At 44.4% G+C, this 69,275-nt stretch overlaps 7 protein-coding genes and 2 long non-coding RNA genes across 23 annotated transcripts in view; 4 read left to right on the forward strand and 5 right to left on the reverse strand.

The window, feature by feature from the left end:
- Positions 1-1,057: 1,057 nt before the first annotated feature.
- LOC121597082 (colicin-E6-like) lies at positions 1,058-3,156 on the reverse strand. The gene is made up of 2 exons (XM_041922594.1): positions 3,071-3,156; positions 1,058-2,483 (listed from the first exon to the last, which is right to left on the reverse strand). The coding sequence occupies exons 1-2, from the start codon at positions 3,092-3,094 to the stop codon at positions 1,245-1,247; spliced, it is 1,263 nt and encodes a 420-aa protein (XP_041778528.1). The 5' UTR covers positions 3,095-3,156; the 3' UTR covers positions 1,058-1,244.
- Positions 3,157-7,068: 3,912 nt separating this feature from the next.
- On the reverse strand, positions 7,069-9,446 carry LOC121596620. The gene is made up of 4 exons (XR_006005297.1): positions 9,419-9,446; positions 8,992-9,343; positions 7,753-7,985; positions 7,069-7,658 (listed from the first exon to the last, which is right to left on the reverse strand). It is a non-coding gene; the product is annotated as an uncharacterized LOC121596620 (long non-coding RNA).
- A 796-nt stretch (positions 9,447-10,242) lies between these two features.
- On the forward strand, positions 10,243-11,263 carry LOC121596177 (actin-related protein 2/3 complex subunit 5-C). Of its 2 annotated transcripts, none has more exons than XM_041920890.1 (3): positions 10,243-10,345; positions 10,410-10,569; positions 10,674-11,263. In XM_041920890.1, exons 2-3 carry the CDS (start codon positions 10,424-10,426, stop codon positions 10,987-10,989), a joined length of 462 nt encoding a protein of 153 aa, XP_041776824.1. In that variant the 5' UTR covers positions 10,243-10,345; positions 10,410-10,423; the 3' UTR covers positions 10,990-11,263. The 2 variants fall into 2 exon arrangements, with proteins under 2 accessions (XP_041776824.1, XP_041776825.1); XM_041920891.1 differs by having other exon boundaries at positions 10,416-10,569.
- Positions 11,264-11,481: 218 nt separating this feature from the next.
- Positions 11,482-17,177, reverse strand: LOC121596176 (dynamin-1-like protein). Of its 2 annotated transcripts, XM_041920887.1 has the most exons (5): positions 16,772-17,177; positions 14,621-16,451; positions 13,178-13,389; positions 13,054-13,106; positions 11,482-12,231 (listed from the first exon to the last, which is right to left on the reverse strand). In XM_041920887.1, the coding sequence occupies exons 1-5, from the start codon at positions 16,871-16,873 to the stop codon at positions 12,126-12,128; spliced, it is 2,304 nt and encodes a 767-aa protein (XP_041776821.1). In that variant the 5' UTR covers positions 16,874-17,177; the 3' UTR covers positions 11,482-12,125. The 2 variants fall into 2 exon arrangements, with proteins under 2 accessions (XP_041776821.1, XP_041776823.1); XM_041920889.1 differs by having other exon boundaries at positions 12,159-13,106; positions 16,772-17,176.
- Positions 17,178-18,460: 1,283 nt separating this feature from the next.
- On the forward strand, positions 18,461-22,071 carry LOC121596614 (nucleolar transcription factor 1-like). The gene is made up of 6 exons (XM_041921714.1): positions 18,461-18,882; positions 18,960-19,366; positions 19,450-19,571; positions 19,682-20,629; positions 20,710-20,814; positions 20,916-22,071. Exons 1-6 carry the CDS (start codon positions 18,807-18,809, stop codon positions 21,340-21,342), a joined length of 2,085 nt encoding a protein of 694 aa, XP_041777648.1. The 5' UTR covers positions 18,461-18,806; the 3' UTR covers positions 21,343-22,071.
- Positions 22,072-22,211: 140 nt separating this feature from the next.
- On the forward strand, positions 22,212-23,249 carry LOC121596616 (ATPase inhibitor mai-2, mitochondrial-like). The gene is made up of 3 exons (XM_041921716.1): positions 22,212-22,406; positions 22,641-22,776; positions 22,854-23,249. The coding sequence occupies exons 1-3, from the start codon at positions 22,357-22,359 to the stop codon at positions 22,980-22,982; spliced, it is 315 nt and encodes a 104-aa protein (XP_041777650.1). The 5' UTR covers positions 22,212-22,356; the 3' UTR covers positions 22,983-23,249.
- A 1,914-nt stretch (positions 23,250-25,163) lies between these two features.
- Positions 25,164-27,751, reverse strand: LOC121596617. 2 transcript variants are annotated; one of them, XR_006005296.1, is made up of 4 exons: positions 27,652-27,751; positions 27,004-27,568; positions 26,671-26,906; positions 25,164-25,410 (listed from the first exon to the last, which is right to left on the reverse strand). It is a non-coding gene; the product is annotated as an uncharacterized LOC121596617 (long non-coding RNA). The 2 variants fall into 2 exon arrangements; XR_006005295.1 differs by lacking the exon at positions 25,164-25,410 and having other exon boundaries at positions 26,452-26,906.
- Positions 27,752-35,419: 7,668 nt separating this feature from the next.
- LOC121596615 (cuticle protein 18.6-like) lies at positions 35,420-35,957 on the reverse strand. Its single transcript, XM_041921715.1, has one exon. It carries the CDS (start codon positions 35,887-35,889, stop codon positions 35,530-35,532), a length of 360 nt encoding a protein of 119 aa, XP_041777649.1. The 5' UTR covers positions 35,890-35,957; the 3' UTR covers positions 35,420-35,529.
- A 2,478-nt stretch (positions 35,958-38,435) lies between these two features.
- LOC121596425 overlaps positions 38,436-69,275 on the forward strand; it is a 35,766-nt gene continuing 4,926 nt past the window's right edge. Inside the window, exons 1-6 of one of the 12 annotated variants that reach the window (XM_041921365.1) lie at positions 58,425-58,472; positions 59,374-59,646; positions 59,707-59,749; positions 59,910-60,034; positions 60,201-61,147; positions 69,000-69,171. In XM_041921365.1, coding sequence (XP_041777299.1) covers positions 60,031-60,034; positions 60,201-61,147; positions 69,000-69,171 — 1,123 coding nt within the window. In that variant the 5' untranslated portion in view covers positions 58,425-58,472; positions 59,374-59,646; positions 59,707-59,749; positions 59,910-60,030. Of the gene's footprint in view, positions 39,613-41,979; positions 43,310-58,381; positions 58,473-59,243; positions 59,647-59,706; positions 59,750-59,909; positions 60,035-60,200; positions 61,148-68,999; positions 69,172-69,275 lie in introns of those variants that run through there. The other 11 variants (XM_041921361.1, XM_041921358.1, XM_041921357.1 and 8 more) reach the window with 11 other exon arrangements.

A 69,275-nucleotide genomic window follows, 5' to 3' on the forward strand; every position in this document is an offset into this window, starting at 1 on the left:
AATCGCAATTTGTTCCGGTAACATAATCAGAACTGACTCCAGAATTGAAATTAGCTCCGGAATGAGAATCAGTTCTTGAATTGAAATAAGAAGTTGCAGACGCGAAATCAGTCCGGTTCATCTCCATAAGAATGGATCGTTTATAAGCAAATTTTGATTCTTTGCGGGTATCAAAATGTAGTATCATTGGACCCAAACGTCTCTCCTTATAGAGATGCCGAAACTGACTCCGATTTTGAAGCCGATCCTGATTTTGGAGCCAATTCCGAGTCCGGAGCCGATTTCGATTCCGAAACCGATTCCGTTTCCGGAGCCGATTATGAATCCAGAGCCTATTCTGGAGCTTATTCCGATTGTGTAGCCGATCCGGAACCATTTCCTTAGCACATTCCGATTCTGGAGCCGATTCCGGTACCAATTTTGGAGCCGATTGCGGACCTACTATCCGGAATCGATTCCAGAAAACTTCGGAACTAGCCGGAATCGATTCCGACGAAAACTTCGTTTTTCCATCACTACTTCATAACTAAAATATATGTCGCTACACTATATTGATCGAGAGAATTTGCATTTATATTCTCGATTGTTGACCATCCATGGGTATCTATGAATAATTCTATAAAAAGGAAAAAAAAAACAAAAAATAGCAAAAACCGTATACATCACAAAGTTATTTATTATTTGTTTTATCTTTTTGCAAAATTTTACGATAATACGCCCAATCTCTTACAAGATATTAAGATTTACAGTCAGTAGTTCCTGGGTATGCGGTAGCCATGGCACTCAAAGTGTTTAAATAAATCATTTTCTTTTTGCGTACTTTCTCGAGAGTAGTCATAGGAAATCTAACTCTAAACGAGTATTTGAAAGGTTTCAGAACTTTTGTTTTACAAATGTGGATGGATTTGTCTACCAAAGCTATCGCGTTGTTTGACGAATGATTCGCTCAACTTACCAGTTATCCTAATAAAGTGTGGACCAGTTCAATAGCCATCTATATTTAAGGTTTAATGTTTAAGAAAAGAAAGAAGACGAATATAAACTTGTATCAAAATAATCTATTTTTATTTAACATTTAATCTACATTGAACATTGCCTGATGACAATAAAGCGAGCGAGCGCGAGAGTGTGCGTGAGTTGCAAAACGTGTTCGAAGTTGCTGCCGCTCCTGAACGATGAACATTTCATAAATGACTACACAACTAGAACGGAGGGAAACTACATGCTACTGAGCGAACTTCCTCTTAGTGATCGCACAGGACTCCGCTGGTCAGCGCCCCGGACGCATAGTGACCGGTGCCGGCTCCATAGTGCGCCGCTCCGTAGTGTCCCGCCGTCGCACCGTAGTGTGTAGCGCCGGCCGATCCCAGGCTGCCGTACAGATTGCCCCCGAAGTGGCCACCCACACTGCCGTAGTGTTGTCCCGTGCTGCCCGCGTACAGTCCAGCCGATCCGGCCGAGTACGCCTTGTACGCACCGGCACCGTACTGGCTGTGGTGCGAGTGGTGCGTCTGGTGCAGCCCATGATCGCTGACGGAAATGTGACCGGCGCTCGTAACGATCGGCGTGCTGACGATCGGTGCACTCACGATCGGCGTGCTCACGATCGGCGTGCTCACGATCGGTGTACTAACGATCGGGGAGTACGCAACGACCGGCTTCGTCACGACGACGGGCGTCGGTACCTTCACCGGCACGGGATGCGGCACGGACACCGGGTAGGGCTGCGGGACGGGCACGGGGACGTGCTTCGTGATCGGGACCGGTACCGGGTGCGACACGACGATCGGCACCGGGACCGTTTTCTTCACGATCACCGGGTACGGGACGGGCTTGTGGATCGGTATCGGGACGGGGACGGTTTTCTTCACAAACACCGGGTACGGTTTCGGGATGGCGATCGGGATGTGCTCCTTGATCGTGGCCGTCACGATCGGTTTGCCGTAGTGCGCGTGGAACCCGTGGAAGGCGCCTCCCGCACCGCCATACCCACCGTATCCACCGCCATAGCTCGCACCGTACGATGCACCGTAACCGCCAAAGCCGCGGAACCGGGCCAGGGAACCACCGTAACCGCCACCGTACCCGTAGCTACCGTATCCACCGCCGTACCCATCGTACCCGAGGCCCGATCCATAGCCAACGCCAACGCCCGAACCGTAGCCCAGGCTGGCGCCCGAACCGTAGCCCAGGCTGGCGCCCGAACCGTAGCCCAAGCTGGCGCCCGATCCGTATCCAGCGCCGGCCGAAAATCCAACGCCTCCACCGTACCCATGACCAAAGCCGAACGAAAGATGCCGCTTTGCCGTTCGCTTGCCATCGCCCTGCACGCTGCCGGTAACTTCCGAGGACGGTGCACCGGCACTAGGCTCGATCGATTGCTGTCCCGGTTGCTGGGCCACTTCTGCCGACTGTCCCAGCCCGCCCGTCTCCTCGCCATCAATCGTACCGATGCAGCCGAGGGCGAACACTGCCAAAAATATCTAAAAAGGCGAAGAAAATTGAGGAAAAAAACACACACACGCTTGTACTGGCACTTGGTTTTCACGGCACACTTAGATGCAGGGGGTTTTCAGCTGCTCTGATACTTTTAGCACACTTTCTGAACTTCTTGCAATGGATAGGTCAAGAATCACAAACAAGGCATGAATACAGTATGCTCTCGAGTTACTCGGTTCTCGTCTTAAGAGGATTCGAAGCGATACGCAGTTTTGTTCCAAAATCTGGTACAATTTGCTCCAAATTTATTTGAACAAATTGGATTTTGTGATAAAATTTGGGAATCACTAAATAGACCAAAATATCCCAATTTTTACACGAATCGAATAGGAAAATATAATAAATTACATAAAATTACTAAAATTCAATCGAAAATTCCCATTATTCCAATGCATTCGAGATATTCCATGGAAATCTTCACAGATCTTACGCATATGCCTTCGAAATGCGTTAATCGCGTAACTCAGGAACAGACTGTACATCACTTTTTGTCACTCAGAACTTCAGAAAGTATGCCAAACTGTATCAGATCACGTGAAAACCCCTCAGTAAGACACTTGCTAAACTTTACCCTCAGGTAGCTCATTTCGACCATTGCTCCACGTTCGCACAATCTCACAAAAACCTAGCTAAACCGCTCTTATCACCGGCTCCAGACCAACTGATGGCTAACTGAAGGCGAAACGCTCGCTTTATACATTCCACCAGCACGCCACGCCAGGATCTTCGCGGATCCCAGCTCAGACTAACCTGTCTGTCACCAAACCAATCCATCCATCCATCCATCCGCCCTGGACAGCGTGGACTTGCAAGCCACCAGGCGTACCAGCCAAGGAAGGCTTGACGCGTTTTGACAGATTTGCATATAATTGCATCGATTTAATCGACCTCCCCTCGGAGTACATGCAAGAGGGCCCGGAGAACCGGAGGGCGGCACCGTGCGGACGGACTGTCTAGCAGATCGGCAGACAAACAGCTTCCTCCAAGACTGCCGGCTGACGCTGCTGATCACTTGCACTTTCGTTCGCACTGTCCCTTTCCAACCAACCATCCCCGCCCGATGCGATCTCGGCCGGACGATTAGTGTCTGTCTGGCCATGTACGCGCACTAGTTACCTACTGAAGAGCTGCAGCAGTAGTTGTTGCATGGGGATAGCAACATCAAGTTGACTGATGGACTTGGGGATTCCTGGCAGACAGCCTGCGGGCTGTACCGTGCGTGCGTGCGTGTCTGCAGGGCGTGGATGTAATCCAGACTAGGCCAACCGGGGCCGTATGAGTCAATGTACCAGAGTGCTGCGCCAGATTGCATAAATTCCTTCCCTCCCTCGTCGCCGCAACGAATAGGAAGTGAAGCCAAATACACTTTACCTCTGATGGATTTTATTTGAATTTATCTTTAAAGTGACAGTTTTTTTTTGTTCCCTCAAACTACGCACCTAACCTCCTTATGCACCATTACGGTACATTATGGAACGCTAATTTGTTATGATTTCAATCATTATACCCGCGCCAGCCATTGCGATTGCGTTGCGTAATGATAAGCGCGTGACATGATCGCAACGAACGAACGGTGATCGCTGATCAACACGTGGCTTTGTTGGGCTGATCAACACACGCACACACACACACACACACACACACACACAGGGAGTCGTTGATCCAGTTCCTTGGTGTGTGCCCAGCCCTATCGCATGTGGCCTAAAATAAATTAATTCCTCCCGGTGGGGTACAATGCAAATTTTACGTTACGCGTGTTGGTTGGTTGGCACGCGTGCAGGTGATCGTTAGATGAAAGTTGTCATACAGCACCCAACGGCGGTGATGGTGCGAAAACCCCCGGGTGGAATGGTGTTGTCCGGAAAATGAACGTCCATACGTATTGTGAACGGTTTAACACACGTTTGATTGGTCACAGAGTCAAAGGCCTAGCGTATGGTGTTGTGGTGCATCGTGTCAGATCGATGGGAGATGCAGGGCGGGATCGATTTTTATCGCACAAGATCGATGATTATCTCACTGCTTTTAGTACACGTGTGCAGAGATAAGCTCGTGGCTCCAACATACTTGCAATCACTATGAAACAACTTGGGATGATCCGAAAAGTGTCTCCAACATACTAGGAATCAGCTCGTGGGGCACAAGATGCTCCTATTTAATTGAGGAAAAGCACAATATTAAACTATTCTTAATTTCAAATATCATTGGACAGAATGGAACATTACCTTAAAAATTAAATAGAATATAAAGGAACTTCAGCTCAAATTTCAGACCACTTCCAGGATGACCTTATTAGTCGAATCTGCATGATATTGTTCTGTGGTGCTGCCAATTAATGATAGTCGTAGAAGGCGAACCAATTTAACGGTCGTTAGACTGACTACAACCTACAACGATCGTTGTATACCTTTTTAAAAAAATAAACAATTTAAATTAACGTTTGAATTAAAAAAACTACTAAAATTGTCGATTTTTCATTGAATCTACCTTAACCCGCACTGGCGAAATGATAATAACTGTAATAATTGTAACCTATGAGTCATTAGCTAAAAATTGAAAGCGCTATCAGTCGTGCTCTAACCGTGAAGGCAAAAAAAGTAAACTTCAGTCAGTTGCGCAAAGAACCAGCCAGTATTGGACAACAATCAGAACATCGAATGATAGCCCGGTTGACCGAATGGCTCAACCGATCCTCAGCGACAAGAAGCTACAAAGGAAGATGAAGACCGTGGAAAAAGTGGCTACATCACTGCATTTCCTTGGCTTTGAGGTTGATGCAACCAACGGAACAGTGAAAAAGTACTCAGGAAAAATGAACATACATGTCAGTAAGCGGAAACCGCGGCAGGCTTTGACGCCATGACGCATAGCGATCATTGTAGGCGATGATTTTCAGTATGACACCCTGCTCAGTGAACACCCGCCATCGAGTTGCGTCCTCCATCGAGAAAGTATGGACCCACATGATGCAAAAGCTCTACTCCAGCAATTTTGTCGCGCAAACTAAGGAGAAATAGAAGGAGGAATAAAACAAACTTGAAGGTAGAAGGTGCTTACACGCATGTCTTCGCCCGCCATGGTGAAGTTTCGCCAATACTGACCGAAGGCAGTCATTTTTTAATGCAAATGTTATGTGGCTTTTTGGAATTGGGGCTTACAATTAATATTTCGAATATGAATTCAAATAGAACACACACTTGAATTAGAAGAAACTAAACTATAGCATATAGATAAAACTACTTGACCGATTAGGACTGCATGAAATGAACTGCTCGAACTAAACGAATGAACTTTGTAATCAATTATTTAATAAACTATAGGAGAAATGAGCCGGTCTGGTGGTACAGTCGTCAACTCGTACGACCTAACAAAACATGGGCCCGTCATGGGTTCAAACCCCGAATGGACCGTGCCGCCATACGTAGGACTGACTATCCTGCTTATGGGGTGATCAATAAAGTCACTGAAAGCCAAGCTCACTTCACTAATGGGTACAGGCAGGCCTTGACTGACAACGGTTGTTGAGCCAAAAAGAAGAAGGAAAAGATAAGTGTAATGAATTCACAGTTGCAAACAGACCGGCGATTACGGTGCACACTTCGCTTAACGCATTTGAATGCTTTAAGTATTGAAAAACTTTAAAACATAAACACTCTTTTGTTCCAATTCCAGCACTCTTGTTGGAATAAAGTGTAGTGCGAAGTATGTTTTTACAATCCAACTAAGCATGGAGACATTTGTAGCGGTAAGAATCATTGGTAAGGGACAAGCTTATTAAAAAAAACGCGCTATTAATAATTCTCTTTTCGCACAGATACTCAAAACATCCTACTCGTATTTGGCAGTTTTGAGATCGATGACGGATTAAGGTCGTTGCTATTCGGAAGTGCGATGACTGAATTCGAGATGTCGGACGATGAACTTGAAGATGAAGTGACTTGCGTCACCTAGCGCCAAACGCAATCCAGCAGCCCTTGCCATACTCACCGAGCGAACCCTGTAATAGGCCTTTTTAGCTATTGTAATAGTAGTAGTGTTAGATAGTTGCGAGGTCAGAAAGGATCGGATGCGCCGATCATCGGGCACTTTCACGAGACCCACACGAGGAGCACGACACGCGGTAGTAAAATAAAATATAATATTGTTAAACCCAAAGTTACATCAAACGAGTAACAATAAAGAATTAAACTCTCCAAATTTTAAGGCGCAGATTGCTTGAAGTTTTATGAAATTTTAGACAGCTTTCCACTAGAAAATTAATAAAAAGCTTGTTCTGACGTCGCTGCGAGACCGCTTGCAGTAACGCAAAAGCTTGAAAAAGCAGAGAGACCGTTGCGTTATTCAAAACAAATTCAACCGTATCGGTGAACTCGTTCGTTCCCGGGAACGTTGGCCGCGACGCTGATTTTCAATCATTTCATAGCCCTCTAGATGAAAAAACAGAAACCCGTCTAGGTATAGTAAAAAATACTAAAAAATATATAAGAATTTAAAACACGTTTTTAATGCGCTAAAACCAAAACAAAATTGCCTACAAAAAGTGTTTTAATATTTTTTACTTTATTTTTTTAGGTTTTTTTTTTTGTTCATAATTTTTAATAATGTTTCTAATAACATCGTTTTTCAAGGCTAAACTTAGTATAAAAACCCCAATAATAATCGAGTTATTAATAAAGTTCAGAATGATAGCTACATTCCATTGATTTATTTCTTTTGTTTTATCTGCTAAAACCAATCTGATTTTTAGTGAGGAATTATTATTATTATTATTATTTAGCAATCAAGTTTCAAATTTTGAAAGTAACAAATTAAATTTGTTACAAATTAGTTTATTGTCACAATAAGAGTTTTATCAAATATTATTGTTCCTCAGGCGGTCTTTTAACTTCTACATTATTCAAATCTTCCGTGCGGGTAGATACATCTACGAAGCATGGATCACTGACAACTTGATCGTGTTCTGCACCAAGAAGTTGACGGATGAGATACGTTTGCATCGATGCGTACGCTGCAATCTTGCGATTCGATGGTAGTCGGCGAAAAAGAGTTGCCAAGGACATACACATCTGTATGTCCTCGTTCTGCGTTCCGTTTATAAGCGATGCAACAGCTTCCATAATAGGTGAGCTGCTGGTGTCCGGAAACGCTGGCCGATTTGCCTAATGAGAAAGGAGAGAAAGCATAAAGAATAAATTACTTTAACTATTTCACAGTGTATACCCGTCTTATAAATTTCCTAAAATGTCCACTTACGTTATTACGGTTTCTTCGACGACGGTACCGACGACGTCTTCTAGCCGATCGTGGTTGGAATGAAGATTCCGACGACATGTTTTGATTAGTCGTGGTATTCGCAGTGTTGCAACGCATCGCGTTCCTTCTTTTTCTTTTGTACTCCATCGTTTTCGCATTCCTCACTTCTTCACTGTACTTCTCCGGCAGACAGTTTGGGGGTTTTACGCTGTTTTACGCCCCGAAAAGTTTACCTTTTTGGATGAAAAAAAAAACATATTTGTACGACAGAGGTAATAATTTGTGTGGCAGTGTCTCCGTCATTCACTAGTGCCCTAGACTTTGATGTATCGTTTTTACGGTTGCGCAGGAATACTTGCGCATATGTAGCCTCCGTTTCCGTTTCCGTAGGAATTAGTTGGGATTGGGTGCCCTATGTGTAAGTAACTGCTATTTGAGATACAACCAATTATCCTATACATGGGAGTTGCAGTGAGATAAGCGTAGTCTGTAGCAAAGTGTATTTGCTCAGAATAAGAACTGCTTCATTTTAAGGACATTAGAAATAATTAATTCTCTTGGCCTTGAACGAAATCCAATTGAATGTACATATTTGGTACATCGAAATAATCAAAAATAATCTTTTTACGATAACCAGTAGCGTTTTTTTTTTAGAACAATAATTTTCCTCATGGCTGCACTTGTTCGCACAGGTGCGTTTTGTACTCGTCTCTAGCCGGAGCCCGGAACACAGTGGTACAGGTTTTTTTTTTTTTTGCTAGCCTTCCAACTCAGTCTGGCGGATCAGAACAATTGCTATCGATACAGATACCAACCGTAAAGCTGACAACTTTAAATGATTTCAATTTAAATGCCCCAACCCCGAATGATTCCGATTCCTAGACGACTCCGACACTGAACGGCTATGGGCGGTTCCGGCGGTAATGCGTTCGGTGTTGCACTTTCGGAGTCGATTACAGATGTTTGTCAAATTTTCTCAATAATCATCAAGGTATTCACTTTCGACCCCGAGGTCTCAAAACAGATTCAAAACCTATTTCCATAGTCATACTGAATTGATCACGGTGAAGGTATTGCTTTCATGCCTAACAGAATCTGAGCCGGTCCTGAAACTTGTCCCGGAATTATTTCAATCGGTCGATTGCACTTTCAATAAATAACGCTGTGTTGAAATTAATACCGTAGCTGTTCCGACACAGGTACGAATCGCAAAACCAGGTTCTGGCACCGGTCACTAACCGAAACAAATGTGGTAACAATGAAATGTGTGGAACCGTCAGTCGTCCGTGTTCCGTTCCGATGCGCGTCCTGCTTTAAACTAGCTTTCGGAGGTTTTCTGATGTAGTGATGGTCGATCGTCTCAGCTCCTTGTTCCGTGCTGTGATTTCATCCGGATTGATCTATTCCGATCTTCTTTGCACCGCTAACCTTTCCCAATTGACATTTTTGAGTTCTAAAATCGAGGTGTCGAACTTTTTCCCTTAAACTGGCACCTTAAACTTCCCTTAAACTGCACCAGTTCAAGGGACTTTTAGAACAAGCCCTTTAAAATCGATTGTGAGGCGTATTTTTCGATGCTTTCTTCTCTATCCTTTGGGAAATAACGAATTTGGGAAAATTATTACTGGTCTAAAAACTGTCCAATTTTCACCAAATAACGCCTTACGAAATGTATCTTCTTTTTTCGCCAAATATTAAAGCAAATTAATCTGAAACTAATTGGACACCAAATTCATCTAATAGAAGAAGGTAAATCGCACGTACAAACGAAATGTTGGTACTTTCTACACGGTTCATCACACACAAATCCACATTTTATGGTATCTCGAGCACCATTCGTGCAGATCATGGTTAAAACGCAAAATTTTACACAATTTACTGATAATTCACAATCACAATTCACTCAATATTCTTTCTTCAATTAACGAATCCAACTTGTGCAGCAGCAATGAGACTATTGCCGGCGTCCGTCTTTGACACTTTGACAAGAGCCACCTTGAACCGGTGTCATGCATTAAAAAGCTATAAAGTTCCACCAAGTACGGTACACATTCTTAACAAGCCTTCAAGTTCCACCATGAACCCTACACATAGTGCTAATCAGCCGCAAAGTTCCAAAAAGTACCATGTGCCTGTTAAAAAGCCCCATAGTTCCGCAAAGTACCGTCTATCTCTAAATCAGCCAAAAAGTACGACATCGGAACGATTTTTCGTTAAACAGCCCGAAATCAGCTTTAAAGTACGAGCTGGCTATTTGGGGTAACAAATGAGGTTAGTAATCCTTGAAACAGCATCCCAAGCGCCACAGATTAAGCTGAAACGGCTGAAAAATCAAATATCTGTGATTTTCGGTAGGATAAATGAAAAATCGGTAGTTTTAGGGCGGTCATCTGTGAATCGGTAGGCATATAAAAAATCGGTAGGAATACAGATAAATCGATATTTCTGGTCACTCTGGCCTGGGTCGCTGCGCCAGCTGTCAACCAAAGGTCTGTTGACGTTTTACTGCAGTGAAAAATAAAAGAAAAAAATCTATCGCTTGATTCATCATACTTTTGGGTGTGTGTGATCGTTTCCCGATTGTTTATCTCATGTAATTACCTCCGAAAAAAAGTGTTTGGGCAAGAAAAAGTATTTTTAATGTTATGTATTTTCAGCAACAGACGTCACAATGGCCAAAAACACATCCAGCTCGGCGTTCCGAAAGATCGATGTTGACCAGTACAACGAGGACAACTTTAAGGAGGATGATGCGGATCAGGCATCCAGCGGAATGATTGTGCCGGATGAGGCCGAAATCAACTCGCTGCTGAATTCATATCCTTTTCCAAAGCATAATCTTTCCGATTTCTGACTAAATTTCAAATGCCTGAGATGATCTCCTTTTCCTTAACTCAATGTTTCGCTTTCTTCTTCTACACGGGCCGGAATATTGATGCACTTAAAACCGTCCTCCAGAATGCACCGCTGATGTGCAAAAACCAGCAGGTGAAGGACAATGCGCTGAGCCTCACGTTGCGTGTGCTGCTGTCGATTAAATCGTCCCAGATCGATGCCGCCATCGAGTCACTGGACGATCCGGAACTGTGCGACGTGCTGATGAAGTACATCTACCGCGGGTTCGAAATTCCCTCGGAAGGTTCGAGCGGACACCTGCTGACCTGGCACGAGAAAGTGTTCGCCAAGGGAGGAGTTGGAAGTATCGTCCGGGTGCTGTCGGATAGTGCACGCGCATAAGTCTGTTCCATTTACTCTACGAGGAGTTGGAAATCAGCAATCGTACCAGAGAGAGAGAGAGCAAAGTCATTTTTCATCTTTTTGAAAGTTATTTCTTCCTTTTAGATAGCACTGCACAGTTTTAGCATTTTGTTTGTGAAAGTATTTCTTTTTGCCGTACAGTTTTTCCTCGATCGTACATCCGACATTCCGCACAAAGGAGAGAGGCGCGGCGGTTGTGATTGTGGTTTATTTTGAATTTGTTAAATAAATAGGCGATATATTGAAAGCAGGAGAGCAAAGATTGTGAAATTAGGGGGGAAAATGATGCATTACAGATGACAAACTTATGAACCGATTAAATTTTAATTCATTGGAAATGTGCAGAGTTCCGGAGGGAATATTAGATTAGATGTCCCTTTGCCAGCATGGGTTCGAGCATCTTTTCTTTCTCAATTTAATTTCATTTAAATCATTCACTACTAGCGGAGATTGAGGAAGGAAAAACGAATGTTGAATATCATGTTTTATATTATTCGGTTCATGTTTTTAGGGTTTGGTTTCACAAGGGGACCCAGTGTTACGCGCGATTTTTACTGTCTTTTGGTGTCTTCCACTAATAACTTTCCTACAGCATCTATTTAAACAGCAGAAATGAAATGCACAGTCACAATTAAAAGGCCAAACACCTACACACACACACAGAGGTGTCATGTGGGCATGCGGTTCTAAACAGCACGAGACGGAGACAAAAGATTAACCATACAAAAATGCCGCTCCTCTTCGTTCTATTATTCCACCGCCACTACACATTGAACTATCTAGAATATAGCAAAACCGTACTGACCACCCTTTTCCCGGTATGGTGCGAACAAAAACGATGAGATTTTCGCAAAAATAACACACAAAACACACGATTGGAGCGTATTGTATTGTAAGTGCGACCAGGGAGGGGAACATAATTTAGTGACACATAATTTAGAACTCCAGGATGCTGTGTCTAAGGTTCAGATTTTCCAAATCAAGAGAGCGAAATGTTCCGTGCTTACCAACCGGAAGAATGTAAAAGGTCCTAATGACCCTTTTTAGCTGGAGATGACTGGGGGAATGGAATCGTTTTTCTTTTTTTGTATCTGTACACCCTTCCAAACTTGGCCCTAGGTAGCATCCGGATGGTGTGTTTGGACTAGTAAAAGCATTTCCGCCATACGTTCGCAGATTTGCAGCACATTTTGCGCCGCGTTCGCTTTCCATTCTTCTATGCTGCAATGTAATCGAAGGCGGATAGATTGGTAGTGTAATATCGAGTACAGTTTGGCAATAGAGAGGGAAAAGGGAGTTGGCAAAACAGCACGATAAGGAAACACGATATTTTTTAAAGGTAGTGTCGCCCCTTCGCTACGTTATCTAAACGGTTTAGAGGGCGTGCGCTCGCGCGCGTTTGTCTACAGAATTATGCCCGAAAAATCAAACGGCGTGTTTTATAACATTAAAGATTACGCAAACGCGCTGCTTCCTGTTCTTCCTTCTTTGTCCCGTTTTTGACGGTGTGTACTTGCGTACTCTCTTGTGTCCTTCCATTGCGTGTCATATAATTTAGCAAATAGTATAGAATTTAACATTTTTCACGAATGCGTTACGCGACGAATACACTTTCTCTCTTTTATCTTTGTCTCCTCAAACGAGGTTTTACGGAAAAGAAGTTACCTATTCCTCCGTCATTTGTATGGCGCGCGCGCGTGTGCAGTGTGTATGATTTCTAATTTAATCAAAAATGTTCATCGCATCGTAAGATGCTTAACTACAAACGAAGGTGCAGCGCGTGTGTCCAAGCACAAACACTTTAAGCTATACACACACACACACATTAATCCTCTCTTTTCCTCTTCCACCGAGCTCACACAATGTGACTTCCAACACACAGTACAGTTTAACGGTATCACTCTCCATTTGTTGTTTTATACCAGCACCGGAAACGCGCATCAAAACGGCCACTTCCACGTGGTGTGGCGTTGTTTGGTGTATTTGGTGTGCGAGAATAAATAGCATTACTAGAGGACGGCGAGCGCGACCGCGACTGCTTACCACATGTGCGTTTCCCGGATCTCGCTAATGATGTGGTTGGCGCGGGTCAGTGCCTACAAAAACAAGAACGCGGTTAAAAACAACAGTCGTTCCAACGCCGTGTAAGGAATGTTGGCCTTTTTACCTTCAACATGTCGCTTGCCTCCTTGCGCCGGATCGAGATGTGATCGGACTCGTTCAGCAGCTCGTTCGCCGAGTCGGACTTGTACAGATGCGTGACCAGCTCCGACTGCAGGTTGTCCTTGACGAAGTTGACTAAGAAATGCATGATGGCCTTCGGTACGGAGTCTTGAATCGATTTCCGCACGATGTAGAAGTACGATTTGATCAAGCGTTCTGGAAAAGGGGGAGGTTTCGTAGGGAGGCATAACAAACAACAAAGCACGTTAATACACGGCAATTAAAGAAATATGCTTTCTAATCTCGTCATAACAACGAGATCAAACTACACTACTACGTTCGGTATCCAAGCAACCCGCTGGACCGTGCTAAAGTGAAACAAGCTTTAAGCCACACACTGTGCACATACAAACTAGAGATGGGAAAATGGCTTCGGCTCCGGAATTGGTTCCGGAATCGGAATCGGGTCCGAATTTAGTTCGGAATCAGAATCGTGTCCGAATTTGGTTCCGGAATCGGCAACGGAATCGGAATTGGCTTCCAAATCGATAACGTCTTCGAAAAGGAGTCCGTTTCGGCATCTCCATAAGAATTGACGTGTGACGGCATCTCCATAAGAATCAAAATTTACTTGTAAACGATCCATTCTCTTGGAGATTCCCGGAGTGATTTCGCTTCTAAAACTTCTTATTAGTTCAATTCAAGAACTGATTCTCATTCCGGAGCTAATTTCTATTCTGGAATCAATACTGATTACGCTACCGAAGCAAATTGCGATTCCCTGGTCGATTCCCATTCCGGAGCCGATTCCGGAATCGACTCCGGAATTGAAGCCAACTACGGAATCGGCTCCGAAATCAACCCCGGAATCGGCTCCCGAATCGATTCCAGCATCGGAATCGACTCTGGAATCGGACCCCGAATCGACTCCGAAAACGACTCCGGAATTTAGTCCGGAATCGATTCCAGTATCGAAATCGGCTCCGGATTCGGCACCGGAGTCAACCTCGGAATCAACCCCAGAATCGGCTCCAGAATCGACTCCGGAATCGACTCTGGAATCGGCTTCTGAATCGACTCCAGAATCGACTCCAGAATTGACTCCGAAATCGACTCTGGAATCGGCTCCTGAATCGACTCCGAAAACGACTCCGGAATTTGCTTCGGAATCGATTCCAGCATCGGAATATGCTCCGGAATCGACTCCAGAATCATCTCCGGAATAGGCTCTGGAGTCGACTCTGAAATCGGCTCCAAAGTCAAATCCAAAATCAGCTCCGGGAATTAACTCCGGAATTGATTCCAACCACGGAATCGGAAACGGGTAGGTCCGATTCCGAGCTCCCACCACTAATACAAACATGTTTTCTGCTGTTAAAACCGTGAGCACACACCGTGATAAAACAGAAAATGTAAAGCATCTCCTCTATCTTCGCCCCCCACTTACCGATGACGTCACAATCCTTCTGCTCCTTATCGGTCAGCTTGCGCGATGAATGGTTCATCGGCACGTCGGGCAGCAGGTTGACCGGCTTGGTCGGGCTCAGCACACCGTGCGTCGGCGTATTGCTCGCCGTACTGTTGCCACTTTCGCTGCCCGGCGCCCCAATCATGGCCTCCATGTTCGGTGGCAAAATGCTGCCCAACCAACCGCCCGGTTGCTCGGACACGTGATTTTGCTGCTGCTGCTGCTGTTGTTGCTGCTGTTGCTGTTGCTGTGCATCGTGATTTAAGTTCAGCATGCCCGTCTTATCCACCAGCGCCAGCTGCCGGTTCGATCCCGGCCGCCGGCTCGGCGGATTACCCGTCTGGTGGGCCATCCACTGGTCCTGCGAGTCGGTCTTGATCAGGCTCGGCACCAGCGCCGCATCCTTGTGAAAGTCCGGATGCTTCGTGTTGATGTACGCCAGCTCGATCTGCACCAGGTTCTCCACCATGCAGTTGGTGGTGGGCAGCCGGCGGCGCAGCAGCTGCGTCACCACGTCCACAATCTTCTCGTGCAGCTTCGGGAAGCGCAGCATCTCCTGCTGCACCTCCGTGCCGCAGTGCTGGATGATCCGCTGCATCTCCTCGTGGATCAGCTCGACGCAGCGCAGGGACGGATCCTCCAGGCGGCGAATCTGCCGCTTCACCAGCAGCTCGAAGCTTACCTCCGGCACGAACAGGGCCGGCCGCGGCCCGGTCGCATTGCGGATCGCCGTCAGTATGTCCATCTTGGTCAGCCCCGTCAGCGGGTGGATCGAGTCGAGCGTTTTGCCGAACGTTTCGTGGAAAATGTAGCAAATCCGCGCACCGCCGCACAGCTCCGTCGTCTCGATGTTGCGCGACGTGCCCTCGATCGTCGAGCAGTAGGCGGACGCAAACTTGGTAATGATCTGCAGCAGGCACTGGCTTTTGTCCGTCACGTCCTCGCCGTACGAGTTCAGCAGCGACTGGAATTGGGACGCCATCACGTTGACGCGCGTCTTCAGATCCGGCAGACAGTCGCGGATGTGGTGCATCAGCAGCCGGTTGAGCGTCTTGGCCAGGTAGGGCGTGCCGTTGCGCGTCGCCAGCGTCGGGTACTTGCGCTGCAGGTAAGCGGCCTCGTCCCGCAGCTGATCGTCGATCGTTTTCTTGTCCATGATGTCCTGCTGGGAGCGATTCATCACGCCAATGATGCCCAGCTTCACCGGGATGACCCGCCCGCACAGGATGTCGATCGCGTCCGTGCCGGCGTCCATCAGGTCGAGCTTGGTCAGCACCGCCAGCGTGCGGCGCCCGTCCGGATCGACGTCCTTCGCCATCTTGAGCGCCTCGCTCGTCGCCATGTCGGTGTTGGCCGCCGTCACCGCCAGTATGATCGAGTTCGGATTCTCGATGTACTTCAGCACCAGATCCTTGATCTGTGCCTCGATGTCTTCCGGCTGGTCGCCGACCGGCACCTTCGTAATGCCCGGCAGGTCGACCAGCGTCAGGTTGACCACCTTCGTCGAGTAAATCTTCAGATTGATCGGCTCCGGACAGATGCCCTTGTTGGCGCCCGCCATCCGGTCCGTCTCATTCTCAATCTCCGACCGGATCTCGTCAAAGTCGGTAAACACCTTGTTTTTGATGTGCAGAAATCGGCCCCACTCCTCCACCGCCACCGTACCATGCTCGGCAGAACGGTGCTCGCGGTCGTCCAGGGGCGTGTAGACGAGCTGCAGTACGAGCGGACGGCGCGTCACGATGCCGGTACCACGCGGCAGAAATGTTCGCCCGACCAAACTCTCTATGACCGAACTTTTGCCCGAGCTCTGTGTTGAGGGCAGAAAAAGGGGGAATGGGAAAGAGAGAGAGAGAGAGAGAGACATAAAAATGGAAAAGAGAGAGAATAAATGATGACGGTCTGTGTTTGCTTTGACTCTGTCGGAATTATTCATCGACCAAAATAATAAGCAAGCGGTGAAAATGGTTTCCAAATTTTGCGCGTTACATAATTTCTCCAATCAGTTGTTCGATATGCAACAAAAAAAACATGCCCGTGATAATGCATAAACATGTCCTTCTGTCCTCGCCAGTTGGAAACCAAAGACAGCGCTCAAACCCCATATTACGCCCCTCAAAAACCCCTTACCTGACTGCCGAGGACGACAATCTGTGGCAGCTGGATGGCATCCGAGCCGACGGTGTTGAACACATCCTGCAGCTTGTTGACCACCGGAATGAGGGCTTCCATCGCTATTTCCCCGCTGGTACGGTCGCGGTTTGTTTGCTATTGCCCTTTCGCTGTTGCCTCAAAACGCACACACGCACGCACGCACACGCTCCCCTTCCGTCTGTTTCGCACACCTCGCTCACTGTGCGGAAGCGTTTGTACCGTTCGCGACCGTACGACCGTTTTTGCAGCCGATGGTGGATGGTGAAGCAAAAGGTGCAAAGTTTTTATCACACACCTCCGTCGTTGTGCGTTCGCGTCGAGCTGAAAAACTGGCGATATGTCTTTGGCTCACGCTCCCCCCTCGTTTTTTTCTTTTCTACCGTTGCTTCAAATGCGCATTGATGGATGAACGATAAGTTGTGATGAAGTTGCGTCTACACGATGCACCTTTTTTGAATTGGCGGTTAAACATGCAAAGCAAATTGGATTGTTTTTTTTTTTGTTAATTAGTAACGTTAGTTGCTGGCATGGTGACTGACAGTTTAGGTTTGTTTTACTGGATATAAAATTAAAAAAAGTAACATCATGTTAATGTTCTTAAAAACTTAAATTATTACTTAAAAAGCCACTGCAACGTATTTTCAATCCTTTGGCACCATTGCTGTCCTACTGCCACTGTTGTGATTTTGTTGTATGATGTTCACAAGGACGTTCTATTGGAACCAACATGGCATTTAACGAGTTAAAATTTCTTTATGAGTTACCCAAGCGCCACAGATTCAGCTTAAACGATTGAAAAATAGAATATCCATAGAAAAAAACGAAAGCTCCATAGCTTCAATGATTTGCTCAATAGATGGCTTATTACACACTTTATCATTGTATCGCTGTCCTTTTCTTGCAATGTGTTTCGACAAGTATCATCTAATCATGACCTATATAGCCTTCTAACTTTCCGAGCAAAAATCTATATGAATGTTCGTGTGTTCAGATACGTGGATATCGACACCAACGACCATTACTCAAATTTTACTTGCTTCAGTGCTGGTGGTTTCCATTGGAGTTTAGTATTTGAACAATCCTATCGCCGTTCTAGTTCTATTGATGCATCACTTCAATGCGAAACGATACAACAGTACAGAGGCAGTGAGAAAGCTCTCCTCCAAGCGAGGAAGCTTCACTGGTTGGGTATCCCACAAACAGATGATGACACCATCATTTGGCTATTTTTAGAATGCATGAGTCGTTTGCCGTCTGCTAAACGAAGTCTTTTTATATTCCGTTTAGGTAGAGAGCTTGAGCCGTATAGAACCCGTTTGGTGATCGTTTAGTGGATTTGTGGCACTTGGGTTGTTTACATTGCACATCGGTTTGTTGCTATGAAGCGTAACCTGACAGATATTTCACCTGTCATATAGTTCATTTCGCTTTATATTTCACCTCATACCTCATACCTTATTAGCTATAATTTGTCTGAAACCCTCGAAATTCGACTGACGCTAATATTCGAGATACGCTATTGCCTTTTAATATTGAGAAATACCTGTACGCTGTTGTGTGACGCGGCTTAACATTCCAAAACACATCCGTCTAACCGCAGCTTGAGCAGCCAGCCAAACCCAAACTTACCGCTCAACTGTCACGTGTCAAAACCATGCCGTGTCCATGCCACACGCATTTGTTCGAAACAAAACTCGCGACGGCATCTTCAGCACCACGCCGGTTCGCGCTTTTGTTTTTTTAAATACAAAGTGTGTTTATAAAAGCTGGTGTGTGTTTCGCAGGAGCATCAAGCTTGCCTTCTGTACCGGTTTACAATCTGTTGTAATTAGTGCGATAGCGAAATAGAGCGTAATTCCGCTCAGCCCTTCGATAGCTATTTGGAGGGAACCCAACTTAACCTAGCTCTTGCAGCACGCGTTCATTTTTATCAACATTGAGTAGTTTGTGTTGTGCTTGTTTGTGTGTGTGTGTCTAAAGCAGCAGTTTTGTTGAAATCTCAAGCAGCAAAATGAGGAAACGTTCGCTTTCGGTTGCGTTCGCCCGCGCGCCCTCGGTTGAGGAAATGACGAAAAAGTTCGAAGGAGGTAACGATTTCTTCTATCACACACGCACACACACACACACACACACACAAACTAACCGCATCCCGCATTGTTTACAGTACCGTCCGAACTGGATGAGAGCGATTCGGAGGAAGAGATCGAAGAGGTCGCGGACGACGCGCCCAACGCCGACTGGGGAGTGGCGGACTACCGGAAGCTGTTCGAGCAGCTGCGCGCCGTGCTGCCCCGCAAGGACACGAAAAAGTATCAGAGCACGCTGAAAAAGATCCCCTGGGAGAAGGTAGCGGTCGAGGGCCACTCCGAGGAAGATGTCAAGCAGACCACCATGCAGCTGGCAGAGAAGGCGCGCAAATTTCGTACCCTGACCGAGATTATGCGCGATATGGAGGAGCTGTCGCGGGAGCTGAACTCGGTTGGCAAACCCAAACATCCGCTCTCCGCGTACAATCTCTTCGTGAAGGAAAAGTTCACTACCTTGAAAGCCAAACATCCCAACGCATCGGCCGTAAGTGAAGCGATAAAAAATTCATAGGCTTTACAAAGACATTTTTATTTGCAAACCTGCGTTTAATTGCAACTCGTTTACAGCCCGAGATGCTGAAAATGCTCAGCCAGGAGTTCGCGATCTTGTCGGAGAAAAAGAGAAAGAAGTACGAAGCCGTAGCCGCCGCCGCGAAGGAACAGTACAAGCAGGAGCTGGCACAATTCTAGTTAGTAATCGGAACCCCGCTCCCCTTCCCACACAACTTCTCCTTTCGGAAGACCGTGTTTAATACGGAACATTGTTTTTCGCTACTTTTTCTTTCCATCCCCCCACCAGCCACGACAATCCCAATGCAGCGCCGGTAAAGAAAAAGAAGGCCAAAAAAGAGTCCTCTCCCAGAAAAGCGAGAAAGGCTCGCAAACCCACCGCAATTACGCCGTTCGGGCTGTTCCGGGACGAGAAGCAGGGCGAGATGGACGAAATAACCGGCCTGGCGCTGCGCAAGCTCTGGGATGAGCTGGACGTGCAGCAGAAGGTCAAGTACATCCAGCGGGCATTCCAGAGCCAGTCGGACCAGACCGGCACCGTCAAGCTGAAGCTGACGAAGGAGGAGCAGTCCATGCTGCAGGTGGCGGCCGGCAAGCCGGAACCCATCCCGCGGAGCCTGGCCGACTACTACCTGAAGCGCTACACCGAGCACGATCCGTCGGTGACGTTGGGGGCCTGGCGTAAGGACAAGCTGGCCGAGTACAAAGCGCTGCCCAAGGTGCGCAAGCTGCAGCTCGAGATCGAGTACCGGCATGCGAAGCAGGAGTACGTCACCAAGTACCAGGAATACATCACCAACCTGGAAAACGAGACCGAGCGGCTAGCGGAAATCGAGCAGCTGCGCACGTTCATCAAGTCCAAGCTGGACAAGGAGGAAAAGCAGCTGCTCGATAACCGGCCGTTCCAGTCGATGGTGGATTCGAACGAGGTGTACGACGTGACGCAACCGATCGCGGAATCGACGATCATTAGCGTGCCGAAGGAGATCAAGAAGGAGAAGAAAAACAAAACGTCCAAGAAGAATGGCGGCGCTGGGGTCGCACTGCCAGCACCGCCGCCGCCGGCACCGGCAGCAGCTGCAGCAGACCTGGGCAGCCCGATTCCGAAACCGATTAAATCGATCCTGAAAAGCCCGACCCCGAAACGGGCTCACCAGGAGATGGTGTCGGACGAAGCCGCCGTACCGTCGCCGAAGAAGAAGAAAAAGGTCTCCGTTGCGGGCAGCGAATCGGATAGGTAAGGGCGACCAGATTGTGCGGGCTTAGCGGCGCGGGGGTGGTTGTTTAATGTGAAGCTTTCTTCCCTTGTTTTGACAGCAACACGGAAAAGCAAGCAAACAACGGCAGTTCCAAGGCCAGCATTGCAGCAGTGGACTCGAACGGACGAACCGGAAAAAGGAAAGAGCCACCACGTCCGCCAAAGTAAGTGTCAGGGGGGCAGGCATAAACGCAGGCGCACACACTGGCGGGTAATAGGCCACGATGCAATGCTACTTATTTGCAACCATTTCCCCATATTTCAGAAACCTGCTGGAGTATTACCGACAGTTCCACTACCTCGGCAAGGATGAGAAGTGCGAGGAGTCGTTCCGGAACCTTTCCACCCACCGGAAGGAAACGTTGAAGGCGGAAATGCGCGCAGCAAAGCAGAAGTACTTCAAGGACCTACAGAAGTACCTCAAAACGGTACCGAAGGAGGGCCTCACAAAGTATCTCGCTAAAATGGAAAGGGAGAAGGCCGAGGCCCGTTCGGATGCTACAAGCGACGATGAATCGGCATCAGCCGCCACGGTGGCCAAAAAGATCCCCAAGGAGGAACCCAACGACAGCGACAGCGATGAGGAGGAGCAGGAGACGACGGCAACGACGGCCACGACGGGTACGAATGGCAACAATGATGATGATGATAACGACGACGACGATGACGATGATGATAGTAGCGATGAGTAATGGTGGCAGTAGGTGTATATGGAATTATGCTCCCGTTTGGAAGTTCCCCTTGGTGTCCCCGTTCCGTTGTGGGGAATGGGCGTTGTGGGGTTCGAGGATTTCCTTCCTTATTTTTACGTCCTTCTTTTTTATAATGGATTTTTTCGTTGCGTGTATATAAGCAAACATTTAAGCAGTAAAATGCAACATGAAGCCGGGAGTTCCAGCTTGAAATAACGCCATTATAAACCAATCCTTCCCTCGCTTAGGGGTGAAGCAAATAGAGACAATTGTGTTTGACTTAAGAAACGCATCACACAGAAAACAAACTAAAAAGAGAACCAACAACAGGACGCTTAGGGCAAGGAAGATACAATAATTATGTTCCCTTTCTAATAGGAAACGCTCGCCTAACCCGCGGCACACACAAAGAGGAGAGAATATATATTGCAATCACGGGTAGCGGTAGAGCTGAAAAGCTCAACAAAAGACTTGGGGCAAGCCAAATACTAGGTACAACCTGCGGGTCCATTCCGCATGTGCTGTACACGTCGTTGAATCCTAACACAAAAAACACGTGTTTTATTTGTAGCATCTAGTAGTGTTGTTCTAATGAAAGTGACGTGTGCCTCCTTTGATGAAGTTACTTGACTGCATTGGAATGCGTATTTTTCTTTTTTCGTTTCGGTTGTGTTGCAAATTCAAAATTAAATTCAAAAATTTATCTTAATTAAACGAATAAAAGTGAAAAAAAATGAATTCAAAAAAACGGGTACATCAATCGTTACTGATTCAAAACCGTCCACCGTCATCCGAACGGGCAGATAAAAACTGCATAAAAAAACCCTACCTGTTGCAATGCACTTTTGTCGTGGATAGGCTGTCAAAAACGTCAAAGTCATCGTCAGTGTGAAAGTGTATGGGTGCTTGTGTGGGATCGTCCATCTTTCCGCTGTATTCGGTGCTGTGCCTTCGAGACGGACGGCCGTCATTTCGTGTTTGTTCAAACAGTTCAACAAAAAGGAGTGCTTCAAGATGCAATCTCTGCGCAAAACTACCACCTGGATGATTCCCAGCGGAATGAGGTACGTTTCTTAAAGCTCCATTACATCGATATTTTCCGTTTGTGTTGTACGCCTACTTTTTGGAGGTTGAAATGGTATTCAACCAAATGGTTGCCAAGACCGTTTCTTACCCCAATTTCTTATCTTCGGGACACACGGAGGGTGCAATTGCTTATCATTTTGGGAGTGCGGTGCAGGCACGATATGTCGATAGAGTGATTTCGATGTTAATGCCCAATGTGCGTTGCCTTCCAGAATCGCTCGCATGAGCGCCGGCGAGATGGGCAGCGGTGCTGGCAAGGGAGGCGGTGGCGGTGGATCGATCCGTGAAGCCGGCGGTTCCTTCGGCAAGATGGAGGTTGCCCACGAGGAAGAGTATTTCTACAAACAGGTAAGTCGATAATTTAGCTTGCATGGCTGCATCAATTAGTAACACGCTTTCTCACTCTCCTCTCCCGTCTATTGTAGCGCCAGGAGCAGCTGGCCAAGCTGAAGCAGAAAGCCATCAACCAGGAAGACTTCCACTCGGAATCGATCAAACATCACGAAGAGGCGATCGCACGCCACAAGAAAGCGATCGAGCAGCTGAAGAAGTAAATCACGCTTCATCGTTGGAGCGCGATCGAGAGTGATATCATTACACCGCACACATATCATGATCGTACCATGAGTACTTAACACGTTTGTGCGGCGTCTGTGTCTTGTATGTGCATTTGTTTGCATGGTAAAGGAAGGTGAACGTGTTTGTAGTATTATCCCCCAACCAATGCCTTTGTACTCTTCCTGTCCCCCAAGAACGTAGTGGTGATGGTTTTCAGATGACAGTTTGTTAGAATAAATTAGAGAGTTCAATCATCATTTTAATTGCCCCGTCTTTGGTGCGTTCTGTTTAAATTGCATTCGTTTATGCAACATTTTGTATCGGGAAAGAAAACAAAACGCGATTGAAGCAGAATTCTATTTTTAACCTTTCTTACGTGTACTGATATCACATTGCATTATTAAAATTGTCACTCACTCAATGTGAAATACGCAGCTGCTTTCGTTTGTAGTTGAAGCGAAGAGAAACCAAATTTTACAGATATACGTCATTTGTGTTTACCAGCTAATGAAGCGGTAGAGCTATAAATATAATTCGTTTCGTCAGTAATGCATCGTTGTACTCATGGGACGGATTTATTTGTAATAAAAAATTATCTTGGAAATTATCACTTTTTATTTTCAGCCTGTTTTCCCAACGATTTCAATAGGAGCTCAGTTCTTACGCAAAAGAAAATTATTTAAAAATTATTTATTATTTTATTAATTAATTATTTGGTAGTGTTTTTCCTTGTCATAATTAATGGTTCTAGGCTAGGGAGATTATTAAAGTACTTTTTCTCTAGGATCCGGCAACCATAAATGCAATAGTGAAAGGTAAATGGAACTGTTTTTATTATTTTTTTTGTATTATTTTTTTAGTCCATATCTATTCTTTACCTTGGGAAAACCACACGTGTTAAAACAGCGAGCAAACTACTCAAATTAAGTGTTTATAAGACAGAACCATTCCGTTTAAAATTTGGGCGATTATGAAGAATATGATTGATTTTTTTTCTATTTGTCTATTAGATTAACCTTAATGTTTTCTCTTCTTTTTCTTTGGCACAAAACAACAACCAGTTTGGCCAAGGCCTTCGCCTGTAACCACCAGTGGGCTTTGGCTTTCAGTGACTTACAGGGTTTTCCAGGGATTCTCATAATTTTGGGACACTATCTTGAATCTTTCTTATGGTAAGTGAACTTTATATGATGGAAATTGGACTCCATGGTACCCTTTTTTGACAGATTTCTTGGAATTTTCTATTTGATATGTCCAACAAGAGTGCTACAGAGTCCAGTTCTCGTTACATTAAGTTCATTTCACTTTAGGAAGAGTCAAATGAAGTGTCCCACAGCTATGAGAAACTCCTGGAAACTCCTGTATTGATTACCCGTTGCAGGATAGTCAGCCCTGCTTGTATGGGGGCACGATCAGGGCTTAAACCCACGACGGAAACGTTGCTAGGTCGTACGAGTTGATGATTTTACCACGAGACCGGATCCTAACTAACTCTAAAAGAATATATTATAATGCTCTTGTTCCAAACCCATACTTGAGCTTTATGTTTTAAATCGTCTAACGTAAAATTATGTACAAGTAGATGCGAAAAATATGAAGGCCCAAGCATTAATTGCGTTAAATATTAGCAAGAGCATCTCTAGCTTCCGATTTCAAGCTTTATTTCTTGTAGCGAACCTATCAGACAGAACCAACTTTACATACGTGATTGATTAAAGAAGCGACATTTCCAGAGCTTAAGCCCTAATCATTAGTAAGCTTACAGAAAGACGTTCTCAAAGCAATTTCTACTGCTTGTAGTAAAATAGATGTTCTAAAGTGCTAATCAGTTTTTAAAAATCGTATTTAATTGACTAATCGATCATTTCGAACTGAAAATTCTTTCCTCAATCGCTATTTTTCATTTCGTTTTTGTCTTTTCAATATTCTTGGATGATCTGTGTGTGGCCCATCTTATGAATTGAATAGTGTTATTGAATTAGGTTTGTATGACCTAATTTTTGTTCACTTAGTAACGTAACAAACAAACTATGTTAAACCAACATCTAGTCCCATAAAAAAAGATATACCCTTTCTTCCTGTCCAGCACAACAATTATTTCATTAAGCATGTTTTGTAGAACATTCACCTTCCCTAGCAAACAGCATATTTAGCATCTACCTTTAAAAGCGCCTAGCCCAAAAAGCACCGAAAAGCACGTGTGTGCCCTGACATTGAATTAATTACCGCCAAACAAAAACGGTGACCAAAATGTGTCCTCCTCAGGGAGCCGAGCCAGGTTGCAACGCTAACGAGCTACTCCCGAAAGCTACATCCGACGCATTCGATAACATCTGGGAGTTTTTGTCTTCTCTGTTTCGAACCTCGTCATTACCCAGTGTGATAATTGTTGCCCCCCGGAACCCGTACGTGTCCGAAATGGAACTGGAATTAATTAAACGGAAGGTTCGGCAAATTAAATCCCTTGGACGTTTGTTGTGCTGCGCCTGTGTAGGGCATGAACATCACTCCAGCTGTGCAAATTTTGCCAGCCAACCAGCAGCAGCTTTTGTTCGAATGTGTTTAAACAAATAGAAGGTTTTACGCTTTAAGATACCTTATCACAACGTCCCGTGCGGTTGATATGTGTTGCTTCCTTTGCATACTTTAATACAAAAAAATGGCATCAATATGCGTAATGCGAGTCCTCGGAAACTGTGCCTCCATAACTGTGTACGATCTGCATTTGCAAGCACCACATGACCGATGTACGAGATATGTAGAACTTTGGCTAGAGAAAAGAATGCCCAGTCCCCGTGTCTTTGCAAAAGATGGAACGATGATTGAAGGAAGTAGTGAGCCAAAGAAACAGAAAAGGCAAGAACAAGTTAAGGGGATAAAATGTCCCCCTTTTACCCGTACGCCCCTCCCCGGAAGGTCTTCAAAACTGAGCAGGGACTAGATGGAACTGTCCTTAGAACTACTTTTCCGCTTTATCCTTCGGTAGGGGCATTTGAGCATGTTATGGTGGGGTGGGAATGGGACGAAATTATGTCAAGTATGTGATGGTATTTAAATAATGTCCCTGCTGCTTACCACACCGTAGCAAAGTGGAAAAAAACGACGACTGCCTGGGTGTCCGTTCGCCGTTTTCCACACACATACACACAAATCGATATATGATGGGGGAGTAGGTTAATGCATGAAACGCTTTTCCTAGAACTTAAACTTTCCCGCATAAATTGTTTGATAAACTGTGCACAACTTTATCGTCACTAGTGTACGTTAGGAGTGTTAGCCAAAGGACTGCGATATTGTTAAAGTGTATTAAAACGAGGATTTGCGTCGCTCTCCCCTCTAATAACACACGTTCGATATTGTAATTAATTGTAAATCTTTACCACCACCATCACCACTACAGCTAAACTTGTTCCATGTAAAACAAATTAAGTAATCAAAACTGGATCGTGTGTGACACATTAAGCTGATGGCAAACGGGGGAAGCTATGCTAAAGGAGAAGGGTCCGCATCGAACGCGCACCATTTGCGTATGCAACGCGTAAAGATGGGCCCTTGCGTTACTCGTTAGGGGTGCGCTTTTTATTCCTATTTATTACTTTATTATTTCTTACTCCCTCTCTCCCACAGGCACACACACGTGCTTGGTGGAGGTATTAAATTTACCGAAAGACGAGAAGATCCTACCTTTTTTTGTTGTTGCTCTGAGTCCTCCTTCTACGTATTCCGATGTGTGCGCTGCACATGACACTCTTGTGGTCGTGGCACGTGCCACACTAGGTCTCTGCTAGCCGGTCCGCTTTATTGGACATAACCGAACGTGACCAGGCATTCGTGGTGTGTGCTGCTCAGTTTTCAAGACCATCCGGGAACTCCAGGCAACATTACAATTTAACGGACCAATCAATTAATGCTGGAAGGACCTTTGGGGGAGAAAATCGAAATCAATATTAGCGATGCAGTTTTAGTGTCAACAAGGATGTGCTTAACTGTCATGATTAAGATGTTCGATGCACTCACCTTCTTGTCGAACGATAATTTTATATTTTAGATCCTCCTGTTTTCTGTAGCTGTAATATTTACAATCACGCCTCTTTTGCCCCGAATTTCCTTCTTCCGCCCTCAATGCAACACGTTATTGCATGTCTGGCTCGGTTCTGTCTGTCTGTCTGTCCTATCTTCCATCATTATTTAATAAAGCATTAGAGTGCCAAAAAAAAAAAATAACGGGACCACCCCACTCATCCCCGAAACTCTCCGAATGTGATTAAATTGACGGATGGTCTACCGGCGGCGTCCCTTCGGAAATGTAAATTTCCCAGACAGCCCCCATATTAACTGTGTGTGTGTGTACCTACGTGCCGTCGGTCCTCGAGGTAGAGGTGGCGCACCCGCGTTCGTGCGGCGTATGGCGGTGAAGTGCAATAAACGCACACAGACACACACACACGTGCCTTTCCAGATAGGGGCACCTCCTGTGTGACCAAAATTACGTCATAATTGTCCTAAAAAGGCCGCACGTGGTGACCCTTACAATTTTATCCACCCAGACACGGGACCGCAGAGTAAGGTTTGGAGGTTCCTCCTGTGATTTCACGCACGATAGGAAAGGACATTATACACATGATTTCGCTTATCTGTTAGGTTTTTTAATATAGCTTTGCTTACCTTTAGGGGGAGGTATCTTATTTTACGTTTATTTTCTACCTTAAAGCACCTTGCTACTCTGGCTCGTTCCACGTGACACAGTGAACGATAGTTCGCCTACTCCGATTCCTTTTGACAGATGAAATCATCTTCATCCCAGCGCCTACCTGGAATTCGATTTATCGCCTACCATTCATTTTGTGTGCACGCTTTCCCCCCAAAGCAAGCCAAATGGACGAACAAAACAAAACAAAAAAAAAAGGTTTGCAAAAGAAAACACGCGTGGAAAACACAACTTGGGCCCGGGTACGGTACAGTAAATCTGACACTATTTCGACGCGTGACCTAATTCGATGAAACACGAAACAGGATAGATGAAGCAATAACACACACAAAAAAAGGAAACCACACACGCACGGAGAGAAGCACCCTCTTTGAGGAACGGTGAAAAATCGGAACGGCTTAGGAATGTTTCGCACCATGCCCACCGCATTGTGTGCCTGCAGGGCACTCCGTCACATCCACTTTGCGATGAATCAATTGGCACAAGCTCGGTAACTGTAAATGGGACTTCGTTTTGATTATCCTTTTACAACAATTCGGTTTCTCGTCCCTAATCAATTCGAGGTTTGTCGCGCCACCCTATTTCCGGTATGATCGATTGGTGGTGATGGTGGTGGTGGTAGCATCGTTAGAAGGGTTATCCTTTTTGCCCGCACAAATACGTATATAAAAGCTCACCCCTTGCTTTTATGTGCTGTGGCGTCTCCTCCGTGCCCGTAATTTGATCTCGATTGTAATTTAATCGTAAATTTATTACAATCGATCGGGCTACGGGGGAACTCGTGTTTCGTGCCATTTCCTCCCAATCTCTGTTTGTATGATTGCGGTTGGCAAAATAGAAGGGTGTAGCACTTATAAAAAAGAGCCACCACCAGGGTCCCAAGCCAAGCCACTAGCGCGCGTTCGAGCCGTTCGTTTATTGACGTTGTACTTTAATTTTATTTTCTCTCTATTCATCGTTCCAACCCACCAGGAAGCCTCCCGCCAATTAAGTCCACGCCCACGTGTGAGTGTCTGACAGTCGCAACAACAACAAAAAAAAACTCCGAGAAAACAGGGTGCTTGCGGTCCCAAAAGGATGGCCTATCGCGCACTGCCGGAACAATGACGGTGGCTAGACTTGCCTGATGAATGGACAAAACGGGCCACACGGCGCTCGAGTTCGTTGACCAGCCAGCGTTCGATATGTGTGTGTGTCTGTCGTGCACAAGGATCAGGATTACCCTTTGGGATACATAAACTGGAAGAAACTCTTTTAAAAAACGGTGTACCGTTTGTCTCATTGTGCCATAATTTCGTACGGCGGCTGAGGTTTCGAGGAAGACGGAGCGTGACTTCCGGTGGTGTCCCGGGACAGCACCATCTTCGAACGGGAAGTGGCAATTCATTGCACAAGAAGAAAGAGAATGTGCGGTACAAAAAGCAGCAGAAAGTGCCAAGCCATGACCGCGCACGTGGCGACGGGACACACTGTCGAACGGGGTTCGCGCGCGCGATGATGGATGATGGCGCAGAACCCTTTAGCGGACGCAATTTCTGTACACTTCCTGTGGAACGGATTGCGGGTGAGTGAGGTAGGGGTTTATTTCCTCAGTTCGACGTTTACTTACTTTTTCTAATGCACCCATAGCCAGGAAGTGAGTACGATGACGGGAACAATGGGATTGTTTGTTAGTAAAAGTGTTTAAAACAAAATTCTCAAATCGATCATTGAGAAGATATTGGCATACTTCAGAAATTCGCACTTCTTACTGTTACGACCCGATCTCCTCCGGCAGGTCACGTGAAGGATTGGCTCTCAGCAATAGTCGCAGGGTCGTTGCGCAGGAGAAACAAACAGCGGCCTTTTGGACAGAGTCTTTGATACATTGCCTACTTACCAGTCCTTCCCGCTAGTTGTTTCTGTTCCAATAGTTGGGATGCCTATGCAGACGGATGTTTAGGATGTTTAGCTTGGAATTCCAGGGACTTTGTCCTATTTCGGATGTTGGAATGAAAGGCGTTTACTTGAGGAACTTTTACGTTTGAATATCTGTTTATTGAAAACATGGCCTACTTTTATACTAAATTTTAACCTTGCATGTTTACCCGATTATCCGCTCGGACCGGACTGTTCGTGTTTCAAGAAAATTCTTTTTGTGACGAGGAAGGATTTGGAAGGATAAAACAATGGTTACTTGGATTAGGATAAGCAAATTGGTGCAGGAAGAAATTTATATTCGTGTGCGTAACGCCTTACATTAAAACCTCTAAATTTCTCCCGAAATAGTAATTCCAAGGATTTCCTATCGATTGGGCAGTTCGGCGATCAGTTGCTCTACTAGGAATACATTAGTAATAACTTCCAAGGCTACGATCTACGATTCATTTCAAGTCCAGTATAGGTTATATATCAGGTCCTAGACTAAGGCGCCAATAAACAATACGCAAGCTAAGTGGCCCGAGGTCTCGAGAGGTCCCGAATTTAGAACCACATCCGCTTACAAGTAAATTTGCTTCTCAATCATTCTCTGATTAAGAACTCCTCATACAACCTCCCGCTCGACACTTTAGAAGGGCCTACATTCGTGTGATCGTTTAGCGCCTCCACTTGTGCTAATCCGCCCCTGTCCTGGACTAGGATAGGTTTCAATTCAGTTTGCAATATCAGTATATGTTCGTGAATTGACTTTGAATGCAGAATCTCTGTTATATGAAGATGTTCTGTCAGATAGGCTCTGGAACAACAGCATGAAAACTATAATAGGAAACAGTAACAGTGACTTACAATCGTACGAAAGCTTCTTTCTTCAAGCCTGGAGAGCATGAGAAGTTGTTGATTGAGTTTTCTTCTATTTGGCGTATCGTACTACGCGTACAGGGCTATTCATTACCACACAGCCGGTTAGTCAGCCGTATGAGCCTTGAATCCATGACGGGCATTAATTATTTTAGTTAGGTAAAATATTTTGATGGCTACATATTAAGAAGGCACACGGCTTTTAATGCCTCCGTCTGTAGATCTTCGTCGTAAACACCAAAAAAACTGCTTTGAGCAATTGTGAAGATCACTAAAGATCGTTTTTAATATGAACAATCGAACGTTTATCAAATTTCTCGTATGATCAAGTCATCTTACTAGATTAATCCTTAATTCTGTTTCAAGAATTTTTCTATTTTCTTTTGTGGCATTTGTGGTCACATTTAAGAAAAAACTAAATAAATTACAGAACAAAGGAACAATTATTAACCATTTTTATCCTTCAATTCCTTCATCTTACCCCAATGTGCCGAAGTTCAAAGTCAATCGTCCGGTCACATAAGCGAGTCCTGGCATTATTTTGTCATTCGCACCACACAAAGTCCACCCGTGGAGGTGACTGGTGTTTTCCACCATTTTTTTGCTTCTCGCTTTTCCTCTTTTCACTTACCACAAACATCCTGATCGACACACACAACACACTCACTATAGCCTTTTAATCTCATTCCGCCGGCAATAACTCGGTGCAATTATAAAGCACCTCCATCCTTTTCTTGTTGTGCCCTAACTCCCCGTGAGAATAGCTGGTGTCCTCTGTGCTCGTCGACCACGTGCTTCCGTCCGTCCGGTGTTGCATCATCCAGTGCCCCGGGGAAAGCGAACTGGTTGGAACAGAGTTGGAATGCTTGACTATTCACCGCGTGCACAAACGTGCGAGTGGATTCCATTCCAGAACGAACGCTCGGGCGGCAGGAAGAGGCAACCCCATGGCTTCACAATTATGCCAGCAGGACGACGATATCACACACCCTTGCCCAGTAGGGGCCTGTTGCTTTTTATTTTGCTGTCCAGCTCAAAGCTCGTCCGATGGAAAAAAAAACTGCTGGAATGATGACATATTGGTTTGCTGCGGCGCGTTTCAGTTTCGGGCTCGAACGAGTCGTTTTGAATTCGCGCCTCGTACCTGCTGTTGCGGCGGTGACCGGTGGTATTTGTGCAACGATGGGTTTGCCGATGCCACAAGGATGGACACCATCGTATCGGTAGACAAAGGTTCACGACGGTGCCCCGTCTCCGAGCCGCGAGCGACGACGGCATGAGATGGCGCATACTTCCCTTTTTGCGCAAGGAAGCACCTTAATGCGTATGGTTTGTTTCGCAGGCACGGTACGCGATGCTGCTGCTGCTGCTTGCTGGCAGGATGTGTGGTTGTGCAGGATGAAAAGGATGATGGTATCCGGTCGGTCGGGTGGTTGGTTGGCACCAGCGCGTACCGTGCATAATTATTGGGTGGGTATGAATATTAAATATGAGAATTGTTCGCATTTCTTAGAATATTTTTCCACGCTTGGTCGTTCGTTTGTCCTTTGCGGTTTTGTGTGGTTGGCACGTGTCGATGAAAATGCCATTTCTAAGGTGCAGGTGCGGGTTTAGCAACGAAGACGAAGGAATTTGTCTTAGAAATGCTGCCAAAAGGGATAAGAATAGCGTAGAAGCGGTGGATCATCGATCCGAGCTTCAACTTTAAGGCATCGGCTGCTGGGTGAAGACGACCCGATCTGAGTGCCAGATAGAATATATATCCTTGCAACCCCGAGTACGAAGAATTCCGGAACCTCTCCTTTCCCCCCCCCCTCCCCCCTCTCGGACGTGCAATATGAATATGACAGATGACCGGGTTTTATGAGGTTTGTCGGTATATGATAGTGAGGGGTTTGATGAGAGGCAGCGGGATGTGGCATTTGCATAATCTTTGCACATCTATAAACGGGGGATAAACGGTTCTCGGTATGCGGTGATGAAGGTAATCGCAAAACTCGCCACGTGCTTTGAAGGTACATTTGCGGTACAATGCGTCTTCAGCGTATTAGCACAGTTAGTGGTACTTATTGATTTTTGATGCCTTTTTACTACTGACACAGCTAGCAGCAGAATGAATCCTTTCCAATCATTACGAGAGTTTTCTTGGATTCAGAACCCTTTTTTGCATGGCTCTTCAGTATATAAGGCATTAAAAATGTGCTTAAAATTGATAATAAACAATTCAACATTGAACCAACTCCGCCTTGAAGCAACTAATGAGCTCATGTTGCTGCGTATGCTTAATGTTGTTCATTTTATTGCCCCATTTTTCGATGTGCAAACGCAATTTCATAATCTGTAAGCAGGCTGACCCCCTTTTCCAAATGGCATTTTGTGATTAATTTTAACCGCAAGGCGGGTAAGTGAACATCGTGCATGTAAGGAATGGTTCCCGGTTGGCAATCGAACCACGTACGACCTTCTGGCTGCCAACGAGCGAACTAAGCCACTGCTCATGGAAACATTATTCACACTCTTTTATTTGTCACATTATTTTTTCGTATTTTATCTACTATCTAAACGACTGGTCTCATTCGATGCCTTTGGAGAAGAAAGTCCGAATAATGGCGAGTTTTATTTTATAATTTTTAACGATTAACTCGAAAAGGAGTTTCTGAGCAAATTCGACTTGATCAAAATTGTCCAACTCGCTGATCCTACTTACTTAATCATCAGGAATCTCATGAATCATGAACCAGATCCCGAAACCAGACACAATCAGCTCTTGGCTGCAAGTGCTTTGTTTCTAAAAAATGTCACTTAATTTTATACAGTTTAGGATATTTTCTCGAATCGTTGTGTAATAAAGGATAAAAAATCGTTACGTACAGCTTTTTTGCAATCCTCAAGATACATAATTACATACATTGGACTACAGACTTTCGATACATACTTTGGATCAGTCGAAGGTCTCTGAGCCTTGTAGATGGAACGAGGAAAAAACATACATTTTGCTAATGTTTAAACAGTTGATAGTCCACTGAGGCTAGTTCTAGTAGCAGCAGCCTAAACATTTCTCGGCGCTGAGGACTTATTGGTTTAAAGTGCACTCCTTGAGGTCAATTTTTACGTCATTCATCTACGTTTAAATTTTGGTTTGAATAGACGTTACTAGGTTACTGTGCTAGAGGGATCTTAATTATAAGCAGTGCTACAAAATGTCACTGTCACTGTCAAAGTCTCTATAAACTTTGAGCCAATTGCCCACGTCACGTACTCAATTATCATAATCAGAGGTGATACTCAAAACGATTGGTGTGATCAATGCATGCTGCTGGGACATTTTTGCGAGCATTGCTTGATCAGTCACTATGCCATGACTTTTTTTACTGTGATCAATTCTACAAAATGTCACTGACATAGTCATGACAAAGCTGCTCTACTGTGATGGCCAGAGGTGAGACTCTTAACAGTTATCAGGACCATCATATGCTTACTGACATTGTGTGCAATCAACTCCTGGTCAGTCACTTAGTCGTGACATTTTCTGTCGGTGATCGTCCCGATAGTCATGGGAGATATGCGGTGCGTGCGAGTGGTTCCAAGAAACAAAATGAGCATGGATTCTCGCTCTGTTTAACCCGACAGACCATCAAACCAGATACAGCGAGAAAGCATGCTCATTTTGTTGCTTGGAACCAAACGCTAAGTATATTCCAAGAATGTCGTGATTATCATCGACAGAAAATGTCACGAGTGACCAATAGTTAAGTGCTAAAAAATATCACCAAGCATTGGTAATTGATCCACCAACTGTTTCAGTCTCACCTCTGATCATCTCAGTTGTGTTCGTGAGCTGATTTGAGCTTCGTTTCATTCATGAGCGTTGGTGACTGAAACAGAGGCATTTGGGACCACTATTGACAGCCAGAAAAAGTCATGATAATGTTTGCGCCGGCATTGAGCTCAGCTTGTCAATCAGAGTATCGGGTTTGACTCAAGCACTCGCACGTCGTGCTCGGCATGTCATGACGCACTTTTTATTGAGTATCAGCAATGTGCATCAAGCTACCACGGATATGTTCATTGTAATCGTTTGTGAAAATCTCGTGATGTTCATGACATTTTGCAGCACTGATTATAAGTATGACTTGGCGGACGCGGTCATCCGATCATCGTTTGTTCGCTGTTATGCATCTGAAGTTAATTTAGGTAAGTGTTTAGTAAAATGTTTTAGAAAAGCATTAACAATTTGCAGTCGAAATCCTTAAATAAAACACTAAGATACTTCCACTAAAACGTATCTAAAATTGTTTCTTCTCTTATGTTGATTGTTGGAGTGAACAAAAGATTTCCTTTTAAATTTGGATAACTTTAAAGACAACTTTCATCATAGGCCGCCCCCTGTTCAAAAGACGAAAAGTCATACAAAACGAGTCATCGCGCAGAAAGTTGCTTTCCAGCTAAAATCAATACACCAACCATCATAAAAGCAAGAAATGTTCGCAAAGAAAACATTCGCTACCCGTGACATAGAAAGAACTCGGCAGCTTACCGCTTCAATCGAAGCAGATCAATTTGCACTCTACTTCATTGCGGCGTAAAGTGTACTTTTACACCACCCTCCCCATTGGCTCAACCCCATTCAATACTTAAAGAGGCTTTATTGCGTCCGGTGCGTCATGCGAACAGAACCGATCCTATTCTTCGATTCCCCTTTCTATTTTTCTATCCCCATGAATGGACCAAGAACGAGCGTAAATCTTTTCACTCCCTTCACTGTCTCCCGCAAAAAGGAGGTTACACTCCCAATGGCGCTGGACACTTCAAACGTAATGCCACTGCCGGGCACTGTGGGTCAATGGGAAGAATAAGAACTTCCGGCAGTGAAAATCTCCAGACCTATAATGATGAATTTTCTTTCCCAACTTCGTACACAAAGCGAAACTACAAACACTGGCGAGCTTTGAATTGCTTAATGCTTCATCTGTAATTATTTACAACAAACGATCATGGCGGGGGAAAAACAGGAGTCCTTTGCGTCATTAGCTGAGGATATGCTATAAGGATATGCCTTACAGCACGTACGGGTAGTAAGGGGCGTACGAGGCAGCCGTGTAGGCGGCCGTCAGCGGGGCACTGTAGGCGGCAGCGGCCACCGGAGCGGTAGTGTAGGCAGCAGCCAACGGCGAGGCGTAAGCGGTGTAAGCGGCAGCAACTGGGGCCGTATAGGCGGCGGCCACCGGTGCCGTGTAAGCGGCCGACACGACGGCCGGGGCGGTGTAGGCGGCGGCCACTCCGTTGTAGTTCCGGGCGACGTACTGCGAGCTCTGGGCGGTCACAACGGCCGGTGCGGCGACGACGGCAGCGGTCAGCGGCTTGCCAGCAGCGCAGGCAACGGCGATGGCGACGAAGATGAACACTTTGGCGAACATTTTGTTTGGTGGTGGTGGTGGTTTGGGGTTTTGGTGGTTTGTAGAAGCACTGATCGTTTGCTGACTGTGAACTGTGTCGTTTGCTACCGATGATCGTCATATTTATATTCCAGATTAATTGTAACGTTCCCCCCGAAAAAAAAACCCGCGTCTCTTGGGGAGAGGGTAAGAGACCGTGACGAGCAGTACATGTATCGCGGTCATCGAACGTCATTGGGGATCGTGAGGGCCGCTCTTGGGATAGTGTCTGGCACTCTGTGGTACCGCGTGGTGCGTAGCATGCGTTTGATTAAGCATTCCAACCTGATCACGTCGTGTGATCGTACGCGGGACGTGCTTTATGGTGGCGGCCAACCTGTTGTACGACGGTGTCGGCGGTGACGTTCTGACGCATCCTACTTTGTGCCGGCGTGTTACACAATGTCTGGAAATTGGGTAATGTCACTGTCAACCGGATAAAGTAGGGCTACTGTTGTAAAATCAAAGAAATTGATGGCTTTTTGGGAACGCTTTGTTAATGTACAATTGTAAGCAAATGATAATAACTCAAATAACTAATACTATCATAAGCTAAATATTCAAATGCATAATCTATTAGGCGTAATCTATTGATTTATATGAGATGTATGAAATGTCTATATAGATATTTATATGAAAGAAGTAAAACAGATTTATTCATGATCATAAATACCGAAACTAATCGACATTTGATAAGCCTCTGTTGTTTAATTGTGACAACTCAACTAGGTTCTGTTTTGTTTATAATCTGCCATCCGCTGCCAGATCTTTCGCATGATGAAGATGATCTGGTCAGTGGTTGATTTTCCTTGACGGAATACTCTTTGAATCTTAGTATGTTTTAGGCGTGACAGATCTCATGATAATGTCGTAAAGTAAAGCATCCTAGCAACTTGCCCGGCATAGGTTCTAGCTTTGTATGGACCGTGCCCCACCATCGTAAGGCTGATTATCTCAACTCCCCATCAACTCTCAGGCAACCAAGCTCCACTAGTGGCTAAGGCAGGCATAGACCGAATCAGTTTGATGAAGTCGAATTTGATGAGTTTCGCGTTAACGTTCTTGACCAGTTCAGTTGTGATTCCATGGGTTTTAGAGGTCTTTTTATTATTCTTCAATCGCCGGACGGCTTTTCGGCTTTTCCTAGATGTTAGATATCACTAACACGATGCTATCTGCTGTGCAGCTTTTAGCTGTTCGTAAAATTGATCTTTGAGTAATAAATAATGCCGGAGATAGAAAAAAGACCCAGAGAAGTGACTTCACCATTGAATGTTGACTCAGCAAAAAGTTAACAAAATAGATGTAATTTGTGACATGATTTTAAATTGTATTTTTTTAACGAAGTTTTTCGACTATCATTTTAAGGCATGAAATAATGCTGCAAAGATTGGCACGGTTTTGCATGTTCTTTAAATGAGCAAACATGTTTTAGCTCTAATAAAACGGGAGATAGTGGCTTATTAAATAAAAATTATTTTATTTTTTATTTCAGTTCTTTTTGGAACAATTAGTCCATAACCTGAATCAATAGTGTTAATGTTGCAATGTTCTTATTCTTCTTCTTCTTGTTTGACACAACAACCGTTGTAGCTCAAGGCCTGCCTGTACCACCAGTGGGTTTTGGATTTCAGTGACTTATTATTATGGTGGCACGGTCCATTCGGGGCTTGATCATATGACGGGCGTGTTGTTAAGTCGTACAAGTTGATGACTGTACCACCAGAACGGCCCAACAATGTTCAACCATGATTAAATTATTACAAAGCAATACGGTTTGGTCTTACTTTTACTGATGTCGTTTTTATTGTGATGCAGTTTTGATAGTATAGCATGAAAATTTAAGAAATGTTGGATAAGTTCGCTAAACAGACAAAGCAGTATACGTAAATAGGGACACATGCCCTGAACATGTATTTGCTGCTACATAAAACACGTTGTATGAGTTTTTTTTTTTTTTCTTTTAACAAAAAAGTCAAGCTCCAAAGCGTAGAAAAAGTCAAAACTTCAAAAGCTCCTAAATTGAGCTAATGCAAACAACGTTTTTCGCATCACCCAATTGTGCCGGCGTGTGTGCGTTGCGTACGGTTCCATGAGTGCGTTGCTTTTGCGTTCTGTTGTGATCGCATTTTCGCTTCTTTCGGCACATGCAAACGCACCACACACATACACACGCGTGGGCACGCATCATTCCTTCGTTGTTTTCATTACCTGCGGAGAGAACCGCGCAACCATACATGCACAACGGGAGCGTAAGCAAGAGCGCGAGAGAGTCGGTAAATCACAGTGGAGTAGTGTAGGACAAAAATAAAACAGATAATTACAGTAAATGTGTTTTTTAGCGGTGATATTATTTTCAATAACTAAATCATTCCAATACGTCACAGGAAAAATTTAAAACGGATTATTTGTGTTGGTTCTACAATTTATAATATATTTTTTTACATCCTTAAACTCCACATTTGGCAATATGTCAGCTACCTACACCACTATGCACTGCGAGAGGGAGAGAGCGAGCTTCGTTCGCGACAGCACGCGCCGCGCGACGACGGCTTCGGCAGACAACACGCACACACAAAGCAGAGCGTTGGGAGCACAATAGTTTTATCACTGATAGCGTATGGATGTGTTTTGTGTCGAGCGGTTAGTTTTCCAGGATACACGCGCGAGACTGGTTCGAATCATTCTTCCCCGAAGCTGTACTGTAAACATTGCTTCTCCAGGAATCACACCGCAGTGAACGGGCGTCGTCTGTGCCAGTAAAAAAGTAGTGCACAATCGTCAAACAAAAGAGTAGAAGAAAATAAAACTTGCACTTTGTTGTTGAACCCCTTTTCAAATAACGCTCCAGTTGGATGATTTGCTGTGGCTTTGTAGTGTGCAATGCGTAAACGGTGATGTTGTAAAAGGTAAACGTGTGACTGCTCCGTTGTTGCTATTTGTTGGATTAATCCTAGCAAGCGAAGCACTTTGTATTGTGCTGTAGTAGTAGTACGGACGGCTGTATTGAGGAGATGCCGTTGCCAGTTTGAAAACGCGTCCTAATTGTGTCCCGCGAAAGCAAAACCAAACCGTCGAATCCATTTTGTTTGGGGTTCCCGTGCGGTTCCCGCGTCCCCTCTGTGTGTGTGTGTGTGTGTGCATGTGGTTCAGCTTTTGTATTCCGGTGTTTGTTTTTCGGGTACGAAATACTGTGCGTGTAGAGCGTGGTGTGGAAGAATGTGAAAAAACGGGCCGAAATGAAATGAAATTGCTTCAACGCGCTCTGTGCTCCCCCACGCGTTGTGGGTGCTTTTGTGAAGAAAACGGAAGAAGAAGAAAAAAAGGAATCCTTGTACATGGTGAAGGAGGAGAAGTAATCATGCAAAAGGCATAAAGAGGAGGCGCATTTCAGCGTAATTTGCAAACAACGTCAGAAGCGACGGCTGCAACACACTCCCAAACCGTGTGTACAATCCGTTATTCCAGAGTGTATGTGTGTCCATCATCCCGTATGCGTGTGGGTTGCTTATCCGTGTTGTCCTTTGCGAGATCCACAACCTCCGCGGCGCTTGGGTGAGTGTTGGTGTTGTTTGGAGTGGTTTCTTGAATGAATTTTTGGAGACGAATGTGGTGGAGTTTTCGTTCGTGGAAGGCTCTTGAATACAGCTTCATTGACTGATTTGGCGAAACGGCTTAAGCAGCAGCCTAACAGCCAATCGCTGGGTAAGTGTGTGGAGGAGGATTATATTGACGTGAAACTGCTTTCGCAACCCTTTACTTTGGCCCACCTGTCGATACACCTTCGAGGGCTCAAAGCACAGCTTTGTTAGAATCCAGTCAACTGTAACTATGATGTTGTGTTGCCCGTGTTACCGTTCCACACACACGTACTAGTGTTGCTGTCAAATGTCATCCAAAATCCATCAAAAATCAGCAAAGCAATGGTTTACTCTCAAAATTTTGCCTCAAGTTTTTGCTACCTTCTGCATAACCGTTTTTGTTGTTTTTGTCTATCTCTAAACAAATAAATCATATCCCGCGTATCATCCAAATTATATGACAGTTGTACAGATGAGTGCAATCACTACCTGCCAAAAAGGCAGCACTGTCATGTGTCCATTATCAGGTTGGCAATGTGTGTTGCTAGTAGTAACGCACGCCTGGTCACGTTTTGCATTCGCCGGGAGTTTTTGGAGCCGCTCGTTTACGGGGCCAAAGGTCACACCGGCCGACGACCACCTGATTGTTTTCTACCAAACCTACCGAAACCTACGTCGTTTGCCGTCGTTATCTACAGGCAGGCAACGGCAGGAGAGAGGGTTCCCTTTGCGAAATGAATGGACAAGTGCGTGCGTGTGTGTGTGTGAGAGAGAGGAAGAGTGACGCGGACGTTCTTAGCGAGACAAGGAACGAGCGCGAATGTTTTTACCCGGCCAGATAACAACACACCGCCCGTTGTAGATTGTTCTTTCCTTGCCCGGTTTTGTTTGTCAGTGAGCACTCTCGTCTCACTGACGTCATAATTTAATGGGCCACGGGGGTCGAGCCCATGTACTGAAATTTCCCTTTCAACTTATCATCACCGCTACCCACACTCACCGCCTGTCATCGCCAATCTTTGGAACGTCCTTGCCCGGCCTGCTGTGCTGATAGTCTTCACTGTCACTGTGGCTTTCGCAGTGAGCGGCTTATCTACCTTCACACCTATCACTGAGGAGGGGGTGAGCGGAACCTCTATCTGTGAGTTTGTGTGTGTGTGTGTGGATTGTTGTGGCCGGTTCGAAGATCACTTGACGCCTTTTTGTGAATGGGGTGGAAACGATAAGCAAGAAGAAGGCGGTCGAGGGTTCAAAGTTTCCCGATCGCTTCTCGTGTGAGTCATGCGTGTGTGATGTGCGGCATCGTGTTATCTTCTGAAGGGTTTTCTGCAATGGAAGAGAGGAAGAGAAGGACTGTTTAATAAATAATTTGTATAATTAACAACAATTATTTCAATTTTTTTGCAGCTAGCTAAAATAACATGTTTGGGTCATAGATACTGATTTTTTTCAAACTGTGAATTACATATTTACGGCCAAGCCGTAATACTCAATCAAATAAATAAAATACATGTTTTAAATTGTTTTTTTTTTCATGCAATACCCATGCATAAATTAGACAATTTCATAAATTTAAAGCTTTTGAAACTCTAAAATATTTTTTCTTGTTTTTGCATCACCGTTTTTTTACAGATTATTAGATCGCACAAAAAATATCCATAATATCGTTTTTCAGGAAGATCAGGAGTTATAAAAGTTTTTCGCTTTTTATGTAAAAAAAATTGTAAAATAGGAAAATGTATGTCTAGTCTTCTTTTTAATAAGTTTTTCCAAAACATGAAAAATTGCGGAAAAATACCTAATTCTGTACTTGCACATCGAACAACAAGCATTTTTATCATAGTTAGATAGTCTGTTCAATAAACATTTCATTTGCACTCTCATTAGTTAGTTAATTAATTCCTCACCGATTATCGGTCTTGTTCTGCACATATCCTTCTGAGCGTCACAGCTTCTTCACACCTCAAGAGGAACAATCACGGGAAGATACAGAAATGAACAACACCTCACATCTATCATGTTTCAACCGTTTCGATTCCAATCATGGCACAAATTGAAATTGCGATAGGACTCACATTTCTCCCAGTAAAGCGCCTACACAAAACCAATAATGTATCACCCACCACCACCACCACCACCACTAACATCGTCTTTCTCAAGTTCAAGAGTCGAGACACCAACGTGCCCCCTACCACACTCGATAGAAAAGTTACGACATTCATGATGATGGCGATGATGCTGCTGATGATCTTGAAATTGAAGCCATGGGGCTTGTGGCAGTACAATCATCTCGCTACTTATTGCCTTCTCGAGCAACTTGACTGGCGCTTTAAACCGTCTTTCGGGGTTGTCTGGCCTGTGTCCTAATAATCAAAGAAGAGCACCAATCACTAACTACATCACCACCATCCGTTGTCTCCCCTCGTCGTCACACTGTGCAAATAGCATCGAACACATTTAACAAACACCAAATCTCCGCTTATCATTGCAGGTTCTACTGTTTGACCAAGTCCAATCATCATCATCATCATTGAGACAAGAAGCGCACGTCCTGAAGCAAGAGAGAGAGAGAGAGAGAAAGAAAGCGAGGCGCCAGCCAGTTAAATTATCTTCCCCCGGAGCGCCGGAGCAAAGCAAAGCATCAGCAAACACGAGGACGACAAACGGCAAAGACAAATACGCAACAAGCGGAAGAACCGGCCGTCCGTCCAGTGTCATTCAAAAATTCCAGCCATCAACCACCACCACCACCTTCTGCGTGTCCGATCTGTCAGTTTGAATGGTTTTTAAATTGGACAGAATCACAGACCCCGACGGTCTGCGGCGGCGGGGGTCAAAAAGTCGCCAAGATTTCTAATCTCGTTCGTGTGCCATTCGATAATTGTCCGAGTGTGCAATTAATCGATTTGCTTTAGCTGTCGGACAGTCAAAGTCGGCGAAAGGGCGGCAAACGTGGCGGTTACGATTAAACTTTTGCTCTGTAGGATCTAATAGTTCATATCCTTTTTGTGCCACATTGCTGGTGGTGGAGAAAAGAATGTAGGACACACACACGAACGTTCAAGGAGGCAGCAAAAACGCTTAACATTGCATTGCTTCTTCAGGACTGCGTGTGAGCAGATAAGGATAAGGACCACCCGTCCAGCAGTCATACACGCACACACGTACACACTAGCTGCATTCGATGCATCGTAAAAGTATGACGTGTGCGTCACCATAATTGCTTGATGATTGCTCTCCGGGTCCCGTGTCGCGCTCGTTCCGGGATGAGACATTCTTACGGCGTCGATGTCATGCACAGGCCGTCTCTCGGTACATTCGTTCGTCCTTTGGACGTAGTGCGCGGTGTGGTGGCTGGATGTTGAGGCGGAAAACAGGGGAACAAAATTATCATCCGCTAGAACATACCGAAGTTGGTGTGAAATTATATAGACTTCCTTTTTGTGTCGTGAACGGCCGGGGACATCTCTCGGACCGACAAAACCCCGAGTAAAATTCAACCTGTGTGCAAGTGGGGGGTAGTAGCGTGTAGTGTGTAGTGTGGCAGTGAGCAGTCAGCAGTCCGTTCTACTCGAGTGAACACAAATTTGCCAGCGTAAAAAGGAAACGTATCATAGTAACCGGGCAAACCATGCTGCCGTTGCTAGGACATCTCACCGCTCACCGTGAGCAGGACAGCGAGCATCATCACCGCATCCTTCGGCGGAAACAATTGCCGTCAGCTAAGCGGACGAGTTCCCGCGAACGACGACGCCAGATGATGCTGGGAATGGTTTTGCTGGCGGTTGCCCTCTGCTTACTCCTCCCAACCAAGACGCACGGTGAGTAATGACAGCATTCCGCTTTTACTATATTTACACTCCTCGTGGGGAGGATGGGAGGCTTTGGGTTGGAAAGGTTTTTTTTTTGTTTTCTTTTTAGCATAACGTACCGTGCACCTTTATGAACGGTGCTGCAATTGGGCTAATTGGGGTACGTACGAAGACGGTTCGCGGAACAATGAAGAGAATTTAAGAAAGCATTTACTTCTCCGCCTCCGCGTGGGAATTGGAAGTAATCTGCGCTCCACACGCGCTTTCTCCAATTGTAAACAAACAATATTATTATTACAAATGGGTCGAAACATTTCCAAGAGTTTGGAGGTGTTTTTTATGCACAAACAAAATTGCTTTCGTTTCGTTTCCAATTAATTCCCTGCCAAAGGAAGATGGAATGTGTGAACTGTAAAAATGGTGCAATAAACATTTGATGCTCTTTGTAGGTTAAATTATGCTGACAGCGACGACATTAGCCAAGCATCCCTGCAGCGTGATGTTTTCGCGATGAATCAGCACCCCATGGTTACGAATGAATTTGATTATTGTGCTCTCCCCCAGTAATCGGCAAAAAGGAGGATGACGAAAAGATTCATTCAACAACTTCTCAAAGCGGATCAATAAAACATCCTCGCCCAAAACCCGTTCACCCGGTTCGGTTTATTGGAGACACACCGCTTCGTTGAATCGTTGTGATAGAAAAGAAGTATTTGATTATCCTAAAAAGCAACACACACAAAAACCCTATCCAGGAAAAGAAACCTTCCCTGTTCGGATGAGAAGGGTTGGCTCCACTGTGTGTGTAGAGTAGAGTGTAATTCTTTTAACTACTTTCCCATCGTAGCCCTGGGGGAGAGGGATGGATGCACGATGCACACAACCAAAGGGACCAAACCGATTAGAAGCGAGTTTTATCGTAACAAAGTTTTGCGCCCTTTAAGTAGCGACCGAATGCACACATTACTATCTTACTCTCCACTGGCAGGACTTGACTGACAGAGGATATTGGAGTATAAAAAAAAGCCAGAAAACTTGGTCCGTATCGATGGTCGCTCCCTCGAACCACATAAAAATGTTTGCGCGCGTGCATTGACGGGGACACAAATGGAGATGAAACGGACACAAGATCGAATTCGAATCAAATCGAACAAGTGAAATTAAAGCTGAAAACTTTCCCTGCCAGTATCACACGCTCCGTCTCCCTAATCTAACCCTAAAACACAATTTAGCACAATGTGAACTCTGGATGTCCTTCTTTCTTTGCACAAGTTCAATTGCCCCTGGAGTCGCGTATTTTGCCCCTTGTTGCAGTTCGATTCGTTGAAAATATTTCGATTGGATGTTGCGCGTGTATGACGGAAAGCGTGCGGAGAATGTGGCACCTCGCACCGGAGGGAACCCCCTCGACATTGCCAACAAATAATGGATTATTGGTGTGTGAATGGCGGTGTGTGGTCGTGAAATTGAAGCCATGATAACAACTAACTGATTATCTCACCCAAAAGCGGATTTTGAAGCTGTGTTAAGCTGTTCGTGAAAAGGGGTTGATTGAACGGAAAGATGTCTAAAATGAAACAAGAAAATTAAATATTGTTTCACAGCTTTTGGGGCAAAATTTTATATTAAACATCGTCCGGTAATGCAGGTTGAATTGTGCTCAGGAGCTGAAATAGATGTAGCGTGCATAATTTAAGGTTTATTGCTTTCTTTTTATATATAGATTGGTTTTTTTAAGCATTTACTCATCACATGAGCAGTCAAAACTTAATCTTTTACCGAAAAGAGTAAATAAAACAATTTAACATCAAATTGCATACCTCCAGGCGGTTAAGCAAGACCTTTTTAAAACACATTTTTTATCACGTTTCCGGTTGCTTTGGTTTCCGTTTCCGGCACAGTTCTGTTGGTTTGACCAGTAAAAACAACTGCAAAACGGGTGGATTAGATAAACTTCCAATGAATCATAATGGTGGTTTTATTTGCTCTTTTTAACCCTACAACAACAGCAGCTTTACGCCAATCTCGCTGGCGGGCTTTTGTGTTGTGGCCGTTCAAGATAAACCAGATGGACCACGGCATATTCGTGTATTTTGGGGGATTTTTAAGCGGGGGGCGTTGATTTGATTCGAGACGGGGATTCCCGGAAGTTTATGATTCGAGAACGATGCTATCGACGGTTGCGCGTTGCCCGTTTGGTTTTTTGTTGAGTTGAGTTGGTGCTTATTTTCATACTATCTTTGAATTGATTGAAGAACAATATTAATAATTTATAAAAATACCAGACTCTCTCAGTCCAGTTGCTCAGAAAGTGGTTAGAAAAGGTCAACATATGTGCATCATTTTAACTAAACAAGTTAAATATTTGTCTATTTGTGCAATATTTGTATTTACTTTTCAGCTTTAAAAGCCATGTTCAAGGATGTTGCAACCCCATTTTAATCTCGCCTTTTTTTGGGGACATCTTTCCTGCAGTGCTGTGTATTTAGGACACTGGTTGCGTATTGGGCAGAGGTGCATCAATTACTTTACCCCTAAGTTGACTGAACCCCTGGCTGGATCTGGAAGACCCAGATTTTTTACGGCTCACACACAAATACACTGTCTCCCCAATGCTTACGCATCCGTCTCGATGCCTGCATCCGATCCCGATGAGTCAGACAGAGCGCTGTGGTAGGTTTTTTTTATGAACCACGGCCTGAGAAGAGTGTCTCCTTCTCTATCCTTCTCTGAACCATTGTTGGCCGACGGCCAGCATTGTTTGCATCTCCCCTGACGACGACGACAAATCTTACCGGTGAAACTTTTTCCTTGCAAACGCGCGAACGGATATTATGGGCACCATTTGCTTGCTTCGCCGGTTTAAGAAAAGCAGCGGAGTGCTTTCGATTAAAATGCGTCTTTTTCGCCTGCTCGTCGTTGTCGACCCTTCAAGCCCTTTTGGACATTCAGTTACATACGCTGAAACATTTCCGACGCTCTCTCTCACTTTGTGTGTGATTCTGTATGTGTGTATATGTGTGCTAGGAGAGAGAGTAGCATTGCTCCATTCGATTAGCACAAAGAAGAAAAACCCCTTCAGGGAAATAGGCGGGCAAAGAAAAACATGACGATGTTGCTGCTGTTGCGCGCTGCTCCCGTATATTTGGGTGCGCTTTGGGCGGGTTTCCATGCCTGCCAGCCCCATCACATGACCCTTATCAGACGAATGTCGGGGAATTCCGTCCAGTGCCTGTCACGGTGCTCGCAGAATTCCCGCAGCAGCCAGCCCGCCCAGCCAGCCAGCCTGTTCGGTTGGTCGGACATTTTTTTTCATACTTGCTTCTACAAACCGAGACACACCAGGGGCTTTGTGGAGTTGATTTGGAGGGAAAGTTGTCCCTCTCGTCTTCTTTCTTCTCCACAATAATCTATCCCACAAATATTAGCTTCTGATTCATTCACAACGCAAATACCCGCACAACTGTACAGCAGGCCCTCGCGTTGCAAGATTATTTTCGCCGATTTGCCCTGTCAATGTTGAGCTTTGCTTGTGATGGGAGGAAGCTTTCAAAAAGAAAGAGAAAAAACGTTCCAAGCATATTGTCAGGTTGTTTTTTTTTTCCTGATAGATTGACCTTCCTTCCAGGAAAGTGGAAATACTCTCTCGCCCCTAAATGTAGGCCATCGAGAGAAGAGGCTCCTTGGGGACGCACGCACATTCGTATCCCGGTGCGGTACCGGAACGGAACGTGACCACGTGCACAATAACTTGGTGGTTTTTTAGTCCTGTCACTTTTCTACTTCCCTTTCGTTGGGCAATGTTAAGTATGCTGATCGAGAGTGTTTTTCGTTGTTGTGTTTGCGGTTGTATTAAATTTTGTTTCACTCATTAGTAATTGCTTTCTGGTTTGGAAATCTGACCCGGAATGGCGTCATTTGTGCGGTGAAAAGGAACATTATTTAATAATTTTCTTAGAAGCGAATTCAGTAACATTAGTGTTGAGAATGTTCACTTGAGTGAGCTCCTCAACTCTTTCGCATGATTTATATTTTTTACACACTTTGGTAGTAATTTTTGTGTTGCTCGTTTGTTTTATTGACCTTAATCAGGTCAGATATACCATTTAGTTTATTTTGAACCATTTCATACTTTCAGGGGTTTTACGTGATTTCACAAGCGTAGTGTGGTGATCAGCGCCATCTAGTACATCAGATGCCGCAATATCAACACATTCACCACCTTAAGTGGGCATCACCTTGTGGTGTAGAGTAAGTTGACAGAGCGTAGTTGTATATGCATTAGATTAGAATTAGATTAGTTTAGTGCAGGACGAATGAGGAAGCAGTGATCGGATGCGCCGTTCGCTCAACCATTTCTCTCGCAACCATCGGCCGGTTCGGATCAATAAAGCATAAATTAATAAAGTGAAGCTCTAACCCACAAGCATACAGTAGCATTGTTTAACGCAACCACAGCATTTGACAGGACAAGCATATCAGTTGTTTTCAGAACGTCATCGTGCTTAAAACAACCTTCGCACTTGATATTGTAAGCGGTGCGGTATACAATATCACAAAATATTGCCGCTTGAAGTAAGAGTTGTCTGAGCGAAGACTTTGATGGTCCAGAAAGCGTTTCTTTCAATAGGGAGATTCCTAAATTATTCTCTAAATCAGTGGTCTCCAACCTACGGTCGGCGGGCCACTTGCATTTTCAAAGCCAAGTGGTCTGCAATCCTAAAAAGGTTGCAGAGCACTGCTCTAAATGATTAGACGACCTCCCCTACCCTACTGGATTGATACTATATTCATTTTTTCAGCTTTTTATGCAGCATTCTTGGCCAGTTTTCAAGCTCAAGTTGAAGATATTGCGATTCTTTGTCCGTTCAAAACATTAGAATTTTCAATCAAACATTGGATGGGTTCATCTGTGCATGGGCATGGTACTTTAAATAATACCAGCTTTGAACTCATAATTTATAGTTTAAGAGCAACAAAAACAGCTGCTTGAACAAAATGCTTCATAAGAATAACAAACAAAAAGTCCATTAAACTGATAAAAATAACAATCTAAGTTAAATTTCATAAAGTTCAATGTTCCACTTGTGGCCAGGATGTGGAATTAATCTAATGAAATCCTATTTTAATTTAACATTTGAAGCCTTTTGTATTTCAATAAAATTGTCTAATTCACCATGAAGTACCTTTTTTTTTTAATTGAGTGAATCTGGAAATGGTGTAGTGAAATGGGTTCAAGGCCCGTATAGAGCGAGCCCCAATATCACAGCACTGACTGCCCTGCTTGCAAGTACACCAACAAGTCACAGCTAGCCAAACTCATTAGTGGCTCTGGCAGTCCCAGACCATCTGGAGTTGTGGCGTTGCAAAATTAGAAGTAAAAATAAAAATAATTTAATAAATTCACAAAACCATTGACGAAATAAAAAGACAAAGTTGTACGAATTAAATTAAACATTCATCGATTCCTTCGTCAATTACTTCGTTTCGTGACAGTTCCACGTAAAAAGATACTCGTTTTGGAGGGATTATCCAAGGTCGTATGTTGTATCTCCTCCAACCCATTGATCCGTTTATCTGTTGACGTTATCAGACAGATGTTCCCACCTGTCAAATAGTTCATTTTTTTCTGGGTTTTAGCCTTCCGGCAAGTTTTGTTTCTGAACAACTATGTCGTTAGGATTACCTTCTGGATAGGGAGCTTCTAGGCAAATATTTCTAAAATTCAATTGGGAAACTCATGAACAGCCCTCAGGAGATAACAGTTGTTATGTTGCGTTAGTGATGTTTCAATTTCCAATTTCCATAGTTTGGAAATTTGTTGCAGTTTCCAAACCATACACAGCATATGTACCACACGAAGCCAAGCTCTCGACGAATCTTCTACGCTATGCACAAGCTCACATCAGTTTGCTTTTGCCTTTAAAGAAAGTAATTCCCATAATTGCTGCCTCAGTTCTCGAAAATGTACCTCAGGAAAAAAAGCACAAAGATCCCGACGGATGCAAAGTGTTAGTCTCCCTTGTGTTTCTCCTGTTGGTTAAAACGATTAGCGAGAACGGCTTAGCGCTTCTTCCTCCGAGGCAGGCTTACGACGGGACGGTTGAAAAAATAATTCACCGGAATAAGTATGCTTTCCTTTTGTTGCTGCTGCTGCTGCTGCTGCTGCTGCTACCAATGCCAGTAACAACCAGCCAGCCCACAACATCGCGTAGTAGTTACCACACAACCCAGCCCAACCATGGTTCGCTAAATGTGCGCGCCTAATCGGTTTTGCATGAAATTTGCCCACCACACTCTTGCGTTGGCAAAGTGCAATAACAAAAAAAAACCTACGATTAAACACACAAAGTAGCGAAAAAAGAAATCATCTCATCGAGAGCAAATCAATTCCACGAAAATCCATCATCATCAAAACGCACGCTAGGAGGAGGAGCCCCCGGCGTGTGATGATTGCGCGCGATAAACGATCTTGAACGGCGGTCGGGCGATGAGTAAACAAAAATCGGACTGTGGATAGAGGTGGAGAGCGCCCGATTTGGCATATAAATCACATAAATTATAGGCCCCGGCCCCCAGGCCTTTCCACCCCGCCAGTCTCTTAAGCGTCAGGAAGAAGGGGAGAGGGCGCACTGTGTATCGTTCGTGAAGGATACACTTTAGTTTCCGCAAACGAATCACCATTGGCGGCCTCTTGCGTTCCTCTCCCGTAGGTTCCAGCACACGCGTTTCGCTGCCAGGAAGTTCCTTTTCGAAAGTGAGAAGCTGCCTTTCCCTGCTTCGAGAGCGTGTGGCGGTCCACAAGTGGAGGGCCGAGCGCCGTCGAGCGGCGGGATGCTGCTGTCAAGTACTTCCCGGTCTATTCATCCGGCCGACCTTAGTTCCATGGACCATGTTGACGATGTGGGTGGTTTTGCGTGTCTGTCTGGCTGGCTGGCTGGCTGTGTTTGTCAGGTTGTTGTGTAGAACCTACAGAAAGCTTTGTTGGCGTACCATCTCTCTCTCACTCTCTGTCACTTTCTGTTGGTTACACTTCCTTCATGGCCCTGTGTACGATCAAATTCCGCGACTAGGTTTGTGTGTTTACACGAGACAGTTGCTAACCAATCATCAACATCATCATCGATGATCGGGACCACCACCGGCGTTTTCGCAACGTTGGCCATCTCTTGTGGGATTACACACATTTACACAGACTGTGCCGGCTTTTGCTCCCTTGCTTTTCGGCCCTATTGCCTTAGGCCTTATTGATAATTCCCATCGACGGTCGACTTCGTCTCAATTTCACGCGCCAAGTGATAAAATCAAACCAAATTGTAGAATTTCGGCCGCATGTGTGTTACGGTGGTACATTGTCGGGATATTTGCAAATATAAGCAAAAACGCACGCGCGCCTGCACAACACACTCTGTCGCCTTTGGTGGCCGTTTGGGGGGTGGCACGAAGAAAGTAGTAGAAACGTGCGGAGAAGAGCGTGGCGTTTGTGGAACCAATTAATGGAAATAAATTTTAATCATATCGCAAAGCGCTGGTGGTATGTGTCGTTATGTGGCTGGGGTGTGTTTTTTTTTGTTTTTCTCTCCATTTCCTCTCCATCCCCATCTTTTTCTGCCACCATCCCTTCAATCGTTTTGACAAAATTTCGTATTCATCAATTTGCAATCGTTATGCTGTATATTTGCCTTTTGTAAATAAAGCAGAAACGTGCCGCGCAATATGGCAATACGGTTCCCCTCAACCTAATCTGGTACCGTTTCAGGGATTAAGTGGAGTTGTTGGATTTGGAGTGTGTTTGATGGCATTTTTTTTTTTAATTTTATTTGAACTCATTTGTCTTGGCGTTTTGGTAATCTTTATGAATGTGTTTGTTGACCCGCACATGGCTCGAGCCATTGTGGGTTCGGTTTGGTTGTCACACACACACGGCACAATATAAACAACGCAAAATTAATGTAAATAAAAATTAAGCAATCTGAATTCCCTCTAGCAAGAAGTGATTGCTTCGCCACCCAACATGGAGCGTGTAGAAATTGGTGTAACAATTCTGGTTTGAAAATCAATCAAATTGAACAGTGGATTGAACATGACGGCCTCTAGCACCATTTCTTGAAGCTCAAAATGTTAAGTATTACTGGGTACCAAAGTACAAAGGAGGAAAAATTCTCCGTACATTTTCAAGTGAGTCAACGAGTTCTGCAAACGTGTGTTCCAAGAGTTCTATTCAAATCCAATCAAATTGGTTCCGCAGAATTTCTCTGAATTTTTTGAACCAGATGGATTTGCATTGTTTTCAAGATATTTTACACCAATTTATCGTCGGTGAGATTTTCGTGAGGATGTCTACTCAATAACAAATGTCGAAAGAAGAGCTTCTTTAAGTTACTCTGCGCACTCAACAGAGGCTCCAATAACGCTGTATTGAGCTCCAAGCGCTCAACGCCGCTCCACTTGTGCTCAATGTAGCTCTTGTACGCTCCACGCGCTCAACTTAGCTCCACTCGCTTGAAGTAGCTCTACATGCTCAATGTAGCTCACCATGCTCGAGTTTTGGTTCGATACGCATAGTTGTACATACTAGAGCACGGCGGAAGCTGGTAGCTCTCACTTTCCAGGACTCACTTTTTAGCTCTCATAATCATCCCTGTGGCTCTTGTGCTCCGTATACAGCTTTCAGTGCATGAAACTCAATAAAATTGTTTCTAGAAAATAATAATAGAAAATATATATTTCATTCAATATAATAAAAAAGCAAATGCTTTTTACTCGTAATATGACCCTTACAAAATTTTCTAAAAGTTCTGATAGCTGTGGGACACTTTATTGACTCTTTCCTACACGAAATGAACTTTATGTGATGGGAATTGGTCTCTGGAGCACCCTTGTTGGACCAATCCAATGGAAATTTCCCAGTAGCCTGTCCATAAAGGGTACCATGGAGTCCAATTTCCGTCATATGCAGTTCACTTTCCATAAGAAAGGGTCAAGGAAGTGTCCCACAACTATGAGAACTCTTTTATTCCTTCAAAATTATTGCAATTATTATTTACTTAAATTCCTTACGTATCAAATATGTATCAAGATTGTTATTACTAGGTATAATTTAATAAAATCATAGCCTTAAACGATTGATTCGTCTTGATTATTATGCCATCACAATCGATCAATTTCAATCATCCGCTTTCTTCCGCATGCCTTCATGCTTTGTGCTGTTGTGCTGTTAAGCTCGGGAAAATCTCTTACTTTACCGGTCTAAACTTTTGGAAAATTGATACATTTTTTCAAATTCCAATTCATTCAGTTGGAAAGAGCTTAGTGATCGGTATTAATTTCTACCTTGGATTTAAAGTCATACACTCTTTCTCGCAGTCATCTCTCTGTCGATGGATTTTCTCGATCCGATTGTTGTTTGAAGAAGTAATCCACCACAACAAGGATATTAGATGTTTCTTCCCCGTGACGGAACAATGAAAAGCGAAACACGAAATGAATATTAATACCTCCAAAACGGGCTATCGATTCTATCGTTTTTTGTTCCGTATTAGAAGGCTTTAAGAAGAAAGCGAGAATCAAACACAAGAAGAAGGAGGTTCTGTTCGAAACCACGTGGTGTGTGTGTGGATTAGGCGTACAAAACCGGGAATCGAGTTTCTCGATGAGATGTTTTGTGTTTTTCTTTATTGTAACGTACTTTTGAGTCGTTGTTTGATCTTTTTCGAACCTAATTTACCATCCCGAAATGTGTTTTTGATATAAAAAACTTCGCGAAGGCAGGGTGAAACAAGCGGCCTTTTCTTTGGAGCAATAGCATCACCTTCAAACCTATTTGGGCGTCAAAGTGATGAAACTGATTTGTTGTTCATGCATCGTCACAAGCAAAAACTTCACAGATTACATTACAACCCCGTTCGTACGCCCAAAAAAGTACATCGGCGAAGCGGAAAAGGCGCTCAAAAAGCAATTCCCCCTTGTACTGGCTGGCTATAAGAGAGAAAGAAAGAAAAAGGCCAAACATCAACATTCGGGCAATTTTGCTGTGAAAAAGCATCATCAGCAGAAATTAATTTTCACTGATACAGGAGGATGGATTTGCTTCTATCCGCTCCTCACTTCGTGTACGTTTATCCACTTTTTACTACCCCACACGCACACACAAAAGGGAATTGTGATGGGAAAACGATTTCGATTCAAAATAAAAGCGAATGTTCTACTACTAATCCAACACAACACGGCTTAGCTGTTTGATGTAGTCTCACACTTTATGTTTTGCTCTACCAAAAAATGTTCAGCTTTTTTATCGTTAAAGTTTACTGCTACCTTAAAGCTATTGGCAGAAATGTTGCTTATAATTTCCCCTTCAGCTAGAGAGGCTGTAGCTCCTTTTCTACTGCTTCTTATGAATGAATCATGTTTTCTCTAGAGTAATTTCATCCCCTCCGGTTAGGTAGAAAAGTACACAAAGCTTCGTAGGATTGTCGATTTTTTACTTCACCTTGACGTTTGTTTTCACGCACTGGTTGGGTTGAAAAGAAGAAGAAAAAAAACGTTGAGCCAAAGATTTCCCATTGTAAACGGGGCGGGCACTGTCTTGTCTTGCCAGATGGAGTTCAGGAAAGTGCGTTCGTCTTGTGATTAAATTTCCTGGAAGATATAAAAAAACTTCATAATTACGGACAAAGCTCATGCGGGGGAACCAGAGCAGAACTTTTTTTTCTGTAGGTTTGTTTGTAGGTTTAAATATTTTTTTCCGGCTCTGCTATCAGAATCCCAGAATAAGGTCCCACTTGTAAACAACTTTATTTCGCGCACAGTTCGTTAAACCAATTTCAAGGAATGTGGTGCCGCTCTGAATATTATTCCACTACCACCACCAACGCGTTTTGCACGAGCTTTTTTATGCTGCTATACTCATGTTTGGCATTTCCCAGCACTGGAGCACATCTTTATCCTCTCGTTTTAGGAAAATCATGAAAAACCAACCCCTGCATCACAATGGCCATGACACGCGTGTACGACGCTCATGTTACGCTTGTGCTGCTGCTGCTGCTGCTGCTGCAATAAGAGAGTCGCGCAAAGTGACGCAAAACGTTATAGCGCGTTTGGGGTGGGAGTGGAACAGAATAAAAGAAACTTTTCTTGCACGAAATGATAGAGTTGGTGTGCCGGCGACAAGCATCAGCAAATGCGTTTCAAAGTTTGACCGGTAAAGTGGGGAATCGTGTCAACTAGCAGGAGAGACAAACATCGAGATAAAAAGCAGACCGAATGTATAGCTACAACACTCTAGCCTCATACAGCTCATTATTGATCGACTTTTTTTTCCACCGACCGGTGGAACCGTACCAGAGGAGATAAGACAATTATCGTTATCATCAATAAATATATTATCGAATTACCATACCCTATCACACACACAGTGCTTGCGGAAGACGCGTGTCCAAACCAAACAAACGCGCAAACCGCTGCGCTATGCTATGATGTGTGTTTGCATGGATGGTGGGGATATGATTGATAACCTACTGTGCGATATTATTGTTGGCTGTGCGATATGTGAACGCTTGCTCCATATCATGTGCGTACATGTCCCGTTAACGATAATCGATCGATGCTGCACTCTTCTTCGGGTCCCTGTGAGACCTATCGCTATGGCTTTTATAGCTTAAGCTGCAAACGGGTTGTTTTGTACCGTACCTGCTTCCTGTTGGCACAGTTTTCGGTTGCCCTTTTGAACGTCTCGTGGGAAGATTGATGCCTTCAGAAGGGGTCGATCACACTATTTATAGTTTGATGGGTTAATTATAGTAATTGTTACGTACAGTGATGAGAGGGCATGTCTGCTCGGTTTCTGTTTGATTTTGGTTGCAACAGGTGGCATCTGCTTGAAGCTGAATGCACTGAAGCTGATTGTTTTTTATTAAGAGTAATAAAGTCATTCCTCGACCTACCAGTTGTACTCAAATCTTGCGTGGATCGTCTTCAAGTAAATGTGCACTAAATGATGACACCTTCTTGACATTGAATTTCTTCACTCTGAGCGCAGCGATCGCCCATTTCCATCTTAATGTCCCCTGGACTTCTGTCAGATATATTTCGGAAGTGATATTTTTAGTATCATGCTTAAATACTTCATAGGAACAAACAGCTATGTGGTTTTAGCATCGTTAATCACTGGGTGACACATGGCGAGATTGCTCGCTGGTCTTCTGAATTGACTCCTGTAACTGACTCGTCATGTGTTTGAGCTATTAGCTCCGTCTTCTGCCATATCTGAGAACACATCCTGTAGCAGCTGTCGAAGAAATGACATTAGTGGCCGAATTAATGATAATGATGATTCATTCAGATGTAATGAACTAGTCCCAGGTATTGAGTATTGCTGTCAAATGAAGTTCAATCATTCTGTTAATAATTATTAATAACCGATTCGCACAGAAGGTGTTGTTCCTTGTAATTGCCGACAGAGGGCGACGCGGTAAATGCTTAGTGTGGACAACGTCCAATACTGATCGGGCCGAAAGTGAAAAGCAAGTTCACTTTTTCGCCATAGCCCGAGATAAGAGACGCATTTTTTATTCAAACTCAAAGGCAGCTTAAAAACGCTTGTTTTTATTAATTACTGCGGGCGAAAGAAAGAGTGCTGTTGATAACGTGTCAACACAAACTATTGTTGGAAATAAAAATCTAATTAAAAATATAGGAAATACGTTTCATAGTTAAACTATTTTAGTCAAAGGCATTATTATTATACCTAAACATCGAACCGAACAACCGTAATTGCCAAAGATGCGTCCTAATTGGTTGAATTATATGTAAGGTTGCCAATCAATAGTCAATTTACCAATGTTTATAACTATTTGGTTACTTCGCTATAATCATTCTATAAATGTGTTCGTATTCCAGCCTTGCTGTTAATTTAATCACAATGTTAACATAATGTCATAATCACATGCATATCACGTACAATTGCAACATTCGGCTTCAAATCCATATGTCTACGCTTAATCTACTTTGATAAACGCTGGATGTGTGGTTCATTATTTGCTCGGGACAATTCTGTGAAATAATTATTAATTAGAAATAATTGGAAACGTAGCGGAAATGCAAAAAACTTCTGCCAAACACTGTTAACACAACTCTTCGCTGGCACACTTTACATCGTCGGCACATGATGCTTTTAATTGCTTGTATGTGAAACCTTCCAGGAACAGAGAATCTAAAACAAGTTGCTCGATTTTCCGGAATGCATCGATATGAATGTTTTGGAAAAAAAACGCCTCACCAACAGATGTAACTATGAGCGCAATCGCTATTTCATCCCACACGTTCTAGTGAGCCTAACCACTATACGCCAGGCTTTTCTATTCAGCAGAGCACACACCGTAACGGAATTGATTGATATGGATATAAACGAGAAAAAAATGGATAAAAATCGCTGCAAACTCTTTTGTCTGTCAAGCTCTCGTGGTTCTAGGAACAAAAAGTGTACGTTGCGCTAGAAACGAGTACTGCAATAGTGCAATGGTAAAGCTTTTTTAATCACCTCACGGATGGGCATCACCATAGTCCCATCTGTCCATTGGGTCCATTCATTCTTCATCGAACCATCTCGAGGTGTTGATGGACGCAAAAACGAATAAACCGGAGCATGGTGGCATGATGTATCTTTTTTCGCCATGGTTCCCATGTGCCACTACCCACCATAGGACTGTCATGGGTCAAATTTGTTTCGCAACACACTGCGAGGACACGCTGTGGTGGCACCTCATTTATTTACATCACGCCAACCAACCGGAGGCACGTCAGCCTCCTGGGAGCGTTAGCGAAAAATTAGGCACAAAAAGAAGGATACACGCCCAGGTGCGGGCGCGAGCGCTCGCTCTGGATTTAAATCCCAAATTACAAACTTATTTTTCATGCGAAATGAAACCGCAAGGACATTAAGAAGCACTGTCCTGGGCCACGCGCACAGCACACGATGAGTTGAGGTCATTATTAGGTAAAAAAAAACATCATTTATAGCGAAAGACGGGGTCAAAATTCTTTAAAAGGAGGGTCAATAATTGCAGTTTTCAAAAATTGTAAGAAAAATAATACTTCATTACAGGTCAATTCCTGTCCAATTGTGACTCATTCCGAGTAGAGTTGGGCATCTCAAATTTAAATAAATCTTCAGAGTAGTATTGGAAAAAAATGAAGTTTTCGATAGTAGGTCTGGAATCAGTTTCCGGTATCGATTCCGGAATCGCCTCCGGAATTGGCTCCGAAATCGACTCCGGAATGGACTGCAGAACTGGATCCGGAATTAGAATCGGAGTTGGTTTATAAGGATAGGCGGTTTTTAGCTTCTGATAAGAAGTTTCAGAAGATCTTATTTATTGTACTTATCCGGCGCTACAACCGCTTTCAATGCAATAATCAGTTATCAATTTAGTCATCGTTAATTATACGAGACTCAATTCTGAGATTCAATATTTGGCTTATATACCTAAAACTTGTTTAGAATTTGGCTTGTGTTTTAAGGCTAATGTGTGATAGTGTTTTTTGAACTTTATTACAGTATGACTTCTGGTCCTAATCTGATATGGATAAGAATTTTAAGATATGGCGTAAGCAAATTCGCGAGTTGTCGAGATAGTCGCGTAAGAGCAATTAATTAGAAGTAGATATAGTAGTTCTGTTTAGCTCTAAATCCCTGACGAATTTAAATATGTCTAAAAGAGTCTTATAAAATATATGAAAACTAAAGGACATCTGTTTGCTCGAATCAAGAGACGTTACTGCTCCGTCCTCCTCTAACGACAGCCGACGAATTCAGACAAAATTCACCCGAATCGCATAAATGGATACCAAAGTTCCACGAAAGAATTTATCATTATTTCCTTCGATTGCACCAGAGGTTCGCTGGAAACGCTGATGGTATGTTACAGTTGTTGGCACCTTCTCTTCCCTACCTTTTCACTACCTTACACCCAATAGTCATTTTGTGGGTTTTTGACATCGAAAAAAATAACCCACATTGACACTTTGACACCTCAACCCTGTGCTTGCGCTTCGATGTGTGATGTAAATGATTCCAAAGGTGGTAAAGCATGCCGTGGTGCGGTCGCCATGTGTATTAAATTTCGACGAACGGACAACGAAAACGTGGTTAGTGCTCTTTTTCCTTTCTTTGCGTGTAAGTTCACCTTTTTCCACCGAAACCCCCATTCTTTTTGCTGAGGTGGGTGAGGTTGTGAGGTTAGAAATCTTATACGAACATTACCCCCTTGTCCCTCTACCTAATAACTGAACGTCCACACGGCATCTCCTATCTGCGTCAGTTGTTGTTGGGTGGTTTGGGTGGTACCCAAGCCTGATGTACCCAAGCCTTCTTACTCTGTTTGCTAGCGCAACAAAAGGAATAAGCGAACGGAAGGTGATGGGCTTGGTATGCCCAAAAGAGCGGGTTGTGAGACGAGAAGCATAACGCTAATTGATATTTCCATCAAACATCCTACAGCTCCTCCATCTCGGAATGGGGAAAAATCATCCTTTTAGTGCCCTGCCTCACATTATTACTTCCTGTCGAGAGGAAAGGTTCGTTTGTTGTACGCTCAAACAATGGGCGCATCTTTTGTCCGCTCTTTGTTGTTTTCCGAAGGTGGTTTTCCGCTTCACGCCAACACCTTTCCGTATGGAAAGGACTCTCATTACCCACCGGGACGCCACGCAAATGGCTAATCTAATGCAATGAGTTTCTAATCAGAGGACGTAGGTCGTAGCAACTTTGTGAACAAAAACAGCAAGAATGGCAAACAGTGGTCAGCTTCCCGTCATTAGCGTGATGGCTGCCGAGAAATGTGCTTTCTAGCAACGCTTTTCCAACGCCAACTGAAACGAGCATATTGCGCTAACCTTTCCACATTCACAGGTGTTAATGAAGGTTAAGGAGGCAGCCTGCTGTGTAGAGTTTCCATCATCTTTACCAGTGCCATTACCACGTCTCCTCGGGAGAAAAGTTCTCTTCTCTTGTCTCGGGTCACATTCTCATTAGCACATCATAGCGCAGTTGTTCCCCCATTTAATGCTTTTCACAGTAACTACACTAGCACGTATAAGAAAACTAGCTAGCGACTGGGCGGGAAGAAGTTGCCCCGTGTAACGATAAAGGTACACTCTAATTGATGAGAAAGCTTACCGCTCCATCAACTGCTGCGTCTGCTGCTGCTAGGTGATCGGATTTCAGTCTACTGTGAAAATTGAAGAAAAAAGTCCAATCTAACTGCGTGAAAACTGAAACACACGCAAATGATATGAAAATAGACCCGATCCACCGCCGCTAGTCGTTGCTTGGGCTCACTTTGTTAAAGGTTAATTGCTTGTTTAGGTGTATTTATCGCACTTGTGCGTAAAGTGTAATTAATTCTTAGCGCACTCTGTTTCCCTCCCTCCCTTCGGCACATTCTGGACCTGGTGAGTTTCTACGGTTTCCAATGATGAAATAATTCATAAGTGGGGGAGAAAAGCCTTAAAATGTTTGTAATTAAAAGACCCCTCACCCTCATTCGATGTGTTTGTAGCCGCACGTGGCCTAAGTAAACAGATATTTGTGTTTGTGCGTTCTCTTTAACAGGATACGCGTTCGATTTTTGGAGCATTTTATTTGCAAAAGAACTCCTCGTTACCCTTAACTAGGGCAGATCAATAAGCAAAGGCGTGTAAGTGCTCGTTCATGCAGCATTAACTGCCGTTTAATGGGTACGTGTGTATATAAAGCGAAAAAACGAACCGTCCGAATCGGTTACTAATTTAAGCTTCTTTCCGTAGAATTTGGGTGTTGTTTAATGTTTAATTTAAATGCCATTTCTACCTGTTCCTGTCAAGACCGTTTCATTCATGTACCTCTTTCTGATCTATTTTTCAGCAGCAGCAGCAGCATCACCATCGACCGGGTTTTACTTCTCCGTCTCGAAACTCCGTGTTACGCTGCCCATCTCGAAGGAGTCGTACATCATCCTACGCAACGAACCGATCGTCAACTTGCGGCTGCTGTCCGTGACGGGTAGCGAACTGCAACGAACCGCAAATGCCATCGACCAACCTGATGTGACCGGTTACAGTTACGCCATCGAGAGCCCGCCCGACACCGACTACCTGAAGGTGGACCCGCACACGGGCGGACTGTGGCTAACGTCCCAAATCTACACCCTGTCGAACGTCACCGAGTTTGTCATCGTGGCGGTCAACGCGAGCGGTGGTGGTGGTTCACCCTTCGCCCATGGCGTTGTACCAGCCGCTCGACTAACGCTTACGATTGAGCCAGTGCCGGTGGCGGAGGATACACTCGACCGCTTCTGTGAGCATCATCCCGAGCGGGCATGCTTCTGGGACACGGCCCAGTACCGGGTGGCTGAGAATGGACCGCCGGGGTGGACGATCGGTGCCGTTGGTCCGTCGTTCTATCGGCGGCTTTGTCCACAGCATCGTCCCCGGTACGAGTTACTGTCCGAGGCGATTGCTGGCAGCAGCAGCAGCAGCAGCAATGGTAGCAGTAGCAGCAGCGAGTATTTGCTGCTAGACCCGCAAGATGGAACACTGCAAACGAAGGTTTCGTACGATCACGACACACACGCACCGGGACCGACTGTGCAGACGGGTGTGCGGTGCACGCTGCAACAGGTAGCTGCGGATGGTGGGTCCATTTTGGCTGCCGCATCGCAAACGGTTGACCGAACGATCACGGTGAATGTGCTGGATCGGAACGATAATTTGCCCCAGCTGGAGGTGGCGAATGGGACGGATGAGTTAAACCACGCCGACACCAGAGACGACACCTATCAGGTCTATATCGATGATCCACATGTTCAACTGGTAAGTTGTTGGTAAAGTTGATAACATATTTAGTTGTTTTCTTTAATTTTTAGCTCTATCCAATCAATGCACGTCAAATATAATAATTAAAATGTTGAATCGAATACTATCAGCAACGAATGATACTATGGATATTTTTGGATCCAAATAAGGGAAACATTACGCTCAATGCTGAGTTTGAAGTTTCAAGTGCAAACATAAAATCGATTTGTCCAGATGCAATCTTCCTTTCTATCATGACGGCGCCGGTTCACATGATGCTAATCTCTACTCAGATACTTTTTTTTACTGCTTCGTGGTTTTTTTTACAATCTCTCACATTAACGAAGCTAAATGCACTGGCTGTGCAATCTGGCACTGGAACTGTCGTTGTCCATTTGCGTAATTGAATCGTATTACCTGAAGATGCGGTATATTATCCCATTGGAGCAACGGATTGGCCCCGTAGAATGAAGCGATCCTGAAGTTTATTATATTTGCTCGGACAACAACGGTCAATTTCTCATTCTCGTGCCTATACTTTGCTTAATAGCTGTAGCTCTATAAAACCAATTTCTTTATAATCACAATCCTGTTAGGGGAAGCTTTAATACACGACGCCGGATCTGCCACTACTCTCCCTTAAGCGCGGCTGTTAAGTTTATAAGTAAAACTAAATTAGAAGGATGACACCACTGTGCCATAGGCCCACGGGGTAGAAAGCGTGTAAAAGACCGCCATGGACCGCCTCGGCGGCAGGCTAACGTAATTAAGAATGTATCGAATTCTTGTCATTCTCGGATAGTAGATAGTAGCGCAGGGGACGACTCCATCATCGCCGACGGCCGACGGCATGACGAGGGATCATAAACTTAGGGTGCGAGCGGCTCCTAAAAAACAAAGCCCCCGTACGAGTAAGCGCTGGCGAGTAATGAGCGATGCTCCCTTCTAACCACCCCGGTTTAGCGATGACGGTACGGAACGGAACGAAACACACCACTACAGCACAACAACTCCCCTGCTGTGTGTTGTGGCGGCTGTCGGCCGTGTGTATACAATTAGCTGCGTTTGAGTTGACCCCAAAAAGGATGCGCCTCGCGAACGCCGTGTCCTAAGCGCGAGGCCCAAAGCAATCGAAACCAGTCCGGAGGGTGTAGAAAAAAAAGGAAAGATCGGATTGTTTTCCATCGCCGTCGTCGCTGGAGGTGATTAGCGCCCCGAGGGTGATGAAAATTTAATGACTTTATCAAACAAATAAGTGATGGAAGGATGGATGTCAATGGGTGCCGGCGATGGCATCCTGGTGCGGAAACTGAAGAAAACTGGAGTTTAATGACTGGTGGTCCCGCGACTCTATCTGCTTGTGCCCGTTGTGAGAGAGTGTGTGTGTGAGTGGTGTGGAGCATTTTACGACGGTGTAAGCGGTCAAAGGTGGGAGGGAGAGACATTGGATTACTCGTTTGCGGTCGCCATCCGATGCCTGATGCTGATGCCGCAAAGTGACATCGGTTGTATAAACAGAGACACGTAGAAAATGGCACATAAAGGGATAAAAAGCGCGCCTTTACTTACTTAAGCCACAAAGATGGCTACGTCGATGGCAGTGCTGCTGATAGATACGATATAGCAGGACAAGAGATACACCGCAAAGTACATAGCACGGCAGTCAATGTATAACTTCTGTTGAATAATATTTTTGTTTGTCAATGTGCACCATTATTATTATTATTACTCATTGGTCAAAAAACTCACCAAAATTAAAATTAATTGAGCATATACATTAAATATGTAATGCCAATCTGCCCAAATTGTACAAAGAAAATCTTATTCTTTTGCCATTAATTGAATCTTCTCATAAATTGATAAAAGCTCTCGTAACTGGGAAATATCATTGAGCCCATTCTAAGCTCTAATAGTCAATCAACAGCATTACAAAAGCGTCGCCAACCAACCTGTGCCACTCGAGTACACGATTCGGTAAGAATTTCACGCGATACGCCTCACAGTTTAATGCTGCCATTTTAAGACCATTTTCCGATTCGCTACCTTCGTGGGCTGCCGTTGGAAACTCAATACAATTTTTAAAAATACCTTATAAAATATTCCCATTCCTCCCTGGTTTTGCTTGTTGTTCGTGCTCTCCGTGACTTGACTGGTACGGACTGGTTTCCACGAAAATGTCGCCACTTTCAACACACGCTTACGCGCTGGTGGTGAGAGCGCGGTATGAGATACCTATGCGCCCGCCTCCGCCAAAAACTCTATGGAGATTGAATTTCATGCGACGGTGCGGTGGTGGCATGCCGCGTTTGACAATTGTGTTGACAAATGATACGGCGAGCGATCGCAGGACGACGACGACGCTGCCGGTTTCATGTCGGAAAGGGTTTGGTTCGTGTTCGCTTCAGGGGAATCCCTCTCGACTGTTCCCGTAGCGGCCGAGCGGAGGGGCCGATGTTACCAAGAACCGTTTCCCCGTATTGCTTGTATCAATATTAGCTTTAAAAATTGCTTGCAACCAAAGAAGCGTAACCAAAATCAGGGGAGGAGGAGGAGACCATCCAAATTGACCATTTGAATCGTTTTACATGGCTCAGGAAGCATGAAAGGCATCAATCGTTCTCGATAGAAGAATGTGATGTGGGAAGAATTTCCTTTAAAATGGCCCCGGGTTATGGGGAAACGGGAATGTTAAGATACAGAGCATCAACAAGAAAGCTTGGTGCTGCAGTTCAAGGCTTTGCTTAAAGTCACGAAATTGAATAGCCGGTCCTTCTACGATCCTGTAGCGTGTGGTGCACGAAGTATTTCGTTGAGCCCTACTGAGTATTTTGAATAACGCTTCTGACCATTCTGATACAATCTCTTCAAAATATTCAATTCGACAAGCATTAAAGCCTATTTGTCCTAAAGATTTCACAACGTGCGTGTGTGTTTGTGTGTATATATACATTGGTCACATGTGCGCCTCTTTAGGCTTGGGTGAAATTACCCTGACTTTGACCGTGAACCTTCTGAAAAAGAAACTAATCACTCATCCTTCAACAACAGGCCCAGTCCAAGCCGGCTGTCGGTCATCATCACCGCCCATCACCATCATCATCATCCGTCAAAGAACGTCCACATACTCGCACGAGCTCAACAGGGATGTTCATTTGCGTCGAGATTTATCCATTTCACGGAGTAGGAGTTGGTCGGTCGGTCGTGTGGCAAAAGTACTACCATGACACCCCAGTCAGCTGAAACCCACTCAAGTGGCCACAAGTTACAGGGATACTTGTGGCGTAGCCGTAGCAGGCAGTATGACGAAAACAATCACCGGAACACCCGGAGCAACACCTACTGCCGTTGCTAATGTTGATGATGGTCGGTCGGTAGGTGGGTGGGTGGATGGATTTTATGACCACCACAGCACTACTACTGGGGTGAGGCAGCAGCACACAGGTCCATCCATCGTCCTTGTTCCCCCCGTGTGCCAGACAGCATTGCGTTTTTTTTCGGCGCTCATGTGTGTGTGCTTGTGTCTATTTACCCATCACGCTGATTAATGCAAGCTAATCACGCAACGCGCAAAGCAAAGATAGCAGCAGCAATCGGAAAAAGAACCTTCGAAAAGAGCCGAGATAGTGCTTGTTGGGACATTTGGATTAACAAACTAACCGGCAATAACCTCCACTGAGGACCTCCCTCTTAAAGATATAGGGAGGGAGCGTGTACGGTTTGTTACTCTTGGCTGGCCAACAGACAGACACATACGGAGAGGTAGGGACAAGCATACTCATACTGCTGCTTGCACGGGATCGACCATACACAAATCCTTTCGTGCAGTATTCCAGACCGGGGCAGTATTAGATTAATTCCCAAGAAGTTGACCATTCGGGGACACTCCCGGCACACTGTAAGCCTTGCACTAAGTTCGATGACTTTAAGCATTTGAGACGGAGTCAGTCCTTTCAGACAATGCTTTCCATACGGTGAGCTTTTAAAAGGACATCTTTTAATGTGTGCGCAATATAACTTACCATACTTGACCATTCATGTCGCTCCCGCCTGTCTGTGGCAGTAAACCCACACACCGGAAGCAAGCGGTGGTGGACTAGGGTATAGTGTGGTATGCTTTCCGTCGGAAGAATAACCGTCGTGCTGCTCAATTCCGCCCATTATAGGTTCCCGCCGCCACGTTCCAATAGACGCGCGACCATCGCCCCATCGCCCCATGTGCGCTTTTTGGATTTTGAGCAAATGAATTTGCATATTTCCTGCGTCTGTGGCGGCTCAAACAGACACAGACATGCCACGATCGTTTCATATAAGAGAATTGGAGTGATTCAGGGACGTAAACGTCCAAATTGGAAGGGAAAGAAGAAATCGTTTGCCCTGTGTGTTGTTTTGGTACAAACAGCAAGAACAAAGAACTCATAAAAACTAACATCTTCGATGTGTGTGTGGTGTGTGTGTTCTGTTTCCTTCCTGCCTCCTTCCCCCTGCCCGGGAAAAGTCGCGAAAGATGCGAAAGGATCATTGTTGTCAGCAAGGGTTATAAAGTGAGCTCATTTGTTATACACGACCTTTTTATGTGCGATTTGTTTGCCGCGAGCATTGGTCGGTGGTCCCCCTGGATTCTCCCCCTTCGATGTTGTCAACCGCAATGAAACTGAGACGTTGTGCAGCTCACTCACTTAACCAACCCGCATCAAGAGGAAGATGGTTTGCATCTAAACCGAAATATTCCTAAGAAAGAGTGTTGTCGGCTGGAGAGGCAGACGGGGTTTCCACAACAATCTAATCCTGCGGGAAATCTACTTCAGTAAAAACTGTGCTCACAAAGCATTCGATTGTGGTTAACGTAGGCGGTAGGAGGTTGTGAAATTCAGTTGTTAATGGATTTATTGGAGAAAAGCATCATCCTGTGGAATGAGAATAGTCTTATTAATTCAAGTGAAATAGATTTAAAAGATTTGGTGAATGTTTCACACTCGACGGACTGTATTTCTACTGAACCCGACATAACTGAATCATCCGGGGAAGGATCTGAAGATATCATCTTAATTGGAATTTCGACCTTTTTTCCATCAAAAATACTTAAAATCACTCATCAAAAATAAATATTTGTAGTATTGACTCGAGCAGTAGAAAGTGAAAAAAAAAACAAATTTATGTTAAAGATCATAATAAATTCTTGTAAAATCAGATTACTATGCATCATTCCAGTACCCCATCATGTATATTTTAAGGTTTTCTATTATAATTGTTTATAAAAGTACTAAAACCAGTGCTGCAAAATGTCACTGTCAATGTCATAAAAAATCTGATTGAACAAAATCCACGTCAGCGTCACGTACGCTATTGTGATAATCAGAGGTGATACTCAAAACGATTGGTGTGAGCAATGCATGCTTCGTGACATTTTTGCGACCAACGCTTGGCCAGTCACTATGTCATGCCTTTTTTATTGTGGATCTTCTTATTCTTCTTTGGCACAACAACCGCTGTCGGTCAAGACCTGCCTGTCCCACTAGTAGGCTCAGCTTTCAGTGACTTATTTATTATCATAGCAGGATAGTCAGTCCTAGTTATGGGGGCACGTTCCATTCGGAACCCATAACGCATAACCCATGAACCCATAACGAGCATGTTGTTAAGTCGTATGAGTTGACGATTATACCACCAGACTGGTCGAACTTCACTGTGATCAGTTCTGCAAAATGTCACTGACATAGTCAAGACAAATTCCGACTGAAACAACATAATGTCAGCGTCCCGGGATCTACTTTGATGATCAGAGATGAGACTCAAACAGTGACCATCACATGCTTGGTTACATTGTGTGAAACCAACTCTTGGTTAATCACTTGGCCGCGGCATTTTCAGTCGGTGATCATCCCGATAGTCATGGGAGATATGCGGTGCGTGCGAGTGGTCCCAAGAAACAAAATGAGCATGGATTCTCGCTCTGTTTGACTCGACTGACCATGAAACCAGACAAAGCGAGAAAGCAACCACACGCCAAGTATATTCCAAGAATGTTGTAATTATCATCGACAGAAAATGTCATGAGTGACCAAGAGTTGAGTGCTAAAAAAATGTCACCAAGCATTGGTGATTGATCCACCAACTGTTTCAGTCTCACCTCTGATCATCTCAGCTGTGTACGTGAGCTGATTTGAGCTTCATTTCAATCATGAGTGTTAAGGAGTGAAACAGTGGCATTTGGCAGCACGGTTCACAGCCAGAAAAATAATTATGCTTGTGCCGGCATTAAGCTTAGCTTATGAGTCAGTATCAGCATCAATTGAGTATCGGCATTGAGTATCGGCATCAAGCTACCACGGATGTGTTCATTGCTTTCGTTGGTGAATATCTCGTGATGCTCATGACATCTGATGCGTTTGACAGAAGTTACCATGGCTCAAAAAATGAATTCGGATTGCCCTTTGTAGATTCTGTACCTAGAGGAATTTTACTGTAAGAGAGCTAAAAACGTAAACTAAATCCCATTTTCAATTAATTGCAAGGTTGAACAAAAACAGACAAGCTTTGAACGTGTTAGCAAGTGTTTAAGTTTATCAAAGAGCAAAAAATTAAACAAATTCCATTTCAGATTCCCTGCACGTTATTACACTAGGGACAAGAATTCAAAAGTCATAAAGCTCGCTGGAATCGATTTTGAAAGCTGAATTCCAATTCCATCTACCAAATCTAAGCACCATAATTATTTGTTTCCCCCGGTACAATAAGATATTTTATATTTAAATAATTAATAAAAAAAATATTTGTTTAAGTTTCGTTTCAGTCTACTAAATAAGAAGTATTTTGAATTGTTCGGATACTGTTGAAAACATTCTTTTGAGCATAAAACTGCTGCAAAAATGGAGCATCCTCGAGAAGCCGAGCTCCCTTCGTTCTCCCTCATTCAAATTTTACTCATATGAAAAGGAGAGATCCATTGCAATATGTTTTAAAAAGCTTTCCATTGCATTACTTATCACAAAAGAATGTGATCAGTCACGTTAAAAGCACCCGCACATGTGAGCAAATTTGCCAATAAAATGTCTCACAATAAACGCGTGAACAAAACATACGAGGAATAAGCTGTTGCTAAAAAGACGATGAGGAGAAAAGGCGAAAAAAGCTCCTGCGTGTTCCAATTGACATTGTCATGATGTAAGCGTTAGCAAAAATTAATTTATTTCCCGCGGGACGACACCATCACCACCACCGTTTGCACCTTCCACCGATGATGTGGCATATTGTTGTTATTCGATTTCGATGGAAGAAGTCTCTGCTGCGCGAGGCAGAAGGTTTGGTGATGCTTCATTTTATACAAACTCATGCATCAATCATTAAATGGAATGGGTTTTTTTTGTTTGTTTGAATGTATTTATCTATTATTCCGCTTATCAGAATCGCACAATTTAACACATCTCATCAACAGACGCACACTGGTAATTGCATGTGGGAAATTTGGTCCCAACGCGTGAAATGCCATCAAATTGAACCGAATACGATGAATATCCAATTTTTGATCCACCGCCGCCATAGAGTGCAGAGTTTCTATTTTGACGGTAATAAATTCATTTGAAAAGTTTCACTAGAAGGTTAAAAAAACGCATTTTAATTATCGGAAAACATTGTACTTACTTACGTTCTGTAGTTTCCACTGCAAAAAAGGGAACAAATAGAAATTGGCGTTCGTGGAATTGTTGAATGGTCGAGTCTATGTCCCGGCGGACCCAAACATGCCCAATGTTCAAAGTGTACCTTGCCCGATACCACGCATCCGTAGATAAAATAGCAATTAAATGAACATTTCCCAGAACACGGACCTTGTTTTAATAACATCACTCTCACTGTTTCACTCTTTCACCCGCAGGGCGATAGTGTTGGCTACTTCCGGATCGTATTCACCGACGACGACTCCATCCCGGTCAACACCCGCGTCCACTACAAACTGCACGGCGACGTGATGGACCTGTTCCATCCGGACTGTGCGATGTACGAAAATGAGCACAACGGAGGCTTGAAGCAGACCGTCTTTGGATGCAGTAAGTGAAACCGTCTACTATCTCTCTCACACTCACAAATCCCCACTCCATGTACTCTAATACACACGCCTCGTCTCGCCTGCTTTGCTATGGTATTTTCATTC

This window comes from Anopheles merus, chromosome 3R, assembly GCF_017562075.2.
Source record: "Anopheles merus strain MAF chromosome 3R, AmerM5.1, whole genome shotgun sequence".
NCBI classification, from domain to species: domain Eukaryota; kingdom Metazoa; phylum Arthropoda; class Insecta; order Diptera; family Culicidae; genus Anopheles; species Anopheles merus.

Excerpts from the sequence above, each read along its gene's own strand:
- LOC121597082 (XM_041922594.1), bottom strand. The coding sequence starts at position 3,094 with ATGGTCGAAATGAGCTACCTGAGG. Across the intron at positions 2,484-3,070 it reads TCGAAATGAGCTACCTGAGG|ATATTTTTGGCAGTGTTCGC; the intron begins GTAAAGTTTAGC and ends TCGCCTTTTTAG.
- LOC121596177 (XM_041920890.1), top strand. The coding sequence starts at position 10,424 with ATGGCCAAAAACACATCCAGCTCGGCGTTCCGAAAGATCGATGTTGAC. Across the intron at positions 10,570-10,673 it reads ATCAACTCGCTGCTGAATTC|GGGCCGGAATATTGATGCAC; the intron begins ATATCCTTTTCC and ends CTTCTTCTACAC.
- LOC121596176 (XM_041920887.1), bottom strand. The coding sequence starts at position 16,873 with ATGGAAGCCCTCATTCCGGTGGTCAACAAGCTGCAGGATGTGTTCAAC. Across the intron at positions 16,452-16,771 it reads TTGTCGTCCTCGGCAGTCAG|AGCTCGGGCAAAAGTTCGGT; the intron begins GTAAGGGGTTTT and ends CCCTCAACACAG. Across the intron at positions 13,390-14,620 it reads GAAGGATTGTGACGTCATCG|AACGCTTGATCAAATCGTAC; the intron begins GTAAGTGGGGGG and ends CCCCTTTTCCAG.
- LOC121596614 (XM_041921714.1), top strand. The coding sequence starts at position 18,807 with ATGAGGAAACGTTCGCTTTCGGTTGCGTTCGCCCGCGCGCCCTCGGTT. Across the intron at positions 18,883-18,959 it reads GACGAAAAAGTTCGAAGGAG|TACCGTCCGAACTGGATGAG; the intron begins GTAACGATTTCT and ends CATTGTTTACAG. Across the intron at positions 19,367-19,449 it reads AACATCCCAACGCATCGGCC|CCCGAGATGCTGAAAATGCT; the intron begins GTAAGTGAAGCG and ends ACTCGTTTACAG.
- LOC121596616 (XM_041921716.1), top strand. The coding sequence starts at position 22,357 with ATGCAATCTCTGCGCAAAACTACCACCTGGATGATTCCCAGCGGAATG. Across the intron at positions 22,407-22,640 it reads ATGATTCCCAGCGGAATGAG|AATCGCTCGCATGAGCGCCG; the intron begins GTACGTTTCTTA and ends GTTGCCTTCCAG. Across the intron at positions 22,777-22,853 it reads AAGAGTATTTCTACAAACAG|CGCCAGGAGCAGCTGGCCAA; the intron begins GTAAGTCGATAA and ends CGTCTATTGTAG.
- LOC121596615 (XM_041921715.1), bottom strand. The coding sequence starts at position 35,889 with ATGTTCGCCAAAGTGTTCATCTTCGTCGCCATCGCCGTTGCCTGCGCT.